This window comes from Bidens hawaiensis, unplaced genomic scaffold, assembly GCF_021521415.1.
Source record: "Bidens hawaiensis isolate Kalapana, Puna unplaced genomic scaffold, B.hawaiensis_p1.1 tig00046683_1, whole genome shotgun sequence".
Lineage (NCBI taxonomy): Eukaryota > Viridiplantae > Streptophyta > Magnoliopsida > Asterales > Asteraceae > Bidens > Bidens hawaiensis.
Genome location: NW_027498324.1, coordinates 73678 through 145766, shown reverse-complemented (window position 1 = coordinate 145766; position 72089 = coordinate 73678).

Sequence of the window (72089 nt, the reverse complement as noted above, 5' to 3'; positions counted from 1 at the left end):
ATGTATGCTAACACAAATGTATATAATCACATGCCATTCTAATACAAATGTATTCTAATCACATGCCATTAGAATACAAATGTATGATAACACAAATGTATTCTAATCATATACTATTCGAATACAAGGTATTCTAATACAAGTTGAATGCTAACACACATGTATTCTAATCACATGCCATTAGAATACAAATGTATTCTAATCACATGTCATTTGAATACAAAGGTATTCTAATTTCATAGCATTTGAATACAAGTTGAATGCTAACACAAATGTATTCTAATCATATACCATCCGAATACAAAGGTATTCGAATACAAGTTGAATGCTAACACAAATGTATTCTAATACCATTCGAATACAAAGTATTCAAATACAAGACTATTAGATTAGACCAGACTTAACCATTTCTGGTGCAACCTAAAGGAAGAGTATAGGATTAGGAAATTGATACGTGTAATTGATATACAGTTAGCCGTGCTCAATTGAAGAAAGGAGCCACTATTAACTTAGAAAGAAACCGGAGACATGTGAGTTTCTAGCCCCACTTCCTTGTTATGTTTTCGGGGCTGTCTGTATACTCAATGTGAACGTTAATACACTTACCTTAAATGGTAAGTGTATGCTATGATGAATTACTTGATAGTATGTATGAATGTTATGAATGAATTCTTGTCGGTGCGTGAACGATCTTTGGATATTGAAAGTATCATCAGGGAGTATGGTTGTTAGATGAATGATGTGAAGAACGCTTAGAGTGTTCGTATGCTACAATGTAATCATCGTATATGTGAGGTATGTGTAAGCAGGTACATAAATGGTAAGTGAGATCTACATCCGGCATAGTAAGTTAGGATGGCAAATCTCTCTAAACTACTATGGGGCCTAGACTCGATATGTGATAGCATAAATAAGGACTGTGAACCATATTAGCATTCCTTATATGGTTATTATATAATTGAGCATGCGTTCCTTCTATGGAGTACCTTCTATGGACAATCTATATGGTTCCTTCTATGGATCAGGTATAGAGTTCCTTCTATGGATAAAGTATAGTGGTCCTTTTATGGAAAGTATATAGAGTCACTACTAGGGGTAACGTTAAGGATCCTTCTATGGATAATATCTAGGGATCCTTTTATGGATAGTTTATATAGACCCTTCTATGGGTGATTCAAGTTGTTACTTCTATGAGTCATAGTAATTGTTCTTCTAATAGATATTATGCAATGGTCCTCTTACGGATAATTATAGAGTGTCAGGAATGAAGTTCGGTTAAGTATGAATATGTATCTTCGGATACATATACGTGAATGTATGAGAATGTATTGTATGTTGCCTGATTAACTAGAACTCACTCAGTGTAGCTGACTTTTAGTATGCACGCGGGTAAATATGTTTATTGAGCTGGCATGAGGACGGAACATGGCATGGATTGAATGGCTGGCATCTGAAAATGGAAGAAATGATGTTTTAAATATGATGTTGCATGTTATGTTTTAAAGAAAAGATCGAATATATTGTATCGAATGATTGAAGTTAACGTTTCCGCGAATGTTTTAATTAACTCTGATTTGTAGAACTGTGTTTATGAGTAAATCTGACGTTAAAGTAGGGCTACCGGGACCGGGGCCTTACATATATAAATGGTTAGGTTTTATTCACGATATCATAACGATGCTATTGCTATAAAATTTAATGACTGAACATGTTGTTTGGGTTGAATTGATAATTCAAATTGCATGTTTGACTTTAACTGTTCTTGGTAATTTTAACTTTGACCAATTAGAGTCAAGCATCCCATTCGTTTATTGACATTCGTCTTTTATAATGAATGAAGTATGGATTCTTGGTATTGATAACGAATGTCAAATACATTCGCGTTATTGATACCGAATGTCATTACATTCGTTGTTATTGATAACGAATAAGTATCATTCGTTAACTTATTTAACAATTGAGATTTAATTGTTAACGAATGTGTTCATTCGTTTAAGTTGGTTTCACGAATGTGGCCATTCGATGATAATTGTAACGAATGTGAATCATATCTTAATGTATGTGATGATCATTAGTTCGTTCAAAATGTAAAGTTTACCAAGTATTGGTAAATTTGATGATTTTTAAAGTATAAAACATATACTAAATGTTTGGTTTTTACAGTTATGGCCGACGACATGAACATCGATGTTCCTGCTCAGGAAGAACCTGTTGTTCAACAAGCCGAAGAAAAAGCTCAAGTAGTCGAATTGACATATGATAAGAAACACAATATTTATGCTTTCTTAATTGAAGACTTTTTTGGCCGGGCAATTATTGGCCGGAATGCCACGTGCCCTTCTTTTTGGAATAAATGTCAATATCAAGAAGATATTCCTTCTAGAAGATTATTTATTCCGGTTGTTTCCCTATGCGGGTTGATTTAAGGTCCCGAGGATGACTCAGCTTTTATCCTTTGGATAGTAACATGTCATTCCTTCCTTGTGGAAGGCTTATGCGGCTTGCAAGTGCTTCTCTTGTGTGTCTAGGGTGACCCTCAAGTATTGTTATCCGGGTTATCGGGTCGTTTCCACACCCTACCTCCATAATTTCTCCTTGTCCATTGTTTCTTCCACCTAAGCTTCTGATGCGGGTAGAATTATGGACTAATGCTTTTTATGTTGACTTTGCTTTGTAGATATTTCCTTGAATTTACCTAGCGGGTGAATTTGCAAATAAAAAAGATTTGGATAAGTGTTTTGGTAAGTGAAATGACGTCCTAAGCCATGTCTATCGCTAGCTATCTCCAACTGTTGCTTTTCCAACTTTTCAGTTTTTCCCGCCTGAAGTGCCAGTCATCTATAGGACAGGTGGTTTCTCTATCTTGTACACATCGTTCAACGCCATTAATTAAGGTGAGTATAAATAGGATTCACCATCTCTCTCTTTAATTGTATCATCTTCTTCTTCTTCTTAAGTAGTCAAATTCTCTTAAGTAGATACTTTCAGTTGACCAAAATTTCTTGTGCAATCGATTCCTTACGAACTACATGGTTTAAAAGAAGAATTCTCCAATGGTTGATAAGGTCGTGCTTCAATGGAAGGAAAGAGACTTCCAAGACATCGTAAATGGGTATGGTCTTGCACTGAAATGGGAACCAGAGTTCCTAACTCTTGGATCCTCTGCTAATAAACCTCGAAAGGGCAAGATGGCGTTGTATTCCAATTATTTCTCCATTGGAAACTTCTTGTTGTCCAGTTTCCGGTTTCTTGGTAACGTTTTGACAGGGTACAACATCCACCTGGTCACAATTACACCCATTTGGGCTAATGCGGATACGACATTTTGAATTTTGTTGTCGTGCAAATAATATTATTCCAACAGTTGAGAAATTTTTGGTTTTTAATAAACTAAACGGTCATGGCGGATGGTATAGCTATCTTTCTACTACCAATGTGGTTATTGGAAAGGAGCCACCAGATGGTCTTTCGTCCAAATATTTTTGGATCCGGGAGGATGTTGTACCATTCCATATGGTCTATCATCCTATCAACGAGAAGCTCCCGGATCTGAACGTCCCCCCTTATTCTGGGCATGAATTGTATGACAACATTACCCTCACTCCTGCCCCCAATGCGTCCAACTGCTTAGGTGGCATTGGTGCAAGCCGGGATGAGCCGCTTGGGCCATATCCCGATGAAGAGCCCTATTTCCGCAAACTAGACGGAATTAAGTGTTTTAAACTTAATCATCGCCAAGTCTCTTTTCTTAACCAAACTTCTCCGTGGAATTTAACAGTTGTTGTTTTTCTCTTCTTCTATTTTTTTTATAAGTGAGGGTCCTCTGTTGGTAGTGTTGGTGGATAGGTACCCGGCATGATGGAGCATCGTCCGCGTGATCCTAAAAGTGTCTATAATGGATCGAACGCGTGATGTTTTTCACTTTCCTACTGTCGTCCGTGCCGAACCGTTTGTTTCTAAGGCCATGTACTAAACAAGTGAGGAGTTTATAAATCTGTAAGTCCCTAGACAGATCTTTCAATATGATATCAACCGAATCCCGTTTTTAGGCGAAATCTAACAATAGGGCGATTCAAGAATAATAATGAACAAAATAAGAATGCTTCAAAACACATGTCTATTCAACGTCGGGTGCTTAAGCACTATTGATTACAATAAGATAAACTTCTACCGTCTCTCGTTCTCTCATTCACGTCCAACCCCCAAAACAGTTAACACTACATCATATTTATACACATGCTAACCCTAAGCCCAAACATATTAAGCACACCGAAAACATGATTTCGGTTTACATATAGAAACCCAAAACTAAGCCCAATAACTACGCGTAAACCATTAAGTGTGGCCCAACATTCTACCCCTTGGTTTACCGCTTAAATATTACTCGTGCTCAAGTATGTTAGCATCAGCTTCCATGTATGTCGCCGCCCATAATCCTATGCGTATAAGATATCCCCACTATTCTAGTATATTCTTTAGCGGCTGGCTCGTACAGTGGTTCAACAGTAATTTGGAAGCCACTAAGGATCTTTATATCACGTTCGCCAAACTTTAACATTTCCCTTGGATCAACAAGAGGATATTGTCCTTGAACAAGTCTTATAATGACAGTCGCTGTTTCACCATTGTATGTCCAAAACTTCTTCCCCTCAAGAGTACCCTCAGGAAATCTCTTAGTAATCGAAATAGATGTCTCTTTATCGGTTGGAGGCCACATCACATTCACCAAAGTCTTGTTAGTGTGAGGATCACGAACTCCATTTTCTTTCTTTAGAAATGACTCGACAGTAGTCATGTTGGGGAATCTGCATTCGACCTAATTAGTCAAGTAATTCCAGAAGTTGATGGCCTTTGGATCATTGTTTGGGTTGTGGAAAGGAGCATTTATCAGATCTGTTAAATCAACCTTTGTCCACGAACCAAAACTCTTCATCTTCTTAAATTCGGTGTTACCCGACTTTCTGTTGAACCACCACATCTGTTTATCCACACCATAACCCCACAAAACAACACACGAACTATCACCGTATTTGTCAGCAAAGCTTTTGTTGTGTTCAACAACAAATTTCTCCAGATGATCATAAGATAGAAAATGTTGATTGGAGTTCTTTCTTATCAACATCTTTCTCTGTATCCTCCAACTTGTTTGGCTATCTTTGGAGGAGCGGCCAAGTATTGTTCCAGTGGTGGAAAGGCATCAATATTAGAAGCAGGACACATCCTGGAACCAATACTTTGATTATCACCAGTTATCTTTTCACCACGGTCATCACCACTTTTGAATTCATCTCCAAACTTCAAAATCAGCTTCTGTTGGATTTCTTGATATAGTGCAGTAAGGCCACCCATGTTTGCCTGAAGCTCCTGGATCTTTGAATCTTTCTCAGTGTTGCTAGCTTCAAGCTCTTGGAACCGTACACCCTTCACCACCCAGTCTTGTTCAAGCTCAAAGACTCGACGTTGTAAGGATTGTACATCAACTGGTTGGGCCTCAAGAGCAATCCACTTGATTTTGTCTTGTAAGAATCTATCTTGCATAGCCAGGAAATATGCGATCTTGTCAGCGGCACTTGAACTTTGTTGACCAATCGGATTAGATGATCACGATGGTTCATTAGTGGATTTAATGTGCGCTACAAACTCAAACTCCTGTGTGATGTCATCAAATATCAGGTCTTGAGTTAGTTGATCAGCAGTAGACGGACCTTGATCAACTTGAGCTTCAATTGTAACAGGCTCAGAATCTGTAGGTTGGGTGGTTGGTGTAACATCAGTAGCCAGCACACCCGGTCTCGGATCTTTCTTTCTTCGTTTTCTTAGAATGAGATCGATGGCTGGCTCTTCTTCAACACGTGTCACAATAACTAATTGAGGAGGCTTCAATGAAATTGACTAGATCTTTTCTTTAAACACTTCAAACTCTTTAACATGATCAACATTAGGTACTGACTGTTATATCTAGTGTTCAGTATCCATGTTATGTGGTGGAGAACTGTCAGGCTCATCATCATCAGAAATTGTCTCATATGCAGATGTGAACCTTTGAGCAGGAATTACATGTTCATCAGCAACAAAGGCACTATCAACAACCTCTGTTTCAGCAAATCTTCCAAACTTAACCACCTGATGAAGTCCTTTATAGACCACTTTAGCCCCCTTTCTTGATTGCTTCATCAACCCAAACGTATTGGGACCCACGGCATTCAGATCGAGCATCTCTACAGATTTTCTCAGGTCATGATAATGAGAGTAGAAAATCATTTGTTGAAACCTCGGATACATCAAGAACATATCCTTCTTCTTGCCTTTGAGGTTGCTTATCATTTCATCGAACACAAACTTGGAATAATTATAGTTCCAATTCATGATCAAAGCAACCACAACCGACATCTGAGTGTGGCTTATCTCATCGGAATCCCCTTTATGTCCTGAGACACACGTGAAGAATGTGTGAATCAAGAACCTCTTGTATGGATGGAACAAGTTAATAGCTGGAGGGTAAGCTCGCCCATATCCCATTCTTTGTGAAACCTCAGTGTAACATCCTAAATTTTAATTATAAATAAAGAAAGTTATGTTTAGTGATTTCACGTTGTTAATTATTTAATGTCGAGTAAGGAGGGAGTTGGGCTTAGATTGCGTAAGATGGGTTAAATGAGAATGGGCCTCGGGTCCGTGGGCTTAGAGGGATATAAATATCCCATCCCAAACCCAATCTTTCATTTCCACCTTCTTTCTTCACACACTCAAAACACACACATACTAACCGATCAAGATTCGAAGCCGAGACCCGAGATTTGTTGATAGATCTGAGTTGGTAAGGTAAGAACAAATCCACCAAAGCTTATATTACTGAAAATGGTTAGGATTTGATGGGTTAACCGAACCCGAAACCCAAACTGCCCAATTCGGACCCCTAAAACGTCGATTTTAGGCCGATTTGATGGTTGGGATTTGTAGGCGCCGATCATACGATTCCGTGGGTACCAAAATCGAGTTATTTGGCTAAGAAACGAAGGATTTATGGGCAAACAGATCTGCAGCGCGATAACTTCGCCTGCAAGATTAAGTTCGCCTGATGAACTTCGCCTTCAAGCGTAACTTCGCCTTCAAGCGTAACTTCGCCTAAGGTATAACTTCGCCTGAAGCCAAGTTCGCCTAAGGTTTAACTTCGCCTGAAGCCAAGTTCACCTAAGGTTTAACTTCGCCTGAAGCTAAGTTCGCCTAAGGTTTAACTTCGCCTGAAGCCAAGTTCACCTAAGGTTTAACTTCGCCTGAAGCCAAGTTCGCCTAAGGTTTAACTTCGCCTGAAGCCAAGTTCGCCTAAGGTTTAACTTCGCCTGAAGCCAAGTTCGCCTAAGGTTTAACTTCGCCTGAAGTGAAGTTCGTTTATAAAATAAATTAAAAACCTAATGGAAAATGTGTTAAGGCAGTTATCGAAAATAAAATTTTTCCAAGCTGACCTGGCAGCTTAACCCCAGCCAGGGGCTCTGCCCCTTGGACCCCGCTAGGGGCTGCCGCCCCTAGAACCCCGCTGCCAGGGGCGCTGCCCCCGGACCCCCGTTCGTTGTGGGTCATATATAGATAGAAATACAAAACGAGTAGTAGTAGTTAATTGATATGTGTAAATATTATACAGTTAGCCGAGCCCAGTTAAAGAAAGGAATTACGATCAACGGCGAGCGTAACAGGATCCAGGTGAGTTTCTAGCCCCATTCCTTGTTATGTTTTCGGGGCTGTGTGCATACTTGATGTGTTGTTAATACATTTATCCTAAGTGATAAGTGTATGCCATATGTGATATATGTGATATGTATGAATGATTGCTTGATGGTTCGTGAACGATCTTCGGATATTGCACGTACTGTCAGGTTGTAACGTTATAAAGCCATATGTGATATATGTGATATGTATGAATGATTGCTTGATGGTTCGTGAACGATCTTCGGATATTGCACGTACTGTCAGGTTGTAACGTTATAAATATGGCAAGTATGATATGTATGTTTATGTGTATGAACGTAATAAAGTTAATAAAAGAAGGAAATGACGGTTGTATGGTTGTATGGTTACGAAAAGGGTACCAAGCCCTAATAATACTCGAGGTATGTTGCATGGTTGTATGGTAACGAAGAGGGAACTGAACCCTACTAATATCCGAAAGCAAGGGACCAGACCCTTATAATATCTGTGATGTTAGGGACCAGACCCTTATAATATCTGTGATGTTAGGGACCAGACCCTTATAATATCTGTGATGTTAGGGACCAGACCCTTACAATATCTGTGAGGATAGGGACCAGACCCTTCATAACATCTGTGATGTTAGGGACCAGACCCTTATAATATCTGTGATGTCAGGGACCAGACCCTTATAATATCTGTGAGGTTATAGGGCGAAAGGCTCTTTAAAACGTATGATTATGAATGTAAAGAAAGTATGTAAGTAAGAAAGAAAGTATGTAAGTAAGAATGAAGGTATGAGTACTTATGTGTGTATAAAAGAAAGTTATGAGGTTAAGTACGTATGTATGTAATAAGGTATTGTGTGGTATTGTATGATTAACTAGAACTCACTCAGCGTAGCTGACTTTTAGTATGCACGCAGGTGAGTAGGATGAGACAGCTGGCTTGAGTGGAGGACACATGGCAGAAGACTAAAGCCTGGCATCTGAAGATCTGATATGTTTTATAAGTTATGTTTTAATTTTGGAAAGACAAAAGGAATGTTTTACGACATGATTATGAATTGATATGTAATGTTTTATGAAAGTTTTATATTCCGCGTAAAGTTTTAATTAACTCTGATATTTAGAACTGTGTTTATGAGTAAGTCCAACACGAAAGTAGGGTTACCGGTGACGGGGCCTTACACTCAGCAACAGCTTCGGTAGAATACTCTGTAGGATACTCAAGCTGATCACCGAACAGCAACACCTCACGATTTATAGCCTCAGAAGTAGTAGCAAGCTTTTTCTGTATCTTTGACTCAGTCACCACAGCTCCCCCATCACCTCTCTGATTAATAAGAGCATGATTCCAAAAATCAGTCACCATCTTCTTAAAAATGACACGAGTTTCTCGTAAGGCGTGAGAACTCATGCACGTATTTAGCACCACAATCATTGACTTGAACTCCTTGTGGACTAGAGGAGGATCAAAGAGCCATCCAACAATGTTATGAGTATCAACAAACTTCAGAGGTGCTTGATCAGCCATGACTGCAACAAACGAGTCAAGTTAATAATATATTCATTTAAATAGATAATTATTTATTATATGGAATATATATATTTGATAGAACGGACATCTTGATCAAAGAACAGGGACCAAAAACATAAATATAGACAATGCAAGTCCTCATTTGTAAAATAGTCCCAATTATATTAATCATAATATGATTAAAATCGTTTTCGGTCCATAAACTGAGTTTTCTGTCTAGTAAATGAATTTTCTGTCCATAAGTTGAGTTTTCTGTCCAAGATTGTTCATAAGAGACCCTGTACTACCGAGAACATGAGTTTTTGGTTAACCAAATGGGTTTTCGGTCAAAGTTTGACCGAGAACTCTTGAGATCTCAGTTGATCACAAAGTTCTCAGGTTGACCAAGGGTTTTCGGTCAACCATTACCGAACCCATGATCCCGAGATCTCAAAGTCCATATTCTTTAAAAACCATTTCGATTTCATCTTGAATTTCGAGTCGTCTTCTACAAACCTTAAAACCTCCATTAGTAGAAAAACCTGCAACTCAATACAAACTCATACCAACATCAAATATATCATAATCACCGATTACTGACATGGTTTACAATCCATCGAAACAGAATAATCAATCACATAACCCAAACACCATTCAGTCGTATGTATGATTTATTAGTGACCGAAAACACATTCATTAAAGTTTCATGTACCTTTTAATATTTTCTAACATCTTAGATGAAATATAATCCAAATTAGTCTTAGAGAGAGAACAATTTTTCAATTTTGAAGGTGATGGCCAATAATGCAACATAAAGTGCCTTTTAAACTTCAAAAAAACGTTTGTCTTGGCCGAAAACCTTGATGGGCCGAGAACACCCATATTATAATCACATTTGGGCCAAGAATACACTTATCACATATAAGAGTTTATGAACTCAAATTATAAGCTTGATTCATGTTTGAAACGATCTCTTAAAGCATTTTGTTTCAACAAGAGTAAACATGAGGTAAAAATAAACCAAAAAAATTAATAACATAAAACAATAAAATAAATAAAAAAAAATTAATCAAAAAAAAATAATTTAACCAGCCATCCTTCTTGAAATTTTAACATATTTTGGGATCAAATTTCAATTTCGATAAACGAGAAAACTTTTATGAAAAGATCCAAACATGGAATCATATTGATTAAGATGCTTTCACAATGATTCATTTTCAGCATTATTATGACATGGAGAGACAGATTGATAGCAAGTAATAAGACACTTAGCACGATTTTCATTACATCAGTGATACGAAATAGGTTCAATTGGGCACAAAGCTTAGACAGACACCACTTATGGACCCGTGATGCCTCCTATCTCTTCTCAAAGCATATTTGGCTTTCCCAGATCACCCAATTTTGACTCCAACCCCCTAGTGCTTGATCAAAAGATTTTCTTTATACAAACAAAAAATATTAAGCTTCAAGGTTGAACGTTGGACTTACAAGCCATTTGGGCTTACAGACCTTACATTCAGGGTGTTTAGGACTTATTTGAATGCCACACCCTTGTAGTTATAGTTTGACCCTTTAAGCTTTTGAAAAACGAATTATTAATGACACATTATTATAAAATATTCTTTTTAGTAACTTAGAAACATAATATTTTTGGTGATCAAGACACTAACGGGCTCGTGTATGATTGGGTAATTGCTTTTCTGCCTATCATATGGAGAGATGTATCTAGAGACATGCACACATCTTCAAAATGACTCTCCACAGTAAGTTTAGCAGATTTAGTTTATATCCATTTAACTTTTACGCAATGTGGAAAGCTATCATACATATCAATGACTGTTCAAAAGCCTTTTTAGCCTAGTAACTTCACACGTTACGCACACATAAGAAATTTTTACTATCATTTGCCACAGGTTAGATCAATTTTCATTTGAAAATATTTAAATCTTCTAAAAAGCTCTTAACTTAATAATCATATCACTTCCCATAAAGAGTTATAGAAGACGTTTTTTAAACTCAGTCGCCCCAGTCACTTTCAGTTTTTCAGGTAAATGGTTATCCCGTATGTCTATAGGTAAATAGTAGGACCAAACATATATAACAATACATGTGCTTCGAACTTAAGTAACCAACATAATTTTAAGTGAAAGAATTAAACAAAACACACAACAGTCATCCCAGTCACTTTCAGTCTTTAAGTGAATGGCTATCCCATATGTCTATAAGTAGATAACAGGACCAAACATATACAAGTATATGTCCCTCAAATTTAAGTTATTGACAAATTTAAAGCAAAAGAGTGTAAAAATATTTTTGAATTTTTTATAATAAGATTTTATAAGAACACACGCACACTCTTTTTGAATTTTTTTAATTTTCTCCCCCTAAATTTGTGCAGAAATTTTACAAGAACGAAAAAAAAACATTTATGTACAAATGTAACCTCAAAAGACTCAATCGTCGAAACGAAGCATTTTAAGAAACCCTACAAGCACATTAAATATGGCTGTTCCGACTGGTTTTGTAAATAAGTCTGCATGTTATTATCAGTGTGAACTTGCTCAAGATGAATCAATTTTCGGTTGTAACACTCACGAATAAAATGAATTTTGATGTCAATGTGCTTAGTTTTAGAATGCTGAATAGGATTTTTAACAATAGCAATAGCAACATCATTATCACAAAAGATTGGAGTGTCAAGAAATTCCAAATCGTAATCCAGCAATTGATGTTGCATCAAGATAACCTGTGAACAGCAGGCAGACGCAGCAACATACTCTGCCTTAGCGGTGGATGTGGACACCGTTTGTTGTTTCTTGCATTGCCTTGAACTGAGTCGATCTCCCAAGAATTGACATCCATCATACGTAGATTTCCTGTCCATATCATCACCTCCATAATTGTTGTCAGCAAAAGCATATAAATTAAATTATGAGTTTTGGGATACCAAAGACCTAGCTTGGGTTGCCCTTTCTGATATCTAAAAATACGTTTAACAACAATTAAATGAGAAAGTTTAGGATTAGCCTGGAGCGGCGCGCATTGACAGACAGCAAACATGATGTTAGGGCGAATAGAGGTGAGATACATCATGGATCCAATCATTGATCGATAGTATGTTTGATCTACGGAGTTCTCTTCAGGATCAGTTGAAAAAAGAGGACTTTCCACCATAGGAGTTGTCGCACTCTTAGAATCTTGAAACTCGAATTTTGCCAACTTGTCTTTGACATATTTTCCTTGATGTAGCAAACTTCCTGTCGAACTCTAAAGAACTTGTAATCCCAGAAATGTCGTCATCTCCCCCAACGAACTAACTCAGATCTCTTCTTCATCACTTCCTCAAATTCAGAACATAGAGCAGTATTGGTGGAGTCGAAAATGAGGTTGTCTACATAAATCTTCACTAAGATAAGATCTTTCCCACCATTTTTAAGGAACAAAGTCTGATCGATGGTTCCTCGCTTGTACCCATGCCCCAGTTGTTTTTGATGGCTTAGTTATAGGAGATTTAGGCAACCATTCATATCAGGATTTTAAACTTTGTTATTGATCTAAATAGTTGACTTTGTCTCCGGTTTGTGAGCGGAAAACATATTTGACTTTGACAGGAGATTTAGGCAACCATTCAAGTCGGTCCAGAGGCCGACTTGGTTCTCGGGACCGAAACCAAGTTTCCATCACGCTTCTGAAACATATTAGGTTTGGTCTGACGCGAGCTTAACATGTCAGCCTTGTTTCTTTTCCAATCACCGTCAGACGGATTTGCCTCATAATACCTTGATTTATTAGAAGTATACTTGTAGTAGGTATTTCGATGCATATTCCTCTGATGATATCTAAAATATGGGATATAAGGATGGTGTGGACCATTTCTAGCAATATGACTAGGAATGCCACAGTTAAAACATATTTGACGTTTAACATAAAATTCAATGTGGTCTACTCATGGTCTTGATCTGTTGTGTGAGCTAGTTTGTCTCACTTTATACCTGACACTTGACTTATCATTTGATTTATCACAATTGTGAACACATGATCTTCCTTCTTTAACAAACTTAGGTGATGAATGTTTACAAGAACTTTTATGTATATCAAATTTATTTGAAAACACACCACCAGATTTAATAGTTTTAGAAAAAGCAACCACGCAATTGTCTTTGCTCTTAAAAAACAGAGCCAACACAGGCATTTAAAGTAATAGAATTCAAAACACGTTAACTTAAAGGAACGTTAGAATTAATGTCTTTTTGTTCAAAACAGGTAAACCATCATCCTCATCAGTCCAATCCTCAATAATTACTTCATCTGCACGTGAAGCAAACACATTAGTATCATTCACCTATGAGATTGATTTAGTAGCTTTTGCTGAATCAAGAGCACCTTTGCTATTTTCAGTTGGTTTACCATACTTCATAAAAATTTCCATTTATTCCTTTTCTTTGGTAAGAGGAAGTCCATTGTAGTTGTCATTATACGGAGGGGGAACCACATGGTACCCAATACCCTCACCCTTCTTTATTTCCATTTTAATTGTTTTTCAATCATGGACTCAACAACAGCACTAGAGACATCGAATTTCTTAAAATTGAATTCAACATTTTCAAATTTATTAGTTATCTTAACAATGTCCAACATAGAAGCTTCTAATTCGGCGGTTAATTCGGCAATTTTTGGTTTAGCATCTAAGTGGTGACAACATTTTATGCTAAAGTCGGATTGAAGTTTAGAGAAATCCTTTTGTTGTGCCTCTAGTTTTTCCTTTAAAGCCTTTTCGAATTTCTTAAGAGTGAAGTTTTCATATTTTATTCTCTCCGTTTCTCTAATAAGATTACTATTGTGAGATTTATATAAATCTACCTTATTAACACAAGATTGAGAACATAATTTAGAACTTACCTCGGATGATCTGGAAGAAGTGAAAGCCATGAAGGCGAATTGAAGATCCTTAACTAGTTCCTCAGCATCGTTTTCTTCTTCAGCAACATCAATCCAGGCAAAGTTGGCAGTCTGATTGCTGATGTTGAGAGTTGCCATCTGGTTATTCCAAGAAAATTGTTGAGCTATCAATCCCCGCTCACTCGCATTTGAACCAGCTGTATTCTCTCCTCTTGCATTTCTCACCGGAACCGGTGCCCTTTCTCTGTTTCCCTCCTTAGTTGGGTTCGTGCATTCACGAGCGAAGTGACCCGGCTCATGACAATTGTAGCACCTCAGAGTATCCTTGTTAAATCCCACCTTCTGATTAGCTGGAACATTCTAGTTATATCTACTTGTTCTTTTGGTAAACTTTTTCACTCTAAACACCGCCAGGGTTATTTGCCAGGAGATATCCATTTCCTCCACATCATCAAGATGTATTTAATCTAGCTCAGTCGCGAAAACTGGTTAAACCAGATCTCCAGCAAGAAAAGCGTTATAGCAATTCATGAAACCTGCCATCATGGCAATGTTTTCTTGAGTCTCCTTTGAAATAATGGGAATCTGAGTGGGAGACTGACTGGACGATGCAATATTTGGCTGGGGCTTAGTAGCAAAGGCAGGTTTTTGAATAGGTTGTTGAAAGAACACGGGAGTTAGCTGTAGTGGTGGCTGAGTGAATTTACCTTGAGCAGACTTAAACATTGAGAAATTATTTTGAGACTATTGTGGCTGAGCATACTGACCCTGAGAGGACTTGAACATAGAGAAGTTGTCTTATGACATAAGAGCATTATTAGAAGCAATATTGTAGCCGACCGCATCGTAAGAATTTGCATGATTTATGGCATGCTGTTTAACATCCATGTCACATGATTTAATGATTGCCATTACTTCTGATAAAGTTAGATTGGTAAGATCCTTTGTCTTCTTAATCGCAACAACATTCATATCCCAGCTTTGTGGCAAGGATTTGACCAGCTTATTATTTGTCTCAACAGAGGTCAGGTTTATGTTAGCGGATCGCATTTCAGTGACTAGTGATATTAATCTTTGCAGTTGTGTTTCCAAAGACTCTCCCTGAACATGATTAAACATGTTAAACTTTTGTCGTAATAGATCTTTTGGGCTTCTTCTCATATCCTCATTTCCCTCATACACTTCAATAAGGGCTTCCTTTAATGCCTTAGCAGACTGTAACTCTCTATATCCCAAGGCAATTTCATGGGAAAGTGCCATTATTAAGGTAGAAAGAGCCTTTTCATCCTCTTCAATCTTCTCAAAATCTGCATCGACATACAATTCGATAGGCTTGACAACCACCTCATTAAAATTTTCTCGTTGATAAGTAATAACTTGAGACCCCGTACGATACTCCTCCAAATATTTGCATATTTCATTTTCACAAATTTCTCAAATATGAACTTCCATTCAGCAAACCCCTCATGAGACAATAGACGGGGCACACAGGTGGCAGTACCCATAATGGAGTCCAGCTCCTAATGTAGTGCAGCATTAGTGGATGTACTAGTTAATTGATCAATAAATCATAAGCCCAAATTACTTAAGCCCAAAACAATATACTGTGTGATCCCAAGTCACAAAGGCCCAAAACACCAGGCCCAAATCCACACAGTCACTAAAGCCCAAGTAGTCGAGAACCCTTTCAACAAGAGAACCTTGACTCGAGAACTCTGATAGAAAATAGTGACCGAGAACACAACTGAGAACCCTTGATTGAGAACAATAGCCAAGAACTCTTGACAGAAATCAATGGCCAAGAACACAACCAGAAAACCCTTGATAGAGAACAATAACCGAGAACAACTTAACGTAGCCGAGAACACCACAGTTGTCCAGAGAACACAAGTAACAGAGAACCAAAACCGAGAACCCAAGAGATTGACCAAAATCCCTTAACTGCACCGGAGAACAGTCAAAATAACCCGAAAACACCTTGTTGTGCCCGAAAGCGACCAAACGAGGCAGAGAACTACCAAAACTGCTTTGACCAAGTAAATTTGGCAACAAGCTAAATCCCAAAATTTATGGGATTTGAATTTTAACCAAAATTAACTCAATCTTTATCCCAAGATATATCCTCCCACCTCCGATGAGTATATCACCGGAAAATCAAACACCACGACCACAGTTAAGAAAAAATCTTGAATCCTTGATATCACAACCGAGTGTAGAATAGGTCAATAGGCTCTGATACCAATTGTATGTTCCTAGATGGATCTTTCAGTATGATATCAACCGAATCCCGTTGTTAGGCGGAATCTAACAATAGGACGATTCAAGAATAATAATGAACACAATAAGAATGCTTCAAAACACACGTTTATTTAACGTCGGGTGGTTAAGCACTATTGATTACAATAAGATAAACTTCTCTCGTCTCGTCTCTCGTTCTCTCGTTCATGTCCAACCCCCAAAACAGTTAACACTAGGTAATATTTATGCACATGCTAACCTTAAGCCCAAACATATTAAGCCCACTAAAAATATGATTTCGGTTTACATATAGAAACCCAAAACTAAGCCCAATAACTAAGCGTAAACCATTAAGTGTGGCCCAACAAAATCCTCATCCTTTGACTGCTCTTACTGCAGATAGGGTAATCGTGTTACTTACATCCAACGACGAAACATCATCTGGCGAAGAAGGTAGTTCCTCATATATTTCTGATTATACGAATGTATTACATGCGCTTTCAAATTTAGGTCTTAAGGGTAAGCATCGATCTATTACTACTGAGACTGTGAGATTTGCCTGCCAATCCTAATTCCAACACTCAAGAGCTGCCGCAACAAGAACTTGATGCTGGGAGAAGGGAAAGAGATCTGATCAAGGGGTGAAGAGCCCAACCCATGCTCATATTCCAAAGAAGGCGAAGAAGACCCGCCTTAATGAGCACATTCAAAACGTTATCTCGAAGCCATCCACGGGTAAAGTGTTCAAAGCATATCCCATACCATCATAACCTATTAATTTTTTTAGATTGTATCTCTTATTCTTTTAGTTCCAGCTCAAGCGTCGGTGAAAGGCATTGTGATACATGAGACAACACCGCCACTAAAGGATGCCCCAGACGCTGGTTGTGCCGAGGAGAAGTTGAAGTTCATGCTTACTATAACAACTCGGACTTTTCGGAATGTATATTGTTTTATTAAAACCCGACCCATTTCGATGCTCGAGAAATTTTATCGCGTTTATCAAGTATAATTCATTATTATTATATTATTGTTAATTATTTATTTAATATATAATCATAACGTTAAAAGTTCGGCAAATATAGCCCCAAACTAAAACTCTAACCCAAATATGTTTCCATCCTTTTCATCTAGGGACTATTTAGCAAATCATGAATATTATGATCCTTTAACCCAATAACCAAAACCCATAAACCCGTGACGCGTTTAGTATTCTTGAACCACAATTTTCATCTAAATTATGGAATTTATTTGTGATCTTGGTTAATCTTGTCAAAATCAACCTCACCGACGTTCTAATAATATTATATTGATCATTATTGATTCACTTTTCTTATTAAAACCTAGCCGACCTAACCAGTTCACAAATACACTATGTAACGATCACCAAAATACAACTAAACGTACTTTTAGCTTCCTGAAACCTGCGCCATCATGACCCCTAACATCAATTATACTAAATTGGCTTGGTTGTGGCCGTTTTGATCGAGTTCTTGTCGGCTGTCATAACCCTAATTAGTCTTTGCTTGTTCACTATTTAAGGTAATCTTTCTATGTATTAGAATCGCGAGTTCGTGTTCTGCCATAACCCTAACATTAATCAAATCCATAGTTAACAGATTGATCGATTGAGTTGTTTAGGGTTTATGTTTCAAATCTGGTTCGCAACTTGTTGCTTCTTATTGTATTCGTTTCAAGTTTTAATCATCGGAACCCCTAGCCCAGTTGGCTAGGGGTGAATGTATTAAGGTCATTATGGCTGGGGGCGCAGGTTCGAGCCACCCCCAGCCCGGGTTTTAGTATATTTTTTTTTGTTTAGCCATTTAAATCATGTTTTAAACTTATTTTAATATCTAAATATTATTGTTATTAATATATACATAATAATTAATCAGTATTTTTCTTTAAAACCATCGTATTAACAAGTCGTTTTCCAAATCTTCGTTAAAAATCATATATATATATATATATATATATATATATATATATATATAAATGAATATGTATTAAGTACTAAAATCAATAAATGTTTTATAATAAAGATTTTGTTAAGGTTTTAATTTAAAATATATATTATAACGTTGTTAATTAAAATAATTTATTTCAAGTATTTTATAAAATTTCATATTTTATAATTATAATTATTTAATAATAATTATTTATTATGTACAATACTAATTTAAAAGAGATCGTTATTAATAATAAAAAATGCATTAAACGTATTTTTAGTTTGAGATAAACCAATCTCTTTATCTTATAATAATTTTATATAATTAAAATTTTATTATTTACGCTAAAGCTTGATAAATAAAAGTGATAATAAACTTAATATTAAATCTATTAATATTAAACTTTCGTTAGAATGTACCCGATCATCAAATACCGAACCTCTATCTAGTTTTAGCTTCATTATTTCATTTATATTTATTCGTCAAATATTGTTACTTAGGATTTATCGTCGATAACTTCCGAAGCGCTTAACTCTTGTTTACTACCGTTCTTACCGCATTCGTTTATCTCTTGCTTATTGCTAAGGTGAGTAATAACTCCCCTTTTTACTTATTTTTAAACCTTTTTGGGGACATGTGCGTATCTTATATATTTAACTATTATCTAGTATTCAAAACCGCAACTGTTAATCCTTGTGTTTATATCGGTTTATGCCTAACTTGCTATTTTCTTACTTGCTTTATTTGAATGCTATTTGCTTGCTTCGGCAACCGATGTCCATTTTTATGGCAACGGTTTAGTCCTTGCTTGGTAACCAATGTTCATTTATATGGATTGGTTGAGCCCTTTCTTTATGGTTTGATTGATTATGTGATATGGCTTAACTGTTTATTCTCACAGGAACAGTTTGCATATTTCATTATTTACTATATATTATTATTGTTGTGTCTTAAACTGGTGTTTTACTCACTCAACTTGTATTGTTGACAAACCTTTCTATTTTATACGCATATGCTTGTTATCCCTTGAATTAGTTGCAAGACTTTGTGAAGATTTAGTGAAGAATTCCGTTAGAAAAGATAAAATCAAGAATTAAATTGGTGTTTATTGTTTATTTAATGAGTTGTATTTTGTATTTGATTTATTTAAAAATTGAATAAAATTAATAGATATTTTCATTTAAATATTGCATCATAGTACCTTGAGAGCTGTAGCAATCAGTTCACGCCCCGGAATCTCCGTCGTAGGTTGGGGTGTGACACTTACTATAGCGGATGATGAAGGGAGAAGTTGAAGTCCATGCTTAGTTCTGCAGACGATGAACATATGTCCTCATTTGAACCACCACCGCAGAAGGGGGATATCCATCAGAACCCTCCTCGTTCCGCTCCTATTTCGCAGGAGGGTGAGGGGGGTTCTTCTCATATGTCTACTAAACAAACCGCCCATTCTTCCCTAATCCAGCAGGAGGATGAGGGGGGTTCCTTTGTTTTTCTTTTTTTTTTTTTTTGAATGTCAAATCCTAAAGAGGATTCCCTCCTCCACCAGCCGCGGTGGAATATTATGCAGGGCGCCCAATTTTCTGATACTGATAATTGTTAGGAATTTTTTTGTCGCGGTGTTCCTCCCGCTGAACGGGGTTCCAGCGGGCTCACCCTTGCTTCGAGCTTTGCCAATGCTTATGCTTATAACATGGTAAATGCCTTAGACACTAGAAAAGAAAGTTACCATGAATGGATGGCGATGGGGAAAAGTGGATCTCTACTGAAGATGAGAGAAGGAAACACAAAAAAGATGCCGAGAAATACAAACATTAGGCAAGTCGGCTCAATGGCAGCTAAGAGATGTTGAGAAGGTCTTGACTACTGAGAAGGAAAGGCACTCCACTGCTGCCAAGTCTTGGGAAGCTGCCTGCAAGCAGCAGAATGCGCTTCTTGAGGCTGCACGTGAATCAGTGCACTCGATGTAGACTAAACTTGTTAAGGCACTTCAAGCGAGCTCCGCCCTAGAGCAATAATATATTACTCAGGGGAAGTGGATTGCTCATAATATTGGTGAAATTGAGCGATTGAAGATGGGGGCCCTGAGAGGGAGTAACATATGTTTGGCATGATGGAAGTTAACGTTAGACTTGTAAGGGAGCTTGGTGAGTCCCGATCGTCAGCTAGTCAAGTTACTGCGGATCGGCAGTGGCTCATGACCGCATGTAACATCCCGAAATTTCTATGAATATTATTAAAATATTATTTACGTTGGAAGAATTAATTTGAGTTAGTAGAATATTAATAATAATAACAATAATAATAATAATAATAATAATAATAATAATAAAAGGATGGTAGGCTAAAATAGATGGAATTAGCATGGACTTAAGATGAAGATGGGTCTATGATCCATTGGCTTAAGGAGTATAGATAACCCTTAAACACTTAATCATTTCCATCTTTATCATTCTACACCTAAGCCTACACAATCAAAAAGACATACTTCAGTCAAACACTCTCTACATTATTCTATTCAATGATCCAAGACCAACCGAAGGTAAGAAATCATTTTTCTCATGTGACCCAACATTATAGAACCCTACACCGCAGCCCCGGGATGCCGAACGAGCTGTTTGGATCTAGATGTAGCTTTTATCGGGTGTTTAATCCATCAAAAACGAGCTTAAGGGTCACCTTAGCTTGGACCTGGACCACCCAAAGCTACATGGAACATAAAAAATCAAAATCCGAGCAAACGTGGTGGTTAATGGCGACTGACGGTGCTGGAATCACTGAAAAACTGTAACGGTTCCGGCAAATTCAGGTATACCCTAGCCGGAATATACTATTTACGTGTTATTTAATACTAAATATATGAATTATAATGTGTTTATACGAGTATATAAGATTCACAGTACGAATTATACTCGAATGTACAGCTAGTCGTATTGAAATTACGATTAATTGATTATGCGATCAAACGAGCGATAGTTATTGAAACCCGAATGAATCGAGGGTTCAATTATAGACGAGATGTATGATATTTAGTGATGTTACGAAGTATTAAAGCTTCGGGGTAAGTGGATTAAAGCACAGAAAAAGGATTTCGATTTAATAGTACGTCGTTACGTTAAACGAAACCTTTAATACCAAACCGAGCAAGAGACGATCGATCAAGCCGAAAAAGACGCACGATAATTAATGATATGATGTTTTAAGTTAATAAACATCATGGTTTAAGTTTTTAAAGTTTTTAAATCGGTTTTATATAAATTTCTTTTTTTAAAGCCGAAAAACGACCGTTTTAAGCCGAATTAGACGTTTAACTGAAAAACGAACTGAACCAGATTATCCAAAACGTTATCCAGATCACGGAAATCCAAATGAGTGGACTAGATTGAACAAGTGGGTCCCACCCCACCCATCCTTTAGTCCGATCGGACTTCCCACACACAAACCATTTTCATTTTCTTTTTTTCACACACCCAACTCAACAAACCTTCAACTCTCTCAAACCTTTGATCAAAAACCCGAGTTTTCAAGCAAGAACACAAGGTAAAAACCGAGTTGTAATCGTGTTTATCTTCCTTTCTTAGGTTTTCTTTCAAGAAAATGAGGTTTCAAATGAAAAATGGGTGAAAACCCGAGATGAAACCGATTCTTGCATGATCAAGTGATGTATACGGGTTATACAAAGGATCTTGGTCCAAGAAATGAGTTAAACGAGTCAAAAACGAATTTTTACGGTTAAAATCTTTGTTTTTATATCATAACCGTAACCATGAAAGAAATGGCTTGATCGTGAGTATAACTTGCTTGGTATTGTGGTATGTTGTTTGTAGGCTCTGTATTTAGTGGTAGATAAGGCGGAAAGATGAGTTTGTAGCTTGTAGTGGCGGAAAACGAAAGGTATATTCGGTTTTTGTCGGTGTATGTGTTTTTGGACAGATTGTTGGTCGTTTAGAGTTAGGTCACGAAATTTTACAGAGGTGTTAAAAACATGGAAATATGAGTTCTGTGAATTTTTGGTAATTTTTGGATGAAGGATGAATATCTGGTGAATTTAATGCTCGGTTTTGGCCAAAAATGGTGAAAAATAGTTAAATATCATGAAAAATTCTGGAAAATTGTGGATAAGCTTTTCATATCATGTATAAGTCACACACAAAATTTGAGGTCCGTTGGAGAAGTCTAAGTAGGCTTTTCGGTTAAACGAGTTCTAGGGATTTCTAGCTCGGTTTTAGTAAAAATGGCATTAAAAGAAGATTTTGGTTTTGGAAAAATTACAGGGGACTATGTGGATGGCAGGGGACATCCAGGAGAAATTTGGGATTTTTCTAAGATCGTTTGGTATTTACGACATATTTAGTGTTTAAATGGTGTTTAAAAATAGATAAGTAAATTTTAAATATAAGAATTAATTCTGGGAATATTTTTATAAAATTCCCCACTGTTAAAAAGTAATTTGTACAAAATTTCAAGATCCGAGAGTAAACGGACATTTATTTGTGCTAAATGGAACTTAAAAACAAACTTTTAAAGCTTAAAACGAGTAAACCGGCAAAGTTCGCCTAAGCGAGCTGACTGGTGTTTGAAAACCTTAAAAATGGATGATTTTTATGAAACTAAGTTAATCAAGTAAAAATAAATAATCCGAAAATAATTCGGATGATTTGGGTAATTTTACCCGATTTAACCGTTTCCGGTGTATTAAAGGCGGAAACGGGCCCCGCGGCCAAACGGGGTGTCTAACCGAGCTCTAATTTCACCACTTTAATTAAAATATCAATAACAACTATTTTCGGGTCGTATGTGACCAAACTCATTTTTTTTGAAAACATAAAGACGGATAACAGTGCTAGGCACGCAAAACGAGAAAAACGACTAATAGTAGTTGTGACCTTGGAACTCTAAACGACATCACAATCTAAGTCCGGAGAAGTGTTTCTGGGTTAACCTTGCCCCCAGAACGGGTACAGTGCTGGGTTGACCTTGTACCGATTGATAAGATTAAAGATTATATAAACAATAATTGTATAATAATGATCGTAGGGATCATATTACAGATTGGACGTGTTAATTGATAATGATTGTTGTTACCTGCTTGCATGTGCTAAGGTGAGTTTTCACGAGCCCCTTTTACTGAACTGTTTTAAATATTTTCCCGGGGCGGAAAGCATGTTTCTATCAAAAGGATTAAGTACATGCTGAACGCATGGAAATGAATGTATTTATATAATGTTTATTGTACGGGAATCGTACGGTAATGTATTAAAATGGTAATTGTTTGAGTGTTAATATTGTAAGGCCCGAAACAGTGTTCTGGGTTAACAGTGTCCCCAGAGGTTATTAAATGTGTTTCTGGGGTAACAGAGCTCCCAGAGGTTATTGGAAGTGTTCTGGGTTAACAGTGTCCCCAGAGATTATTAAATGTGTTTCTGGGGTAACAGAGTTCCCAGAGGTTATTGAAAGTGTTCTGGGTTAACAGTGTCCCCAGAGGTTATTAAATGTGTTTCTGGGGTAACAGAGTTCCCAGAGGTTATTGGAAGTGTTCTGGGTTAACAGTGTCCCCAGGGGTTATTTGATATGTTTCGGGGTTAATAGTGTTTTTCACTTGTGGGCTCAGTATAATTACATCGCTTATTTATGATTACCATAATGATTTGTTATGGTGTATTTAAATTAGTGAAACTCACCAACTATTCGTAGTTGACCCGTTTTCTCACATGCTTTTCAGGTACAACTAAGATAAAGTGATTGATTACGTGCTAAGTGATTGATATGTGTAAGGTTGCGTGCTGGACGTTAGGATACATTATAATGGATAGAATTTATGAATCGTATTGTATGATGTGTGTATCACCTAGACGGTAATGAAAGATGAGATAATGTAATTTTGAAGTATATTAATGCATTCGGTTTTCTTTATAAACAATGTGGTTGATATCAGAGGTGTCTGTCGCATCCCGTTTACGTTTCCGCTGCGGTCACGGGGTGTTACAGAACTTGGTATCAGAGCCATTGGTTATAAAAGAATTAGGATGTCTTTAAAAGATACCTAAAATATAACCAGTAGCTCAAGTATTATAGGATCTGAATATCAACTAATAATTTATAGTGACGAGGTCTGGATGAACTTGGATGGACAAGTGAGTTATTATGGTCCGGAACATAATAACAGACTTGTCCGCACGAGGGAATTCAGGGGAATGTCACGGGGTACATTAATAGGTAAAAATGGCAACATATGTGTACAGTATATAATATTATTTATATGTACTAGTGTGTATATATATATATATACGTGTGCATATCTTGTGGGTTCAAGTATTGGGAAATAAGACCCGGATAAGGAACCGGGGGATGTGATAATAAAAAGTACCGAGGATGCTGAAATTTCTAGAGCATCGGTTGGTGATAAGTCGGACTTATCCGGTTATAGTTATGATGGTACCAAATCAAATCTCCCGTTTGACATTAACCAGAAATGTCTAGTAACCGTCACTCCCAACCAAAAATTGATAAATCCCATACCCTACCAACACCGGTACCGCCTATTCTAATAACTTCCTATGTTATCCTTACATCCGTTAGATGTTTACACCCATGTATGCTCGAATAGAATGATTACCTATACACAAAGAAGTGTTGGAATCATTATGGCATAGTTGGTTGTTCGTTCGTAGGAGGTATACTGTGTATGCCGGATATACGAATAGACACGGATATTATAACTCCGTGGTACGTAATCGTTCGGTGCTCACGGTGAGCATGTATCGGTTATGCTGACATGCAAAAGGATATTGAAATCGAGCATATTAAACATTGATCTTTGTTGAGAAAGGTCTATATGTCAGTTGGTGACAAGGGTTATGAAACATATTTAAACGTTAACCGATGTCAGGTTAAGTCCATATGTTATTATATTTGTGGGACATATATACTAGATGCCGGTATGTGTAATATATGTGATAATATTTGGTGTGTATGTGTACCTGTTGTTATGATTGAGCTGGTAACAAGTTATATGGGGAGATTAGTATTGATTACTGCGTACGGGATGAGTACGGCAGAATGACATAAAAAGAGTAACTCCAATGATGGAGATTGATATGATTCAGTTGATTGCTCAAGGATAGCAGATGATGATACCGAATGTAGTATCACATATCACTGCTAGTGTTGATGCAAATGTGAATGCAGAATTATAGAGCGAGCAATCACATGATTATGAATATTTCAATTCTTAGTGGTATTACTAAGAGTGATAACGTCCCACCGAATGCCATTATGACTACAAGTATTAGTTATATACTAAACATGAATAGTAGTCGTAATGAATTAGATCCGGTATGAAGGATATGTTTGTTGTTTGTGGTAAGGATATTATTAATAGTTTACTGATGGTAAAGGGAGGAATAGATTAGCGAGTGGATGGAAAAGATCGAAATGGTTAAGGATATTGGTAAGAGTCTAGGATATTGTGTAGTGAAATATGCTACAGATATGTTGGTAGATTATGTTGTATCGTGATGGAACACGATGGTACAAAAATTATAGTTGGAAAATTATTACTCAGATGATATGGTCAGGATTTAAAATTCTAGTACCGGAGCACTCTTATTCGAGTAATTGAGTTCAGAGATTTGAAACTGAGCTATGAAAGATAGAAATGTTGTGTGCTGATCACTTAGAACGCGCTAATCGTTTAAAGGAATTGTCATGTCTGGTAACATGACTAATTACTCCTGAAACTAAGCGAAGTAAGTGCAATATTGGGGACTAACTCCATCGATAAGGAGTATAGTCAAACCTGTAAAATATACAACCTTTGGAAGGGTTGTGTCGCAAGCCAGCATTGATATATTTGATTCTATGGGAAGGGGAATGAAAGGACGTTAGGTGAAACGTCGAGTGTTAAAGAAGGGAAATGGTAAAGGTATAGTGCAAGATAGACTTGCGAATAAGTAGGTACGTCCTACAACCCAGAATTATACTAAGACTAGTTCTGTTGCGAAAACATGAACCGCATAAAGGGTCCTTCCTTAAATGTGGAAAATATGGTTATCGGCAGGATGAAGAATGTCGGGTGATAGTAGGCCACAGGTGTGGTAGAGATAGACGTAATGTCCCAATTGTAGAACCAATTGAAGCCATGTGAACCGGCAACCCCCAACCCATTCCTGTACGACCACTCCGAACCCAACAACTTCAATAACAATCCACCCAAAGAAATCAAATTATGCCAAACAGTTGTATTTGCTATGAATGTGGCAGTACAGAACGTTCAAGAGAAATTGCCCAAAGTTGAACCAAGGTGTAGTTGGAAGACGAACCTCATGACAAGCATCAACCTCTGATCAAGCAAGGAGTCGTGCTTTTGTGAGTAATACGAATAAAGCACGTCATGATCCAAATGTGGTATTAAGTATGTTGTAGTTTCAAATCAATAGGCACCAGTGATATTTTTACGGTCGTCGATAGTAGTTAATTCCTGTTAATCTCCTACCCTTTGGAAAGATACCGATTAGTGAAACTATAGAACCCTATACTGTAGAATCGCTAACGGTAAATCCCTAATGGTTAACTAAATTGTTCGGAATTGTCCTATTATTCTGAACGATTAACCTTTCCCTTTTGACCTACGACCAGCAAAGTTAAGAAGTTTTGACGTAATAGTTAACATGGATTGGCTAACTCAACATGAAGCTGAAATCAAATATGAAAAGAAGATGATTAGAAGCTCTCCTTCGGACGATGAAGCGATTAGATACAGAGAAAAGTTTACGGTATTATGTTACCACTCTAATCTCATCTTGAGATGTTATAATATTTATGACAAGAAGACGTGGTGTATTTAACAAACGTGATTGCCAAAGTATTTAAAAGAAAACACACAGAAGATATCCCGGTGGTGCGCAAATTTCCACAAGTTTTCCCAGAAGGACTCCCTGGATTACCGCCAACCCGACAGGTCGAATTCAGAATCGATTTAATGTCTCAAGCTGGCCCTGTTGCTAAAGTATCCTGCCGACTTGCACCGTCCGAGATGCAAGAATTATCCAATCAATTACAAGAATTGTTGGATAAGATTTTATACGACCTAGTTAGTCACCATGGGGTGCACCGGTGTATTTGGGAAATGAAGGACGGAAGTGTTAGGATATGTATCGAGTAGGGAGAATTGAATAAAGTGACGATCAAGAATAGGTATCCACTTCTTCGAAGTAAATGATCTGTTTAACCAACTGCAAAGGGCGATTTATCTTTAGAAAAATTGATCTTAGCTATAGTTATCACCAAATAAGAAATCCAAGAAGGGGACGTTGCAACAACAGCGTTTCGGACTCGTACGGCCATTGTGAATTCTTATTCATGCCGTTCAGGCTAACAAATGTGCCGGCAGTGTTCATGGAACTCATGAACCGGGTCTGTAAACTTTATTTTGACAAATTTGTCATAGCATTCATTGATAATATTTTGATATATTTGCAACATAAAGAAGAGCACGAACGACGTTTAAGGAAAATTATGGAAGTGTTAAAGCAAGATGAGCTATACGCGAAGTTTTCGAAATGTGATTTTGAATAAAGAGGGCATAATCCCTTGGTCATGTTGTAAAGCAACAAGGATTTCACATAGAACCAAATAAGATAGAAACCATTAAAATTGTGCCAAGCGCGATTTTAAGTCTCCCCGATGGAGACGATGGTTTTGTCGCGTATTGTGATGCGTCGCGTAGAAGGGTATGATGCGTGTTGACGCAGTATAATAAGGTTATAGCCTATGCTTCTCGACAGTTAAAAATACACGAGAAAAATTACACTACTCATGACTTAGAACTGGGAGCAGTTATCTATGCACTTAAAATGTGGAGACATTGTCTCTACGATACGAAGTGCACCATCTTCACCGATCATAAAAGTTTGCATCACATATTCGATCAGAAAGAACTAAATATGAGGCAACGAAGATGGGTTGAGTTGTTAAACAATTATGACTGTGACATCCGTTACCACCCGGCAGGGCTAACGTCGTAACCGATGCCTTGAGTAGGAAAGATCGGGTTAAGCCATTGCGAATGAGGGCGTTGGGGATGATAGTCCAGTTGAACCTTCGAACCTGATTCGAGTCGCTCAACGTGAGGCGTTGAAAGAGGAACAATTGGAAAAGAAGGAACCTTACGGCATTGAGAAGAATTTCGAACAGCGCGTGGACGAAATTCTCTACTTCAAAAATCGGGTTTAGATCCCGACCCTCCATGACCTTCATGAATTAATCATTGACGAAGCGCATTGATCGAAATAATCCATACATCCGGGATCGGATTTGACTATTGATGATGCGAATATCTGAAAGGATTTTATTAATGGCCGAGTTTGGAGAAAGATATGGTTACGTATGTTGGTGAATATTTAAGTTGTGCAAGAGATAAGGCTGCATACCGAAAACCCTTGGGAACGCCACAATAACAGAAAAGTCGCCAATGATAGTGGGAATAAATTACATTGGATTTCGGGATGCAAATTCCCAAGATATATCAAAGGCATGAGGAAAATTGGGTAATCGCGGATCGATTAACCAATCCTCGCATTCATTCCAATCTATGACAATTACCACAATGAATTCTTGCCTAAATTCCTGATGGTGAAATGGTATCTCATCGTGGAGTGCCATTTTCAATTATCTCAGATCAAAATAGTCACCCTACTTCCATTATTGGAAGGCGGGGAAGGAAGCATCGAGAGCTTGAAGCTTTTATGGGTGAAGTAATTATCACCAATTTTTTTAAATTGAAAATGGGCGTCAATCAAGCCATAAGATTGGAATTGATTCGAGAAACAACCAATCGGATTTATAATATTTAAGACAAATTGAAAGCAGCGCGTAATTGGCAAAGGAGTTATGCCAACATTCAAATGAAACCATTGTCGCCGGAAAGGGGTGACAAGGTATTTTAAGGCATCACCTTAGAGAGATGATATGAGGTTTGGCAAAACCGAAAATAGCCTCTAGATAAATTGGACCCCATGAGAACTATCTCCATGGTTAGTCATTTAGTTTATCAATTAAAGTACTCCAGGGGCTAAGTACTATACATGATATTTTGCCATGTATACGGATTGAAAAGTGCCTAAGCGATGAGGCAACGAAAGTACTAGTAATAGAAGTACTCGTAGAAGACATGTTTGACATCATAACTAATTCCGTAGAGATAGTAGACGGGAAAACTAAACAGTTTGGACATACCAAGCGTTATTAATTAAGATTAAGTGGAAATTCACAGCGAGGACCAGATTATACTTGGTAACGCGAGGGTGAATTCTGAAGGAAAAACCTCCCACCTTTCTCTCGAAAGGAGATAGTGGGCGTGTAAAATTTCGAGGACGAAATTTCTTAACGGGGGGAGAATGTAACGGTTCCGGCAAATTCAGGTATACCCTAACCGGAATATACTATTAACGTGTTATTTAATACTAAATATATGAATTATAATGTGTTTATACGAGTATATAAGATTCACAGTACGAATTATACTCGAATGTACAGCTAGTCGTGTTGAAATTACGATTAATTGATTATGCGATCAAACGAGCGATAGTTATTGAAACCCGAATGAATCGAGGGTTCAATTATAGACGAGATGTATGATATTTAGTGATGTTACGAAGTATTAAAGCTTCGGGGTAAGTGGATTAAAGCACAGAAAAAGGATTTCGATTTAATAGTACGTCGGTACGTTAAACGAAACCTTTAATACCAAACCGAGCAAGAGACGATCGATCAAGCCGAAAAAGACGCACGATAATTAATGATATGATGTTTTAAGTTAATAAACATCATGGTTTAAGTTTTTAAAGTTTTTAAATCGGTTTTATATAAATTTCTTTTTTTAAAGCCGAAAAACGACCGTTTTAAGCCGAATTAGACGTTTAACTGAAAAACGAACTGAACCAGATTATTCAAAACGTTATCCAGATCACGGAAATCCAAATGAGTGGACTAGATTGAACAAGTGGGTCCCACCCCACCCATCCTTTAGTCCGATCGGACTTCCCACACACAAACCATTTTCATTTTCTTTTTTTCACACACCCAACTCAACAAACCTTCAACTCTCTCAAACCTTTGATCAAAAACCCGAGTTTTCAAGCAAGAACACAAGGTAAAAACCGAGTTGTAATCGTGTTTATCTTCCTTTCTTAGGTTTTCTTTCAAGAAAATGAGGTTTCAAATGAAAAATGGGTGAAAACCCGAGATGAAACCGATTCTTGCATGATCAAGTGATGTATACGGGTTATACAAAGGATCTTGGTCCAAGAAATGAGTTAAACGAGTCAAAAACGAATTTTTACGGTTAAAATCTTTGTTTTTATATCATAACCGTAACCATGAAAGAAATGGCTTGATCGTGAGTATAACTTGCTTGGTATTGTGGTATGTTGTTTGTAGGCTCTGTATTTAGTGGTAGATAAGGCGGAAAGATGAGTTTGTAGCTTGTAGTGGCGGAAAACGAAAGGTATATTCGGTTTTTGTCGGTGTATGTGTTTTTGGACAGATTGTTGGTCGTTTAGAGTTAGGTCACGAAATTTTACAGAGGTGTTAAACACATGGAAATATGAGTTCTGTGAATTTTTGGTAATTTTTGGATGAAGGATGAATATCTGGTGAATTTAATGCTCGGTTTTGGCCAAAAATGGTGAAAAATAGTTAAATATCATGAAAAATTCTGGAAAATTGTGGATAAGCTTTTCATATCATGTATAAGTCACACACAAAATTTGAGGTCCGTTGGAGAAGTCTAAGTAGGCTTTTCGGTTAAACGAGTTCTAGGGATTTCTAGCTCGGTTTTAGTAAAAATGGCATTAAAAGAAGATTTTGGTTTTGGAAAAATTACAGGGGACTATGTGGATGGCAGGGGACATCCAGGAGAAATTTGGGATTTTTCTAAGATCGTTTGGTATTTACGACATATTTAGTGTTTAAATGGTGTTTAAAAATAGATAAGTAAATTTTAAATATAAGAATTAATTCTGGGAATATTTTTATAAAATTCCCCACTGTTAAAAAGTAATTTGTACAAAATTTCAAGATCCGAGAGTAAACGGACATTTATTTGTGCTAAATGGAACTTAAAAACAAACTTTTAAAGCTTAAAACGAGTAAACCGGCAAAGTTCGCCTAAGCGAGCTGACTGGTGTTTGAAAACCTTAAAAATGGATGATTTTTATGAAACTAAGTTAATCAAGTAAAAATAAATAATCCGAAAATAATTCGGATGATTTGGGTAATTTTACCCGATTTAACCGTTTCCGGTGTATTAAAGGCGGAAACGGGCCCCGCGGCCAAACGGGGTGTCTAACCGAGCTCTAATTTCACCACTTTAATTAAAATATCAGTAACAACTATTTTCGGGTCGTATGTGACCAAACTCATTTTTTTTGAAAACATAAAGACGGATAACAGTGCTAGGCACGCAAAACGAGAAAAACGACTAATAGTAGTTGTGACCTTGGAACTCTAAACGACATCACAATCTAAGTCCGGAGAAGTGTTTCTGGGTTAACCTTGCCCCCAGAACGGGTACAGTGCTGGGTTGACCTTGTACCGATTGATAAGATTAAAGATTATATAAACAATAATTGTATAATAATGATCGTAGGGATCATATTACAGATTGGACGTGTTAATTGATAATGATTGTTGTTACCTGCTTGCATGTGCTAAGGTGAGTTTTCACGAGCCCCTTTTACTGAACTGTTTTAAATATTTTCCCGGGGCGGAAAGCATGTTTCTATCAAAAGGATTAAGTACATGCTGAACGCATGGAAATGAATGTATTTATATAATGTTTATTGTACGGGAATCGTACGGTAATGTATTAAAATGGTAATTGTTTGAGTGTTAATATTGTAAGGCCCGAAACAGTGTTCTGGGTTAACAGTGTCCCCAGAGGTTATTAAATGTGTTTCTGGGGTAACAGAGCTCCCAGAGGTTATTGGAAGTGTTCTGGGTTAACAGTGTCCCCAGAGGTTATTAAATGTGTTTCTGGGGTAACAGAGTTCCCAGAGGTTATTGGAAGTGTTCTGGGTTAACAGTGTCCCCAGAGGTTATTAAATGTGTTTCTGGGGTAACAGAGTTCCCAGAGGTTATTGGAAGTGTTCTGGGTTAACAGTGTCCCCAGGGGTTATTTGATATGTTTCGGGGTTAATAGTGTTTTTCACTTGTGGGCTCAGTATAATTACATCGCTTATTTATGATTACCATAATGATTTGTTATGGTGTATTTAAATTAGTGAAACTCACCAACTATTCGTAGTTGACCCGTTTTCTCACATGCTTTTCAGGTACAACTAAGATAAAGTGATTGATTACGTGCTAAGTGCTTGATATGTGTAAGGTTGCGTGCTGGACGTTAGGATACATTATAATGGATAGAATTATGAATCGTATTGTATGATGTGTGTATCACCTAGACGGTAATGAAAGATGAGATAATGTAATTTTGAAGTATATTAATGCATTCGGTTTTCTTTATAAACAATGTGGTTGATATCAGAGGTGTCTGTCGCATCCCGTTTACGTTTCCGCTGCGGTCACGGGGTGTTACAAAAACCCTAAAAACGCGTTAAAGATAAGCTGAATTGCACATATCCGACAGATATGTATATACGGGCGTATATGTTATATACATATACGGCCGATATGTAATAGGAAATGTATACAGGGGTTTGAACTTCATTTTTTCAATAAGTTTTTTATTAAAGACTTATTAGGAGTAACCCCATCTAAGGGATCTGCTCCTTGGACCCCGCTGCCAGGGGCGCTGCCCCCTAGACCCCCGTTAGCTATGGGTTTCATTAACCTAGAAATATGATATAATTAGGAGTAGTTAAGTGATGCTTGTTAATTGGTACACAGTTAGTCGTGCCCAGCTAAGAAGAGGTGTGACCATAAACTCAGAAAGTAATTGGACACAGGTGAGTTCTAGCCCCTTCTCTTTGTATGTTTTCATGGATGTGTGCATACTTGTAAGACTTGAAGTGTGTGTGTGTGTGTGTGTATGTGTGTGTGTGTGTGTGTGTTTGTGTGTGTGTGTAACTATTTCAAGAGTGAAAGAATATTTGTAAGAATTTGTGACGTGTGTTTAATATGATTACTTGTATGCGTTATAAGAGTCAAGTAAAGAGTAGAATGCAAGAGTCAGGGTGGCAGGCCCTTATAATACCTGGTCAAGAGTAGAGTGGCCGACTCTATGATATTGGTGTAAGAGTTAGGGCGGCAGACCCTTATAATATATGTACAAGAGTTAGGGTGGCAGACCATTATAATATATGTGCAAGAATGTATGAATAATTATATGGTGTAAGAATGGGTAAGACTAAGTATAGTACATGTAAAAGTAAGAACGTAAGTACAAGTCAAGGGTTCGAATAGTATCTTCGGATACGAACATGCATTGTAAACGTGTGAGATTAATATATGACCTGTTAAAATAGAACTCACACATCGTAGCTGACTTTTAGTATGCATGCAGGTGAGTAGGATGAGACATGTAGCTTGAATAGGGACACATGACAGAAGAATAAAGAATCTGGCATCTGAAGACTTAATTTATGATGTTTGAATTTAAAGACTTGTTTTATATTGTTTATACTTGAAGACTCATGTAATGGATGGTTAACATTTATCTATTTCGCGAAAAGTTTTAATTCACTCTAATATTTAGAGCTGTGTTTATGAGTAAATCCAACGCGAAAGTAGGGCACCGGGATCAGGTTACATCGTAGGACTATCATTGGTAAATTCCTTATTCTTTTTTAAAGATTCTTTTCTTTCATAACAAGATTCCACCAGACTATAACTTATCTTTTTTACTTAGGTTATTGAGTATATCAAAGATGGCCCTGAGCATGGGGACTTCTTGGCACGTCCGTTCCATGCATCATCCGCTAGAACATGAGCTATTTGGCCAAGACTGTGGTGCGGTGTATACTGGCAGGCTGCAGGTTTTTTGCGATCTCACTTTCTTGATCCAATATCTGAACAAAGAATATTCCGCTAGGGAAGACGGTGTGCAACGTCCCGGAGTATATTTCTAGATCATTCCAAATTTCGATAAAGGACGTACTGCAGCTCCAAAGGACCCCCAAGCGCTACAGGATATATTCGGTCATGATACTCAAGATCCTTCCTCGTCTGCGGCTCAGGGTCGTACCGATGAAGTGGTTCATAGTCCTGCCCACGATGAGACCAAAGACTTAGGATGATGTAATCCTCATATTTGTTGTAGCTTATTAAGTTAACGTTCACCGTTGTTCTTTTTGGTAATATATCGAAGGTTTCAACATTTTGTTTCTTATTTTATAAACAATATAAATTCCTTTTTTGAACCGCATAATATATCCAAATAAAAACTAATACGTTACTTTGTGATATAAAACTTGCTAAATCAAGCAATTGAGCATGTGGGCCTTTATCTTGTAACACATGGGTCAATTAATTGACTGAGTAATTGATGCGCAAATCGATAGTACATAGAATTTTTAGCTTTGATTAAAATCTTCTTAAGTCTCAGTATTGCGCACGCGAGCATACGTTATTTAGGAGAAAACAATTACAATTGGGCCGAATATTGTGTTATTGATTAAAAATTCGAAAGTCATATATGGCACGCAGGCCTTTAGGAAACAAAAACAATTACATGTAACAACGCTTTAATTGGGCCACATTCCAACACCGCGGAAAAGGCGTCCCATCAAGCCGTTCTAATTCAGATGCCCCTTTGCCTAGGATTTCACTGACTTCTTATGAGCCCTCCCAAGTTAGGGCTATTTTTTCTTGAACGTTCCGTGTTTGAAGCTGCGTTATTACGGAGCACGTAATCACCGATATTGAACTCATTGATTTTCACCTATGTATCATAATATTTCTGAAGTTGGCGTTCGTAATTGCTTTCTCTGATGCTTGCCAACTCTCTCATTTCCGGTAACATTCGTTAATTTTTAAACCTGAAAACCCGACACATTTTAAAATTTTCGGTTTTCTTTATTTATATATATATATATATATATATATATATATATATATATATATATATATATTATGATGACAATAATTAATCTCATTTTTCATTTCAGTTACCTTACATGGCATTCATCGTTTTTATTTGAATTTGTATTCGGTAAACCGACCCGTTTGTGGTTTCGATGAATTCTTGTTATTCTTTCACTATTTATATGTTATTCCCAATTATTTAAGAATCTTTCATTCGTTTCCTATTCATTTTGTTCAAATCATGAAACTCCGAGATTTAGTGTCATTATTTAATCGATTCACAAACTAGTCGGGTATAATATGAAAATAATCCAAAACATACTAACTTGTATTCCATTTATTAAACATTTCAAAGTTCAAGGGTTGTTAATGTAATTATATTTTAAATTCTGAAATTAAAACAATTGGGAACTTGAGGGGCCTAATGTGTAATAAAAGAACCAACCCATCCGCCCCCTTCCCCGCGTTTTCCGGAAGCCGCTACCGGCGGCGTCCCAACATATTTCGGTGATCGTTTAAACCTCTTAACATGTGCGTTTTGACTCGTTTAAAAGCTCGTAACTCGTTAGACTATAACGGGAAATCATATTAAACATCCATGACTTGTTATAACATCATATAATGCGTAAATTAATCCGAGTAACCGCCGAATAATAATCAAAAATTCAATAATGAGCATTAACATCTATACGCTCCAAATGATAATATAAATAGGACCCTTAACACCATCTAAACTCGTCCCTATCAACGAATTAACCAAACAAACTCTCTAAATCCTGTAATCATCCGTCATAAGTCCAAAATCCGCGCGAGCTCCGTCACCATTAAACCTTTACCTTTCCAGGTAAGTAATATATGATTTTCAATCACGTTGATAAGTCTAACGAAACCCCTAACTCAATTTTAACTAACAAGGATCATAGTAACAGTTTTGAATTTCTAGGGTTTTTGAGGAAAATGATGAATTTTAACATATTGTATATAAATAACTGTTTTCATATAATAATCAAATATCATTATGGTCCAGTGATTAACTCACTTGTGTGTAGCCGGTAGGACCCAAGTTCAAACCCGGGACCGAAGTTCATATTCGAGTCAGGCCGTTTTCTTAGTATCTATTTTAAAATCCTTTTTCTTTTGTTGTTTTTAAATCAATAAATATATTAAAAGTCTTTATAAATTTAATAGATTTAATTTAAGTTTAATAATATTATTTATAAATCATATTTATCACTTTTCTCCTAAATCGAATTTTATTTTCATTTAATTTCCGTTAAAATCAATATTCCACGAACATTATAACCCTCAATCTCGTGTTAAATTAATAGTTAAATAATATTCAAATAATAATAAATCGTTAAAATTCTGTTAAAGCTTAAAATAATATTATGATATCAAATGCCATAAAACAATAGTGCAATATATCTAAAACCAAGTTAATTAACTTTTTAATCTGGTAGCTAGTCCTTGATTTGGTATCTTCATTATTATATAAAGTTTGTGAGATTCAATCGCTTCGGTTTGTTAACTCGCTTTCGGTTATTATTTCAAGTTGTCTTCAATATCAAAGGTGAGTTTCTCAAACACCTTTTTACGCCTTCACTTTTGGGTAGCATACATATCCTAACAAAATACTTAGTTTTACTCTGTTTCGTATATTCAAAGTACAATTCATTATCATGGACTTGTGTTTTTACTTGCTTACTTGCTCAAACGTTACTTCCTCATGATTTCCTCAATAAGTATGATCATGCACCCCCCTTTTCATTTAGGACCATGTTGTTATGAGTAGAAAAGGGTCTCATTATCCGAGTACGTTGGTTGTTACCAACTGAAAAGGAACTTACTTGCGCGATTATTCGAGTACATTGGTTATTACCAACTGGAATGGACTTTACTTGCTCGATTTCACTTGTTCATTGAATTGTATGGTTTTTATGTATTGTAACATCCTGAAATTTTAATTATAAATAAAGAAAGTTATGTTTAGTGATTTCACGTTGTTAATTATTTAATGTCGAGTAAGGAGGGAGTTGGGCTTAGATTGCGTAAGATGGGTTAAATGAGAATGGGCCTCGGGTCCGTGGGCTTAGAGGGATATAAATATCCCATCCCAAACCCAATCTTTCATTTCCACCTTCTTTCTTCACACACTCAAAACACACACATTCTAACCGATCAAGATTCGAAGCCGAGACCCGAGATTTTGTTGATAGATCTGAGTTGGTAAGGTAAGAACAAATCCACCAAAGCTAATATTACTGAAAATGGTTAGGATTGGATGGGTTAACCGGACCCGAAACCCAAACTGCCCAAATCGGACCCCTAAAACGTCGATTTTAGGCCGTTTGATGGTTGGGATTTGTAGGCGCCGATCATACGATTCCGTGGGTACCAAAATCGAGTTATTTGGCTAAGAAACGAAGGATTTATGGGCAAACAGATCTGCAGCGCGATAACTTCGCCTGCAAGATTAAGTTCGCCTGATGAACTTCGCCTTCAAGCGTAACTTCGCCTTCAAGCGTAACTTCGCCTAAGGTTTAACTTCGCCTGAAGCCAAGTTCGCCTAAGGTTTAACTTCGCCTGAAGCCAAGTTCGCCTAAGGATAACTTCGCCTACGGCCAAGTTCGCCTAAGGTTTAACTTCGCCTGAAGCCAAGTTCGCCTAAGGTTTAACTTCGCCTGAAGCCAAGTTCGCCTAAGGTTTAACTTCGCCTGAAGCCAAGTTCGCCTAAGGTTTAACTTCGCCTGAAGCCAAGTTCGCCCGAGGTTTAACTTCGCCTGAAGTGAAGTTCGTTTAGAAAATAAATTAAAAACCTAATGGAAAATGTGTTAAGGCAGTTATCAAAAATAAAATTTTTCCAAGCTGACCTGGCAGCTTAACCCCAGCCAGGGGCTCTGCCCCTTGGACCCCGCTAGGGGCTGCCGCCCCTAGAACCCCGCTGCCAGGGGCGCTGCCCCCGGACCCCCGTTCGTTGTGGGTCATATATAGATAGAAATACAAAACGAGTAGTAGTAGTTAATTGATATGTGTAAATATTATACAGTTAGCCGAGCCCAGTTAAAGAAAGGAATTACGATCAACGGCGAGCGTAACAGGATCCAGGTGAGTTTCTAGCCCCATTCCTTGTTATGTTTTCGGGGCTGTGTGCATACTTGATGTGTTGTTAATACATTTATCCTAAGTGATAAGTGTATGCCATATGTGATATATGTGATATGTATGAATGATTGCTTGATGGTACGTGAACGATCTTCGGATATTGCACGTACTGTCAGGTTGTAACGTTATAAATATGGTAAGTATGATATGTATGTTTATGTGTATGAACGTAATAAAGTTAATAAAAGAAGGAAATGACGGTTGTATGGTTGTATGGTTACGAAAAGGGTACCGAGCCCTAATAATACTCGAGGTATGATGTATGGTTGTATGGTAACGAAGAGGGAATCGAACCCTACTAATATTCGCAAACAAGGGACCAGACCCTTATAATATCTGTGATGTTAGGGACCAGACCCTTATAATATCTGTGATGTTAGGGACCAGACCCTTACAATATCTGTGAGGATAGGGACCAGACCCTCATAATATCTGTGATGTTAGGGACCAGACCCTTATAATATCTGTGATGTTAGGGACCAGACCCTTATAATATCTGTGAGGTTATAGGGCGAAAGGCTCTTTAAAACGTATGATTATGAATGTAAAGAAAGTATGTAAGTAAGAAAGAAAGTATGTAAGTAAGAATGAAGGTATGAGTACTTATGTGTGTATGAAAGAAAGTTATGAGGTTAAGTACGTATGTATGTAATAAGGTATTGTATGGTATTGTATGATTAACTAGAACTCACTCAGCGTAGCTGACTTTTAGTATGCACGCAGGTGAGTAGGATGAGACAGCTGGCTTGAGTGGAGGACACATGGCAGAAGACTAAAGCCTGGCATCTGAAGATCTGATATGTTTTATAAGTTATGTTTTGATTTTGAAAGACAAGAGGAATGTTTTAAGACATGATTATGAATTGATATGTAATGTTTTATGAAAGTTTTATATTCCGCGTAAAGTTTTTAATTAACTCTGATATTTAGAACTGTGTTTATGAGTAAATCCAACACGAAAGTAGGGTTACCGGTGACGGGGCCTTACAAGTTGGTATCAGAGCAAAGTTCGAGAGATTTAAGCATCCTACATGCTTAGACTTGAACAGAGAATGGGATTTAAGTAAGAAAAGAAAGAAGATGCCAGTTCAAGAATGCCATGTGTCGCTCAAGCAAGATCAGTAAAGGTGAAAGGTATGATTAAATGATATATGTTAATGAGAAAGAAAAGATATGAGAATGGTACGGATAGGAATAATTGATTGTTTGAATTGACTAACTGCTTAAGTAGAACCAGCACAAATAGACTCATAAAAGGAAGTATATAGGACACGGAAAGTAACGTGATCAGCTAATCACAACTGGCCACTGTTATTACCTGTTAGCCTTACCATCCTTGTACTAAACGGTTCCTTGAGTGACGATGTTTGTGTTTTCCCTTTTAGAATACGATGGCTGGAGTTGGTAACATTGCTGGAGCTGGAGGTCGTGCTGGACAACGCGGCAGGCCTCGTCGTATCCAGCAACCTTCGGTTGAGACAGCTTCCAACACCAGGGAGGAGGGTAGTGCAGCTGGAGGAGGTCCGATCAACAACGAAGGGGTTCAACTGGATCCCGCCATTCAAGCAGCTATCGTCCAAGCTGTAGCCGCTGCTGTAAAGAATATTACTCCGGGAGGCCCTGCTGGAAGCCGTGAAAGAACTGTGGACGGGGCAGGTGGTCATAGTAGGAATGATGATGAGGGGGAGAAGGGTGAATCAAGAGAGGAAAGGTCTGCGAAAGTCGATGACAGAAGGAGGGGCCGAGGCTGTTGCAACTACAAGTCCTTCAAAGGTTGCGACCCGCCTAAGCTGACTGGTTTCGGAGACGCAATCGCTACTCTTCAATGGGTAACCGCTATGGACAAGATTATCCGCATTAGCGAATGCCATCCCGACCAAGCTGTGGGTTATGCTACACAGTCATTTGAGGAGGAAGCTATGTATTGGTGGGAAAGTGTGGAGCAGAGAAAGACTAAGGATGAGATCAGAGCGATGAGGTGGGAAGATTTGAAAGAGTTGGTAATGAAGAAGTTCTGTGCAGATGCCGAGGTTGAAAGAACGGAGATGAAGTTCCAGAATTTAAAAGCCGGTATGATGACGCATCGTGAGTATACCACGGAGTTCAACCGACTATCTAGGTTGGTGCCTGACATGGTTGACACTGAGGTCAAGAGAATCAAATGTTATGTGAGGGGGTTGCCACAAAAGGTCCGCATGTTAGTCAGGGCGATTCAACCTGCTACTTTTGATTCGGCTGTTGGACTCGCGGAAATGGTCTATGCTGACTTGGCCGCGGATGATACGGTGGAAAGGGACGAAGAGAAAGAGAAGAAAGGGGTCACTCCTGCTAAACGACCCGGTACTCAGTTATGGAACTCCAAGGATAAGAAACAGAAAGTGTGGGAGAAGAGATCGTGTAAGACCTGCGGAAAGAGGCATGGTGGTGAGTGCAAGTGGGGTAAAAGTTCTAATGTTTGTCTCAAATGTGGAAAGGCTCATGGTGGAGAATGCAGAATGGGGTCGAATGCATGTTATAAGTGCGGGAAGGTAGGGCATTATGCCAATGAGTGCAGTGCGAAGCCAGCATGTTACAAATGTGGCAAGACAGGCCATATGTCAAGGGAATGCACTGAAGGTGTAGCTGGAGGTAGTGGAAAGAAGGATGCCGATCAAGCTAGGCCCAGAACTAGAGCCTACATGCTGACCCAGGAACAAGCCAGGCAGATTCCGGATGTCGTCACAGGTACGTTTCTAGTGAACGATGTTTCCGCTTCTGTATTATTTGATTCTGGTGCGAATAGAAGTTTTGTAGCTACGACGTTTAGTAAACTAGCTAAAATGAAAGGCTGCCGAGTGTCTAAAACTTTTGTAGTAGAAACCGCAAGTGACACTTCGGTGAAAATAACAAAAATGGTTAAGAATTGTAAGATAGTGTTAGAGGGACATGAGTTCCCTGTTACTTTGTATGTTATGGCCTTAGGAGGGTTCGATGTAGTCTTGGGTATGGATTGGTTGTCTGAGTTTGAGGCTCAGATAGTATGTAAAAGTAAGATGATAAGGTTAAAGTCATTGGATGGTAGTGCGGTGACGGTTTATGGTGATAAGGAGAGTTATGGGCTTAATGTCATTTCGATGATAAAAGCCGAGGGTTTGTTAAGGCGAGGGAGCGGTGCCTACCTGGCGTATGTTGTCAACGCTACGGCCGAGACGAAAGAAATGAAGAATGTTCCTATTGTGCGCGACTACCCAGAAGTATTCCCTGAGGATCTTCCGGGGTTGCCACCTGAGCGAGAGATAGAATTTCAGATAGATCTAGTACCAGGAGCCCAGCCCGTCGCGAAAGCGCCTTACCGTCTAGCACCGTCCGAGATGAAGGAATTGATGTCCCAACTGCAAGAACTCCTCGACAAGGGTTTTATCAGACCGAGTGTTTCTCCGTGGGGCGCACCGGTTTTGTTGGTGAAGAAAAAGGATGGAAGTATGAGAATGTGCATAGACTATCGTGAGTTGAATAAGCTTACGGTAAAGAATAGATACCCCTTGCCTAGGATTGACGATCTGTTTGACCAACTGCAAGGTTCGAGTTGGTTCTCACGAATAGATCTCAGATCAGGCTACCATCAACTGAAGGTAAAGGAGGCAGACGTCCCTAAGACAGCGTTCCGAACGCGATATGGACACTACGAGTTCCTCGTAATGTCATTCGGTCTAACAAATGCTCCTGCAGCATTTATGGACATGATGAACAGGGTGTGTCGACCAATGTTGGATAAGTCAGTTATCGTTTTCATTGATGACATATTAATATATTCAAGGAGCGAGTCTGACCATGCGGAGCATTTGAGAGAAGTATTGGAAGTTCTGAAGAAAGAGAAGTTGTATGCCAAGTTTTCGAAATGCGCGTTCTGGTTAAGAGAGGTGCAATTTTTAGGTCACGTGATTAATTCGGAAGGGATTACCGTGGACCCAGCTAAGATTGAGGCGATAACGAATTGGAAGACTCCGCAGAATCCGACTGATATACGAAGTTTCCTAGGGTTAGCCGGCTACTACAGGAGATTCATCGAAGGTTTCTCCAAGATAGCCGCACCGCTGACCGGTATGACCCGAAAGTCGATAGTATTCAGTTGGGGAAAATTTCAAGAAGAAGCCTTTGAAGAATTAAAGAGAAGACTCACGCAAGCTCCAATCCTTGCTCTACCCGATGGTGACGAGGATTTCGTTGTGTGTGCTGATGCCTCGCATCAAGGGCTAGGTTGCGTGTTGATGCAACGAGGGAAAGTGATAGCTTACGCGTCTAGACAGTTGAAGGTCCATGAGAGTACTTATCCGACGCATGATTTGGAGTTAGCAGCCGTAGTGCATGCTCTTAAGATATGGAGGCATTATCTGTACGGTACTAAGTGTACTATCTATACAGATCATAAGAGTTTAAAGTACTTTTTCGAGCAGAAAGAATTGAACATGAGGCAGAGAAGATGGTTAGAATTGATAAAGGATTACGACTGTGAGATTAAGTATTACCCCGGTAAAGCTAACGTGGTCGCTGATGCGCTAAGTCGTAAAAATGAGGAAGTCCTAGCAACCGTGAAGTCTTACCAGCTGATTGTGAACTCAAGTCTTTTTGAAGAAATCATCAAGGTGCAGTCAGAGGTGTTAGTAGATGATGGGTTAGTAAAGAAAGAAAGGGTGTTCGGCCAGCAGAATGAGTTAGTGGAAAACACTCATGGAGTTAAGACTAGATTTGACCGCATGTGGATCCCACGCCATGGTGATCTTAGAAGTCGAATCTTAGATGAAGCTCATAAGTCAAGGTACTCAATCCATCCTGGAGCTACAAAGATGTACCAAGACTTAAAAAGGGATTACTGGTGGCCTGGAATGAAGAATGATGTAGTAGATTATGTCGGTAAGTGCTTAACTTGCTTACAAGTCAAAGCCGAACATCAGAAGCCTTATGGGAAGATGCAACCGCTAGAGATACCTGAGTGGAAATGGGAACACATCACTATGGATTTCATAACTAAGCTACCTCGTACAGCTAAGCATCATGATACCATCTGGGTGATTGTGGACCGTTTGACCAAGAGTGCTCACTTTCTACCCATACGAGAGGCCATCTCGTCAGAAACGTTAGCAAGCTTGTTCATTAAAGAAATTGTAACCAAGCATGGAGTACCGTTATCGATCGTGTCTGATAGAGATACACGGTTTACTTCAAGATTCTGGAAGAAATTCCATGAAGCTATGGGGACGAGGTTGAACATCAGTACGGCGTACCATCCTCAAACCGATGGACAGTCCGAAAGAACGATCCAAACCCTTGAGGATATGCTACGTGCTTGTGTTTTAGATTTTGGTGGAAGCTGGGATGATCATCTGCATCTGGCAGAGTTCTCCTATAACAACAGTTACCATTCGAGCATTGGTATGCCACCGTTTGAGATACTTTACGGTCGACGATGTAGAACCCCGGTGTGTTGGGGTGAGATTGGTCAAAAGGAAATGGGAAGCCTAGAAGTGGTTCAAGAAACGTCTTCAAAGTTCGATCAGATCAAAGCAAGAATGAAAGCCGCTCAAGACAGACAAAAGTCTTATGCAGATAAGCGGCGACGACCAATTGAGTTTAACGTTGGCGACTATGTGATGCTTAAGGTCTCGCCTTGGAAAGGAATTATCCGTTTTAGAAAGAGAGGGAAGCTAAGTCCGAGGTACATTGGACCATTTAAAATTTTGTATCGTGTGGGGGAAGTAGCTTATAAGCTGGATTTACCCGATGAGTTAGAAGGAATTCATTCAACCTTCCATGTTTCTCATCTGAGGAAGTGTCTAGCTGATGACACGTCTCACGTGCCATTAATGGACATTGAGGTTGATGAACAATTGAACTACATCGAGCAACCGATAAAGATCGTTGATCGCAAGGAGAAGCAGCTTCGTCACAAGATTATACCCTTGGTAAAAGTGATATGGAAACACCGCAAGGGATCAGATGCTACTTGGGAAGTCGAGGATGAGATGCGCAAGTTTTACCCTAGTTTGTTTATGTAATAGTTAGGTTTCGGGGACGAAACCTCTTTAAGGGGGGAAGACTTGTAACATCCTGAAATTTTAATTATAAATAAAGAAAGTTATGTTTAGTGATTTCACGTTGTTAATTATTTAATGTCGAGTAAGGAGGGAGTTGGGCTTAGATTGCGTAAGATGGGTTAAATGAGAATGGGCCTCGGGTCCGTGGGCTTAGAGGGATATAAATATCCCATCCCAAACCCAATCTTTCATTTCCACCTTCTTTCTTCACACACTCAAAACACACACATTCTAACCGATCAAGATTCGAAGCCGAGACCCGAGATTTTGTTGATAGATCTGAGTTGGTAAGGTAAGAACAAATCCACCAAAGCTAATATTACTGAAAATGGTTAGGATTGGATGGGTTAACCGGACCCGAAACCCAAACTGCCCAAATCGGACCCCTAAAACGTCGATTTTAGGCCGTTTGATGGTTGGGATTTGTAGGCGCAGATCATACGATTCCGTGGGTACCAAAATCGAGTTATTTGGCTAAGAAACGAAGGATTTATGGGCAAACAGATCTGCAGCGCGATAACTTCGCCTGCAAGATTAAGTTCGCCTGATGAACTTCGCCTTCAAGCGTAACTTCGCCTTCAAGCGTAACTTCGCCTAAGGTTTAACTTCGCCTGAAGCCAAGTTCGCCTAAGGTTTAACTTCGCCTGAAGCCAAGTTCGCCTAAGGATAACTTCGCCTACGGCCAAGTTCGCCTAAGGTTTATCTTCGCCTGAAGCCAAGTTCGCCTAAGGTTTAACTTCGCCTGAAGCCAAGTTCGCCTAAGGTTTAACTTCGCCTGAAGCCAAGTTCGCCTAAGGTTTAACTTCGCCTGAAGCCAAGTTCGCCCGAGGTTTAACTTCGCCTGAAGTGAAGTTCGTTTAGAAAATAAATTAAAAACCTAATGGAAAATGTGTTAAGGCAGTTATCGAAAATAAAATTTTTCCAAGCTGACCTGGCAGCTTAACCCCAGCCAGGGGCTCTGCCCCTTGGACCCCGCTAGGGGCTGCCGCCCCTAGAACCCCGCTGCCAGGGGCGCTGCCCCCGGACCCCCGTTCGTTGTGGGTCATATATAGATAGAAATACAAAACGAGTAGTAGTAGTTAATTGATATGTGTAAATATTATACAGTTAGCCGAGCCCAGTTAAAGAAAGGAATTACGATCAACGGCGAGCGTAACAGGATCCAGGTGAGTTTCTAGCCCCATTCCTTGTTATGTTTTCGGGGCTGTGTGCATACTTGATGTGTTGTTAATACATTTATCCTAAGTGATAAGTGTATGCCATATGTGATATATGTGATATGTATGAATGATTGCTTGATGGTACGTGAACGATCTTCGGATATTGCACGTACTGTCAGGTTGTAACGTTATAAATATGGTAAGTATGATATGTATGTTTATGTGTATGAACGTAATAAAGTTAATAAAAGAAGGAAATGACGGTTGTATGGTTGTATGGTTACGAAAAGGGTACCGAGCCCTAATAATACTCGAGGTATGATGTATGGTTGTATGGTAACGAAGAGGGAATCGAACCCTACTAATATTCGCAAACAAGGGACCAGACCCTTATAATATCTGTGATGTTAGGGACCAGACCCTTATAATATCTGTGATGCTAGGGACCAGACCCTTACAATATCTGTGAGGATAGGAACAAGACCCTCATAATATCTGTGATGTTAGGGACCAGACCCTTATAATATCTGTGATGTTAGGGACCAGACCCTTATAATATCTGTGAGGTTATAGGGCGAAAGGCTCTTTAAAACGTATGATTATGAATGTAAAGAAAGTATGTAAGTAAGAAAGAAAGTATGTAAGTAAGAATGAAGGTATGAGTACTTATGTGTGTATGAAAGAAAGTTATGAGGTTAAGTACGTATGTATGTAATAAGGTATTGTATGGTATTGTATGATTAACTAGAACTCACTCAGCGTAGCTGACTTTTAGTATGCACGCAGGTGAGTAGGATGAGACAGCTGGCTTGAGTGGAGGACACATGGCAGAAGACTAAAGCCTGGCATCTGAAGATCTGATATGTTTTATAAGTTATGTTTTGATTTTGAAAGACAAGAGGAATGTTTTAAGACATGATTATGAATTGATATGTAATGTTTTATGAAAGTTTTATATTCCGCGTAAAGTTTTTAATTAACTCTGATATTTAGAACTGTGTTTATGAGTAAATCCAACACGAAAGTAGGGTTACCGGTGACGGGGCCTTACATGTATTAATATCAAAACTTGTGTGAGCTCACCAACTATTCAATTAGTTTACCTTATTTTATATGTATGTTACAAGTACACTTATTAGAGGATGAAATGGCGAAGAAATTAGAACTTAGGATACTTAAATAAATGGACAAGTTGTTTCATTGTTTTTACTTTTAATGTATTTCTTTACTTTCGAACTTGTGTATTTGAAGATTAAATCAATTAACGATAATATTGTCACATAATAGTGCCACATGTGTTTTGAGAAATTTGTACGTCACACACAGCTGTTTCTGCTTTAGCCAAGGTGTTACAAATTGGTATCAAAGTCGTGACTATAAAATAGGACATTAGACGTAGTATTCTAGTTGGTTATAGCGTATTTTTTTAATTTGTTTAGGGTTGCATGATTAGAAATTAAGTGGGTCCTATTTGATTGTTCAATGCACATGCTTATTATTTTATTATTGTCGATTCATTTATGCCTCATATACACAAGAACACACATAAAGTCCAAGGCTTACGCCTAAAGCAAAGATTTTCAAGTATGTTCAACAATCGATTTTTTTTCGGTTTTCCGATATTTCTTCTTCTTAAAGATGGTTCTACGTGGCGGGTATGTAGTAAACTGTAAGAGGGACGTTCTTGTTTTCTGAACTCTTGACACCAAGGTTATTGAAACCTAAGGATAGGCAATGCGCATAAATCCCAATCAGACATGGGACCCGGTTGCTTACCTGCAGAGTTTGGAAAGGGCGTGAAACCTATTAAGCCAAAGCATACCACCTTCAACGCCATATGAATCACAACTTTAATGCTTTCAAACGTGACCATGTTCTCTTTGTGAAAAGAATATGGTTACACTCTTAAGGATGTCACACAAGTCATGGTGGTTCATGCGGCGTGTGACTTCGACCCTCAATGTTTTGCAATGTGATTTAACTTAAAGTCTGCCAAGTCATGGTGATACACAAATACCCAGCTTTCGGTTTGATTTGATTTTTGCATTTTGATTTTTGTTCGTAATACGAGAACAGTCGAGTTTCAACTTGTTTTCTTTGTTTAAATATTTATTTATTATTATAGCTTAGAATTGAAAATTCGAAATTTTTATGGTGATACTTGAATAGTCGAGTATCAATTCGATCTTATTTTATTTATATATTCATTTTCAATTATGATATAGAATTGAAAATTTGAAAGGTCATGGTGATGCATGAATAGTCGATTTTCAATTCGTTTACTTTATTTGTAACTATTCATTTATTTTTGTAGTTTGAATTGGGAATACAAAGAGTCATGGTAGTATATGATCGCATGATTTTCAATTCGATTTCATTACTTATATTAAGTTTAATATATTTTCAATTCGATTTCATTACTTATATTAAGTTTGAGAATTCCAATTTCAATTTCAAATTTCAGTTCATGTGGTATTATTTCTTTACTTATTTTTCTTTAAGATTTATATAGATTAATTTTGATGTTTCTTTTGGTTGTTAATACGAATTTCTTATTTACGTCCCATGTCACGCGAATCGTTCACGTTTCATAGCATGTCTTCTCGTTTTCCTTGACGTCGTCCTCAAAACTCAACCCTCAAAATGATAACCTAGATATTTCACGCGATTAACCGAAGTAACCACGACTATGATTACCCAAGATCCATCAATAGTAAATTCAAAACTATGCCTGAACCAATCCGAACCTAACACCACTCCTGGACACTCAAACTTACCTCAACAAAAAGTCTTTCACAGTAACGCACCCTTGATGTAACATATGTAAATCCCACCACTATATTATCATACCATATTGAAACACTACAAATTGTGGTCGCTTCAGCCACCACCTCTTGCCAAGAACCTATACATACTCAACACTACCCATTTATTCCCTCGACCTGCTACCCAACCATCTAACTCAACCATATGCCTTATCATATGCCCGTACTTCAAGCCTACTACCATTATAGTGACCCAAACACGCCCACTATGCTTCGGAAGGCCTAACGTGTTTCCGCAATGCAAAACCTTAAACCGCATTCTCTGACCACTTGAAGGTCACTCGTAGCCTTGCACCAATGTTTAGTCTCTTCATACTCGTCAAACATACATATTTTTTTACCCATGCATATTTTTCCGCATTAATTTTTTTATGAACACCTTACACCTAAAATTTTAAATCCTCAGTTATTTTTAAAATAGCTAATTAACAAGCATACAATCAAATTGAATTTCTTCAAAAAGAATTTAAGTCAAATCATATGGTTTATTATTACTATTATCATTATCATAACTATTATAATTATTACTCTCATTATTATTATTATTATCATTAATATTCCAATATAAACAAATAAAAATAAATAAAATTCTTTAAAATAAAATAAAACATTTTACTTTAAGCCCTTGAGGTTATTTCTTTTATAACGTTTCGCAAACTTTAGCGCTAGCTAAGAATTTTTATTATATAAGCATCACTTTTTGCAATCAAATTTCGCAAACTTAAACGAAACTCAAAAATCATCCTTTTGTTTCCTTCTTGTCAACATCAATGATTTTCAGTTAAGAAATCATGGCACTGCCCTCACCAAAGCCTTCATACCGCCAGCCCACTTTCGAGAGGACAAGCATCGCAAGGTTCGTCTTGTTTTTCCTTCATGTATATACCCTTATATATATTATTATGTTTGGATATAATTAAAATAATTTTATATATCAAATTCTTTTGAGGGTTTTTTTACAAATTTTATATGTGTTTGGTTCTCTTGCCGCTCAATGTTTATTCAAATCATTTCGTTATTCTTGATTTTAGTATTTCATCAAGTTGAGACCAATGCTTTATTTTGATCTAGAAATTTCAATTGCTTACTTTGATAAGCTCGATGTTGTTGTTACCCACATTGATAGTTTATTGGAAAAAAAATTTCTCTCTACGAACTTAATCTATTTCGTTATTGCGAAATTAAAGTTTCGTTTATCTAGTTCTATTTCAATACGTTATCGATATACGTATTTATGTTTCATAGTTGTTTACCTTGTTAATCTCAATGTTGTCGTTAGTCACATTGATGTGTTATTAAAGATTTTCTTTTATTAAAAGAGCTTAACCCATTTCGATATCTTGATATTAAAGTTTCGTTTACCTATTCAATGTGTTATCGATTTACGTGTTGATATTTAGTTAGCTCAATGCTACATTTATTTACCATGTTCTACCCCATTATTTCAATTATTTATTCGATGTTCATGATTTTAATATTTTCATCCATTATTCTTATTATTTTAAGATAGTCTAGAAACTCGCTTATTTTCGTTTAAAACTTCAATATATGTTGTTATTTTGTTTAAACTACAAAGGTTTCATTTAATTATTGTACCCTAATAATTTCATGCATCCTTGATCTCAAGGGTCTAACTATATATTTTTGTTAAAGTTTGACTCTAATAGTTCATCGTTCTTGATTTTAACGTTCAATATGAGAGTTTATTTTATTTAATGGTTATGTCTTAAAAACCACACAATGGGGCGAACTATGTGAACCATCCGACGATGAGGTAATTATGGGTCGACACGTAATTATCAAAGTCCTCGCATGGAAAACATAATAAGTACGATTGTGTGCAATAACCCGGAACTTGAAATGATTTTAGAAAACGGGACAAATGCAGTATGATAAGGGAATGGTGGATAAACCGCTAGTACATCCTATATATAAGTGTCCTTGTCATATTTCCCATTTGTGGCGTCTTTCTGGTCATTCGAAGATTTGCGTTATTCTTTTTATTCAGATATGTATATAGTAAAATATTAAAATTTTTAACAACTACTTGTGCTAATTGTTTTATTTTGAAATTATAATTTTTAATTTAATTTCGGATGAAATTTCTAAAAATGTGAATCCTATAACATTCGTTAAATTTCAAACTCGAAATCCCGACCCATTTTAAAATTTTCGGTTTTGTTTATATATATATATATAATGATAACAGTAATTAATCTCAATTTTCGTTTCAGTTACCTTATGTGACATCGTCGTTTTTATTTAAATTTGTATTCGTTAAACCGACCCGTTTGTGGTTTGATGTATTCTAGTTATTCGTTCACTATTTATAAGTTATTCCCAATTATTTAAGAATTTTTCGTTCATTTCCAATTCATTTTTGTTCAAATCACAAAACTACGAGATTTAGTGTCATTATTTAATCGAGTCACAAACTAGCCCGGTATAATATGAAAATAATCCAAAACATACTAACATGTATTCCATTTATTAAACATTTCAAAGTTCAAACGTTATTAATGTCATTATATTTTAAATTTTGAAATTAAAACAATTAGGAACTTGAGGGGCCTAATGTGTAAATTATTCAAATTAATAATATAATAATAAAAGAACAAACCCAGCTGTCCCCTTCCCCGTGTTTTTCCGACAACCGCTATCGGTGGCGTCCCAACATATTCTTGTGACCGTTTAAACCACTTAAAATGTGTGTTTTGACTCATTTAAAAGTTCGTAACTCGTTAGACTATAACGGTTAATCATATTAAACATCCATAACTTGTTATAACATAATATAATGCGTAAATTAGTCCGGGTAACCGCCGGATAATAATCAAAACTTCAATAATGAGCATTAACATCTATACACTCCAATTGATTATATATAAGGACCCTAAACACCATCAAACTCATCCCCTATCAACAAATTAACCAAACAAACTCCATAAATGTCGTAATCATTCGTCCTAAGTCCGAACTCCGGAGATCTCCGTTCAACATCAAATATTTACGTTTCCAAGTAAGTAACATATTGTTATCAATCACGTTGATACGTCTAACGAAACCCTTAACTCAAATTTAACAAACAAGGATCATAGTAACAGCTTTGAATTTCTAGGGTTTATGAGGAAGATGATGAACTTTAACATATTGTATATAAATAATTGTCTTCATATAATAATTAAATATCATTATGATCCAGTGGTTAACTCACTTGTGTGTGGACGGAAGGACCCGGGTCAGGTCATTTTTTTATTTTTTTTAAACACCTTTTTCTTTTATATCAATTTCCATAAAATAATAGTGTAAAATATCTAAAACCAAGTTAACTAACTTTGTAATCCCGGTAGTTAGTCCTTGATTTTGAATCTTTGTTATTAGTTATATTTTGTGAGATTCGATCGCTTATGTTTGTTAACTCGCTTTCGGTTGTTATTTCAAGTTGTCTTCAATCTCAAAGGTAAGTTTCTCACACACCTTTTTACGCTTTTACTTTTGAGGTAGCATATATATCCTAACAAAATACCTAGTTTTACTTCACTTCGTATATTCAAACTACAATTCGTTATCATGGACTTATGTGTTTACTTGCTTACTTGATCAAAGATTACTTCCACATGGTTTCCTCAATAAGTATGATCATACACCCCCATTTTCACTCAGGACCATGTTGTTATGAGTAGAAAAGGGTCTCATTATCTGAGTACGTTCGTTGTTAACAAATGGAAAGGAACTTACTTGTGTGATTATCCAAGTACATTGGTTATTAGCAAATGGAAAGGACTTTACTTGCTCAATTTCACTTGTTCATGGAATTGTATTATTTTTGCGTATCTATATCAAAACTTGTGTGAACTCACCAAAAATTCAATTAGTTGACTTTATTTTATATGTATGCTACGGGTACACTTATTAGAGGATTAAATGGCGAAGACATTAGAACTTAGGATATTTAAATAAATGGACAAGTTGTTTAATTGTTTTTACTTTTCATGTATTTCTTTACTTTCGAACTTGTGTATTTGAAGATTAAATCAATTAATGATAATATTGCCACATAATAGTGTTACATACGTTTTGAGCAATCTGTACATCACACTTAGGCGTTTCCACTTTAGCCGGGGTGTTACATTTCCTCTAACAGCTACAATTTCATCCGCCACTCCTTCTCATTATCTGTTGCAAGGAGTGTTTTTGCTAATAGGATCCCTATTTCAGTAGGAAACATGGCTTCGGTCCCATAATTGAGGCTGAAAGGAGTTTCAGAATTGCTGGGTTTTTTTGCGTTCTGTATGCCCAAAGTAATGTTGGAGCTCTTCCACCCAGCCAGTATGCTTTGCCCCTAACCTGGACTTGATTTCATCTTTAATGCTTCGATTGGCCCGCTCAACTTATCTGTTGGCTTGGGGATGTGTGACAGAAGTAAATACTTGTGTGACCTTTAGGTCCGCAGCCACTTTTGAATACGCTGGTCGGTGAACCGTGTTCCATTGTCACTTACTAAAGTAAGCGGGTGTCACATCCCAACCTACGGCGAAAATGCCGGGGTGCGAACTTATTGTCACAGCTTTCAAGGTACTATCATGCAATATAAGTTTCAATATCTATTTAATAATTTCAAATAATTCAAGTACAGAATACAACTTATTAAACAAACAACAATTACAAATTAAATTCTTGATCGTATCATTTCTAACTTAAATTCTTCTCCAACTCTTCACCAACCTGCATTTAATTTCTACGATAACCTGCATATGTGTTTAAAATAGAATTTTGTCAACAACACATGTTGAGTGAGCAACACACCAATTTAAAGGTACATATAGTATATATATAAAAATAAGTATTGCAACAAGTCATATGTACATAACAAATTAACCAAATGAGCAAGTATAACTGAGATGTCGAGAAGCATAATGGCTAACGACTGGCGTATAATCATACTACGCCATATTTAATGGGTTATAAAGACAGAAATTGCAATGTGGTCCTTGTAGTTTGAAGATGGAATTTATTTGGGGTTAAAATTTAAGTTTGGGTTAATTTTGCCAAAATATGAAAGTTGCAAATATGTTTTTATAATATAATAGTTTAATTAATCCAATAAAAGCGATAAAATTTCCTGAACACCGAAACGGGTCAGGTTTATAATAAAAATATGGATTTCGAAAAGTCTGAGTTGTTACAGTGGGAGATGATGAATTCCTAAATTAATTTTTTCATACATGCTGCACCAATTGATGCTACCGGCTTAACCTCTAACCACTTGGTGAAGTAATCGATTGCTACGATCAAGTATTTCACTATGCCCGGTGCTTTAGGGAATGGGCCCATAATTTCGACGGCCCATATTTGGAATGGCCAAGCTGAGGTTACTGGCATTAACTCGTTCTTGGGTCGGGGAATCTTTGGCATTTGAAGCTGACAAGACTTGCATTTTCTGAGTTCTTTTACCACATCAGGATGCATGCCCGGACAATAGTATCCTGCATTCATAATATTTTCGATGACCATTCGTGGTCCCACATGTAACCCACAAATGCCTTCATAAATTTCTTTGATGAAGTAAGTAGCATTCTCAGTACTGACACATTGTAAGAGAGGTCCCATGAATGACCTTCGATAAAGGACATCACCTATCAGTTGATACTATAAAGCCTAATGTCGAATCTTGCGGGCCAACACCTTAACATCTAGCAACATCCCGGGTGACAAGTAACTTTGAATTGGAATCATCCAAGATTCGACCCCTGTTTGAATGACTATGACTAGCTTTTGCGGGACTGACGGTCTATCAAGCACCTGAATGCGGACATCTCTGGCTAAGTGTTCGAAGCTTGTTGATGCCAATTTTCTTAACGCATCCGCGGGCTTGTTTTTGCTCCTTTTAACGTGGATCACTTTGCAAGTATAAAATTGTTGGATGAGTTCTTTTTCTTGGGTTAAGTATGAAGCCATTGTTTCATTCTTAGCCTCATAAAGCCCATTGATTTAACCTGCAATCAACATCGAGTCAACCCGAACTTCCAATTGTAATACTCTCAACTTTTTAGCAATCCACAGACCCGCGAAGAATGTCTCATATTCGGCTTCATTGTTAGTACTTCTAAAGTCTAGCTTGATTGCATACGTAAATTCATGGCCTTCAGGATTAACCAACCGTAATCTTGCTCCTGAGCCTTCCTCACTTGACGCGCCGTCAGTGAATAATGACCAGACTTGGGTCAACTCAGGCGGTGTAATAGGTTGTTCCTCATTCAAACATTATTGTTCCTTGTTTCTTGGGACTTCAGTGACGAAATTTTCCAACACTTAGCCTTTAACTGCAGGTCGGGACTCGTATTCAATTGAATGTTCCCCCAGTTCAATAACCCACTTAGCCAGACATCCCCAGACAACTCTGGCCGACACAAAACATTTTTCAACTTATAAATTGTCAGCACGTTGATCGGGTGCCCTTGAAAATATCTATGGAGAGCTGGATATACTAGTGCGAGTACTAGTTTTTTCAAGCATTGAGTATCGTGTCTCTACGTCAATTACATTTCTACTCGCATAGTAGGTAGGAGTCTATGTCAACTGCCTATCAACAAAAAGTACTGCCCAAATGGCAATGTCAAATGCGAAAACGTATTAGGTTAATGGTTCACCCGCTTGCGGGGAAGTCAATATTGGTAACTCCATCAAACACTTCTTAACTTCCACAAAAGATTGATTTTCTTTTGGGGTCCATTTAAAATGTGTTTTTTGAGACAATTGCGGCATGTGGACATGTAACACCCCGTAACCGCAGCGGAAACGTAAACGGGATGCAACAGACACGTCTGATATCAACAGCATTGCTTATAAAGAAAACACCACTACATTAATTCACATCATATTACATTGTTCCGAGTTTAGTTACCGTCTAGGCGTTACACATAGGTTTTACCAACAGTACATTAACATATTTAATACAAAATGATCACTAAGCTTCCACAAAAAGCACGCATCATCAAGCATGTAGCACTTATTCCAGTTTGGGAGTACCTAGAAAGCATGTAAAGAAAACGGGTCAACTACGAATAGTTGGTGAGTTTCACTAATTTAAACAACAGTGACAAATCATTATAATAATCATATATTAGCGATGTAATTATGCTGAGCCCACAAGTGAAACCTCTGACTATCCACACACAACCCCGTGGCATACTCCGCCCACGAACCTGCCCCAAACCGCTATGTCTAACATTACATAGCAAAATATATAACAACAAAATAGACCTGTGCAACTGGCTGGGAAACATCAGCAAATCCATGTCGGACCAGTTGGGTTTGTCAGACCAATAGTACTATTCACACTCTACCGGCTTTCAGTTAATCACTCGTGTTGCGGGGCCTTACAATGTTAGCAACTCAGACAATTACCATCTTAGTACATTTCCGTACGATTCCCGTACAATAAAACATATATAAATACACGCAAATCCATGCGTTCAGTATGTACTTAAACATTTTAGTAACAACATGCTTTCCGCCCCGGGAAAATATTTAAAAACAATTCAGAAAAAGGGGCTCGTGAAACTCACCTTATCGCAAGCAGTAACACAGTACGTGAGCTATTAATCCGGATCTGTAATACGATCCCTAAATTCGTTACTATACATTCACTATTTATATAATTTTAATCGTGTTAACCGGTACATCTGGGGACACTGTTAACCCAGTACTGTACCCGTTCCGGGGGCAATGTTAACCCAGAAACACTTCTCAGGACTCAGATTGTGATATCGTTTAGAGTTCACTAGTCAAAATTACTACTAGTCGTTTTTCCGTTTTGCGTGCCTAGCACGGTTATCCGTTTTTACGTTTCAAAAATGAGTTTGGTCACACACGACCCGAAAATAGTTGTTGACTGATAATTTAAGTAAAGTTGTGAATTTAGAGCTCGGTTTAGACGCCCCGATTGGCCGCGGGACCCGTTTCCGTCTTTGGCGTACCGAAAACTGTTAAATCGGTTAAAATTACTCAAATCATCCGAATTATTTTCGGATGATTCATTTTTACTTGTTTAACTCAATTATATGAAAATGGTTCATTTTTAGGGTTTTTATACACCAGTCAGCTCGCTTAGGCGAACTTTACCGGTTTACGCGTTTTAAGCTTTAAAAGTTTGTTTTTATCTTCTTTTTAGCACAAATAATTATCCGTTTAATCTCGGATCTTGAAATTTTGCACAAATCACTTTTTGACAGTGGGGATTTTTATAAAAATATTTCCAGAATTAATTTTTATATTTAAAATTTATTTATCTATTTTTAAACACCATTTAAACACTAAATATGTCGTAAATACCAAACAATCTTAGAAAACTCCCAAATTTTTCCTGGATGACCCCTGCCATCCACATAGTCCCTTGTAATCTTTCCAGAACCAAAATCTCATTTTACATGCCATTTTCACTAAAACCGAGCTAGAAAACCCTAGAACTCATTTAACCGAAAAGCCTACTTAGACTTCTCCAACGGACCTAAAATTTTGTGTGTGACTTTTACAGGTTATAAAAAGCTTTTCTGGAATTTTCCAGAATTTTTCATGATATTTAACTATTTTTCACCATTTTTAGCCAAAACCGAGCATTAAATTCACCAAATATTCATCCTTTGTCCAAAAATTACCAAAATTTCATAGATCTCATATTTTCATGTGTAGATCATCTCTGTGAAATTTCGTAGCCTAACTCTAAACGAGCCACAATCTGTCCAAAACACAAACATCGTACAAAAATCGAACTACCTTGTGTTTCTAGCTTCAAATCGCAAGGATCTCGCTTTCTAGCCTTTGCTATCAACTAGATACAACACCTACAAGCACAATAACACCACACCAAGCAAGTTACACCCACAATCAAGCCATTTCTTTCATGGTTTCGGTTATGATATAAAAACAAAGATTTAACCGTAAAAATTCGTTTTTGGTTCGTTTAACTCCTTTCTTGGACCAAGATCCCTTGAATAACCCGTATACATCACTTGATCATGCAAGAATCGGTTTCATCTCGGGTTTTCACCCTTTTTCACTTGAAACTTCATTTTCTTGTAATTAAACTCGAGAAATGAAGATGAACACGTAATTAACTCGGTTTTTACCTCGTTGTTCTTGCTAAAACTTTGGAATTTTGGATTTTAAGGTGGAGAGGAGATGGAGATCATGGAGTGTTTGTGTAAAAAAATAACAAGGATAAAGGGATAAATCCCTTTAATCCGATCGGAATGAGGGGGGAGTGGGGTGGGGCCCACTTCTCCATTCTTAGCCACATATTTGGATTCTCGAAATCCGGATAATGTTTTGGATAATCTGGTTCAGTTCGTTTTTCGGTTAAATGTTTAATTCGGCTTAAAACGAGGCTAAAACGGTCGTTTTTCGGCTTAAAAATGAAATTTATATAAAACCGATTTAAAAACTTTAAAAACTTAAACCATGGCTTTTATTATCTTAGAACATCATATTATTAGTAATTGCGCGTCTTTTTCGGCTTGATCGATCGTCTCTTGCTCGGTTTGGTATTAAAGGTTTCGTTTAATGTACCGACGTACCATTAAATCGAAAATTCTTTTCTGTGCTTTAATTCACTTATCCCGAGGCTTTAATACTTCGTAAACATCACTAAATATCCTATATCACGTCTATAATGTATCCTTGATTCGTTCGGGCTTCAATAACCGTTAATCGGTTAATCGTATTTCCAATACGATTAACTGTATAATCGAGTATAATCCGTACTATGAATCATACATACTCGTATAAACGCTTTATAATTCACATATTCATTGTTAAATATCACATAAATATTATATACCGGTTAGGGTGTACCTGATTTTGCCGGAATCGTTACATGGACACAAACGGGAATGACTTAGAAGCATGGTTAGCCAAAAATCTGTTCAAGGCGACCAGCGGACCATTCAAAGTTTGGACTTCTTTAAGAGAGGAGGGTGAAGGCATGTGTGTAATGGCTTGGACCTTGTCAAGATTTGACTTAAAACCCTTGCTTGTGACAATCACTCCAAGGAATTTCTCTTCTAGGATCACTTACTCGGATTGAGTTTCATATTTATTTCATTGAGCCTTTGAAAATTCTTCTTAATGTCACACAACATCTAATCCTCTTCAGTGCTTTTGATAACCAAATCATTCATATAAACTTCTAGGTTTCTACCAATTTGCGTACTAAACACATTTTCCATTAATCGTTGGTATGTTGCACCCGCATTTTTTAGATCGAAAGGCATCATTTTGTAGTAGAATGTGCCTTGATCAGTTCTAAACCAGTTTTATCTTCATCTCCCACTGCCATGTGAATTTGGTGATACCCTTTGTAAAAATCCAGGAAACATTTGAACTTAAAGGGAACCATCGCATCTACTTTTAAATCTATCTCGGGCAACGGATAACAATCTTTCGAGCATGCCTTATTAAGATCTTTAAACGATACACATCCGCCACGTGCCATTGCTCTTGGCTACCGTGACCGGATTTGCCACCCATGTTTGGTACTAGATTTCTCTGACGATACCAGCATTAAGCAGATCTCGCACTTTCTCATTCATTGCTTTTGTTTGCTTTGTACCCATCTTCCTTTTCTTCTGGATAATCAGAGTAAACGCCAAATTAATTATTATTCTATGTTTTACCCGCTCTCTTGGTACGCCTTTCATATCTGATGGTGTTCAAGAGAAAACGTCTATATTTTTAGACAACAATTTCTTAAGAAATGTCCGCACTATCTCCGAGACCGTGGGTCCAATAATGATTGTTTGGTCAAGGTACGTTAGATTTAAAATCCATTTTTCAGGTTCGGTTCTTTCGGAGACCTTTGGTGTCTTAACGGGTTTCGATTCTTCAGTCACAAAACAGTGCTTATTGACATGTATTACAGCCGCCCCCGTCCTTGTAGGAACTCCTACCGTGTCGTGCTTTGTAAACGGGTTGGCGTTAAGGTCTCCAATAGAGTCTCGGCCCAAAATGACATCGTGTTTCGTTGTTTCGGGTCAAACTAAAAGTTATGCATCCTCAGTTCTCGAATGTACCCCATCGCTTAATGTAACAGGGAAATTTATTACTCCTCGCAGATGTATTACTTCATACCCAAACCCTATCACCGGCGCATGGATGGGCTTCAATCGGGCTTTGTCTTCCTCGTCTAGATGTTCAAAGCACTGCTCATACATAATATTAGATGTGCTTCATGTGTCGAAAACACATACTGAGATCTGTAATTTCCGATAAATGTAGTGATGATCAGTGGATGCTTCATGGATGGTCTGCCCTTAACCCCCGGAAAAACTACTGGCTCGCTTTTCCATTCATCATCATCTCTAATTTCATATTGCTTATATCCGCTGGATCTCCAGACTTGAATCATGTGTAAGTTAAGGTTTTTCAGTTGCTTCTTGGACGAACCATCATCTATGCGCACGAGCAGTTAGTGTTCTCCTTGTCTTACACTTTTCAACAAGTGTTCAAGTTTCCCAGACTTAATAGCCTATTCGATATCATGTCTTAGGCTAATGCAATCATCGGTGGTATGACCGATGATGTCATGAAACATGCAGTGCTTGTTTGGGATTAAATGTGTCCTTCCTACCATTGGTTTAGGTTTGTTTAATTTTACATTTTCCATTGTCAAAATCTCAGACGAAGCTTAGGTGAGAGGGGTCCAGTTGCGATCATCCCTTCCTCGAGGGGCATTTTTGAGTTTTGACTAATCAGGACCCGTGCATCCGACACCTGGGATGGTTCCGTGGACGGCTGGATACATGACCCAATGGACCCATGTCCTTGATTACTGAACCGACTATTCTTGGGCTCACTTTTAGAGGTTTGCATTGGACTACCACATCCCAAAAGATTTTCAATTGTCGCGAACGTCTTTGCGGATGTCATGATCCAGTCCCAAGTTTTGGGCATACCGTCTTTACCTGTCAAACACCTTATCAAGTCCTTGTTGCGGACAGTTTGCCGGAATGCCCCCGCAGCATGTCCTCATTGATCCCTCCAATGTTTAGACTTACATTGTTAAACCGAGTGATGAATTCTTCAATTGATTCATTGTCCTTACATACCACGTCCAAGATTTATGAAGGATCCCGCGTATGCTTTTTCTGTTGGCTAAAATGTAGGGGAAACTTTGCCACCAAATCGTCCCAACTTCTAATCTGACCGTCAGGAAATTTTTTAAACCACTTATAGGTGGCTTCATTTAATGTTAATGCAAACATTTGGCACCAATATGGCAGCGTCCATCCGCTCACTCTACCAACAGTCGTGAAATTTAAAAGATGGTCATTGGGATCAGTCATGCCATTGTACTTGCTCAAACTGCTAGGAATTTTTGAAGTTACTAGAAATGCCAACGTAGCAATATGCGGGATAAATTTGGACTTTTCAACAAAAGAGGGCAGGGAGATAAGGTTTGTTAAATTTACCTGCACATCACTGCAGTATTCAGTGTGCTTCACAACCGTACGTGGGTGACTTCTTTCCTCCCTTCTGTGATCATGGCTATCATCAATTAGACATCTATCGATATCATCACGATATGTACCATCATGACTTCTACGGGAAGCATAACTCTAATTGTACACGGTTTTGCGGAATAAACTGCGCTCTACCTGACGACCTCTGTCACGACTTCCGCATTCCGCAAAAAACCCTCTGAGTAGAATAAGGTTCTCATGTTGTCCCTCAGTTGGGTTCTCTGTGCCGTACGCGGGGGAGAAGAAGATGAGGATAATGAGTCCTCACAAGTCAACTCTCGCTCTTGGATATGCTGGTCTCGCACCAAGCATTCGTATTCCTTAGTAATTTGATCATGTTGCCTCTGCAACCATTCTTCCATAGTGAGGAGTGGCCTGCCAGATCTGGATTGTTGATGACGCTGGTGGACTGGAGTTCGTTCTACCCTGTGTCGAAGTTGATCTTCATATATGTTCTCCAAATCCACATTTCTACGGCGTAGACGTGTTTCGACAGTCAAATGGCCTTCGTCGCCAAGCGAAGGACCACCATGAATAACATCTCGTTTTTCTGTTAAAGGAGAGTCAATCGGAGATTGGAAATCTTGACTCATTTTCGATGATGAAACAGGAAAAAAACATTCTAATTCACAAAAACGGATGGCGCCAATGAAGAAACAAGCGACCGCATCCAAGATATGAATCAGATCTAACTTCAACCGGGTGAGATAACGAGTAAAGAGGCGACTAAATTAGTAAGGTTAACATGATTCTTATGAGCTCCTGCAAAACAGAAACACCGTGAGTCTCGTTACGGAAAGGATAAGAGGGGAGTCTTCCCGTAACCACCCTCTAGCGTGAGAATAAGTATTTTTATGTCTGGAGAGAATATACAAAATATTTTGTAAAGTATGTTGTGACACCCGGCATTTTTAGGTTAACTCCGTTAACTAAACCCAGTTAAATCCTCTTGACTGTGTCACTAAACTAAGTTAGTTCTGTTAACTACGTTAAGGAACTCTTATACATGTAGTGTCATGTATGCTACATTGAGTTAGTCATGTCGTTGGTGACCTAAGTGAGAGTAACTAGTTATTGATAACTAGAATAATAAACTTGTCACACATGCTATATGTTATAATAAATTTGTCACACATGATATGTTGCATGCATTATATGTGATGGATGTAATTATGTTACATGCTTAATATGCTACATGATTAGTTGTTGTATACTTATATGTTGTAAGAGATTGAACAATAAATTAACATAGCATATAATATATTACATGGTAAGTAACAAAAGAGAAGTGCACAACATATGGTTACTAGGAAATGCTTTAATAAAATGTAACATGTCACAAATTAAATTAAATAAAGTTATCTAAAGTTTAATCAAATTAATGACTTAATGAGGATGTAAATGAAGGTGTAATGATGAGTAATTAACAATGAAGGATTAAACTTTTTTTTCCTTCTTTTGGCCGTCCAATTCACACACACACACATTTTATTTTCTCAAAATCTCTCTCGAGAATCATAAACAATTTGGTGAATTTGGAAGAAAGAATATTGGATTTTTGGATCAAGCAATAGGTAAGTATAGTTTAGTACATATTCTTGTGTATATTTTGATTTTTGTTTCATGAAAACCTAGTATCCAAATGAGAATTCTACAATTTGTCTCCCTGGTATATGGACCAATTCGACAGGTTTGACACTGAAAATGATTTTGCGAAGTATGGACCATCGTGAAATTTCGGCGGGTCCATCTGACTCCTTGCCGTCAGTTGACATTGAGTTGACTTACAAAAAAATGGTGAAATTACCCTTTTACCCCTAAGTCTATAATTAAACCTAAAACTAAATATCTAAATTTCGTGTAGTGGGTGGGGTTCGAACCCCCGACCCCCCGTTTAACAACAAACAACACAAACCAGTTGAACTGAGCTACCATTTAATAAAACTACACAATATGTAATATATATTAAGTACCAGAATGTGTTGTATATGTATGTTGTATATATGTTCTGTATGTATGCCGTATAGTATATATATTGTGTATATATGCTCCGTATATATATGCTGCATATATATATATATATATATATATATATATATATATATATATATATATATGCTGCATATATATATATATGTTGCTGTATATATATGTTGCATATATATGTTGCATATATATATGCTACATATATACATATGTTGTATATATATATGCTGCATATATATATATATATATATATATACTGTATATAATATTTGCAGATCGGGTTTTTTTAAACATATTTTTAAACGGCCAATTTTTTCTAAAAAATCAAAACGAGTCCGAATACGACGAAACGGCCCGTTTTTTAACAAACTTTTCGTCCGAAAATGACGAAACGGCCCGTTTTTTAACAAACTTTTCGTCCGAATACGACGAAACGGCTCGTTTTTTAGTAAAATTTTCACTAAAAAACGACGAAACGGCTCGTTTATTAGTAAATTTTTTACTAAAATACGACGAAACGGCTCGTTTTGTAGTAAACTTTTCACTAAAAAACGACGAAACGGCTCGTTTTTTAACAAACTTTTGGTCCGAATACGACGAAACGGCTCGTTTTTTAGTGTCATTTTAGCTCAAAAACGACGAAACGTCTCTTTTTTAACAAACTTTTGGTTCAACCACCCGAACCCAACCACCCGAACCCAACCTCCCGAACCCAACTACCCGAACCCAACCACCCGAACACAATTAACACAAACATTTTTTTATATATATAACATGAACACAAAATACATATATCAAAACACCCGAATTATAAACTTCGGGATTTCACATACATAACATACATAATAATTAATTATTCACCCGAATTATAAGCTTCGGGATTTTATAAGGGTAGCATCCGGAGACGCGACCCCAAATTCCACGTACGGTGGAAGTTAATTTGGTTATGGCCAGCTAAATCGACCACAAACCAACCCGTGATATCTCGGATACGGAACTCAATCTGGAGATTGAGTTCGATTGGGACTCCAAAAAGAGCCCTATTGAAGTTCACGTTCAATATTAGAACCATCTTGCTTGAGCCGGAGACGAGGAGCGGGTGCCGGAGACGAGGAGCCGGAAACGGTGGTGAGCCGGAAACATAGTGGAGGAGCTTCGGGTTCGGGTCTTGGATGAAGATGTGAAGTGTTGTGTTAAGGATGGAAGATGGCGACGGTGGTGGGTATATATATATGAAGAAGGAGTGTTGAGGAAGAAGGAGAAGTTGATGTGGGTAAGGAAGAAGATGTGGGTAACGAAGAAAGGAAAAGAAGGGGAAGGTGGGTAGGGTAGTCTTAAGGTGGAAGCAGGGGAAGAAAAAAATACCCGGTGGTCGGACTGCCATTTTTAGCGTCAACCTGGTTTCCAAGCTTTCAAAAAAAATTAAAAACAGAATGGCACATTTTTATCGCCAAATTTTCATTTGTAAAGAGACCAAAACACCCTCCATCTTAACAGCCTCTAACAAAAATATTTAATGTTTGGGTATAGATTGACCCGCCGAAATTTCACAGGGGTCCATACTTCGCAAAATCATTTTCAGTGTCAAACATGTCGAATTGGTCCATATACCAGGGAGACAAAATGCAGATTTCTCTATCCAAATAATCGAATTTTTGAAAAAGAACTAAGAATAATCAAGGTTGATTGTTAAAAGGAATTTTGTGTCTTATTATAAAAGAAATGATGGAAACCTTTTTGTAACTAAATATTATTTTATAAATCAGTAAAATAATGAGAGACATGAAATTTGATTGTATAAAAATGTTCCTTGATGATTTAAGATCATAAGGATGTAAAAATCATGATTTTTGTGATTTGTGGTTTGAATCTGCTTGTAGACAGATTCTGTGTCTTAGATTGTATGTTGAATAACTTGATGATACTTTTGTGTTTCTGATTGATTTTTGATACTATGATTAAGGAAATTGAATCTAGTTTTCAAAAAGTCAAGAATCATAATTTTTGGACTTCGTTTGACTAGTTTTTATTAATTTACAAAATTGGGTTGCAATCCTGATTGAAAGGGGAATTTTCTGAGCTGTGTTATAAATTTCATAACTTGATATTAAAAATAGATATGGGTGTGATTTCAATTCTGGAATGTTATAAATTGAAGTAGGAATCTAATCCAATTGGTCTTGCATAAATTGGATAAATATAGAATTTTTGGAAAATATTTGTGTACTGCTGTGTTAAAATAGAGACTGAAATTAGGATGTTGTAGAATGTGAATATTCTGTATGTTTGGATGAATTGGAAAATTATAAGAAAAATATATGTTATACCTAATACTTGTAAGAATATGTATGAATTATTTGGTAATTTAATAATAAGTTTTGGTTGGTTGGAAAAATCAGTTTTCATTATTGAAAAATTGTTAAGGATGAGTAACATATTGGTTAGTAAAAATAATTGTAGTTTGTAATAGAATGATTGTGATAAATTGGATTTTGACTTTATGGGTCAACTTAGAACTATTTGACTAAGTGGTTAGTCTTACTTGTGAAGTGTTGAAATGAAAGAAGTTAGACTTAGTCATAGGATTGTATGAAAAGTTACTAAGTGCACATTACTTGATTATTATTAAATTGTGACTAGGAACATCATGTAATCATTCAAATTCTAGAATATTGGTCAAAATCATCAACGGGCCGTCGGTCAACATTTTGGACCATCGGTTAACATTTTGGTCAAAGGTCAATATTTTGGTCAACGGTCAACAAAACTCAAATTTTAGTCTTTGGTCATCGAGACTTGGACTTTTTAGTCAACGGTCAAAAACATGGACCTTTTGGTCAAAAGTCAAACGAAAACTCAAACTTTGGTCAAAGTCAACAAAAAGTCAAACTTTGGTCAAACTTCAAGTAAACAAGGGAATTGTTTGGATACTAAGGGTTCTAGGAACCGCTTAGCAAATACTTATAGTTCTTGTATGATTTAGGCACTAGAACAACTTTGACTTAAGCAGTTGACTTTCAATTTGAACCGCATTCGATGTGAGTTTCATTACCCCACTTTTTACTTACTCCTTTTAGGGGGAAAGCATGCAACATACAAACTTTTTGGATAATTATAGACTTTTTAATACCTCGTGTGTACATTGTGAACTTATACTGAAGTCCCCCATGCACATTGGACCGTTAGCAATTGTATATTGGCTGGGTAATGAAAGGTAGTACTACTGGGTTTGAAGAAAACCCCCTTGGGGCTCTCGGTTGAGGGAGTCATCGGGCGTCTCATTTACTAGAAACACACTAGTCTTATATTAGACTTCGTGGGTGGCAAACAAAACTAACATGTCAGCCTCGGTCACAATGGAAAACACACTAATGTAACGTGACTGCTAGCCTAATTAACTAGCGGTATTTCTAATGTATACATTATCCATGCTTTATTGCTTACAACGTTTACTCACTAAATGGTTTGTTTTAACAAACTTGTTTTCAAACTCAAACCTGTGAACTCACCAACCGTTGTGTTGACCCGTTTTAGCATGTCTTTCTCAAGTGTTTAAGGTGCACGTGCGAAGTTGAAATGAGTCTAGGATGCATGGATCCCACTAAGCATAGAATTATGCTGGGAGTCTTTAATGAAATGTTGTGTCTGGGCGTCTTGACACGCATTCTGGGTTTTTAAGTGTTTTTCATAAATTATACGCTTCCGCAAATGTAAAAACTTTATTGTAAATGTACTTACCTCAATTATGATGAGCAATAATATATTATTTTCCATTATAAATTGGTTGTTCGTTATGACACATGGCTAGATCCTGGTATGTCACGCGCCTCACGGTAAAACCCCGTTAGTCAAAAATTGAGGGTGTGACATATGTGAGATTATGCCTGAGTCTCTTATGGTGATTTCAATGAGTATTTATAGCTGGGGTTTAGGGAATATGATTGGAGGAGATGTCCCTTTTGTGAGCATGCTCTCCTTAACGGAATGACGCGTGATCTTAATGCCATTAGACCTTATAACTAACCATGTGTAAGGTTGTTATGGAATATCCAGTTGGCTTTTTCTTATTGGTCGGAACGTCACGCGCCTTTCTTTATGAAATAAATGTCAATATCAAGGAGATATTCCTTCTAGAAGATTGTTTATTCCAGCTGTTTCCCTATGCGGGTGGATTTATGGTCCCGAGGGTGACTCAACATTTATCCCATCGACGGTAACATGTTATTCCTTCCTTGCGGAAGGCTTATGTGACTTGTGGGTGCTTCTCTTGTGTGTCCAGGGTGACCCGCAAGTATTATTATCCGGGTTATCGGGTCATTTCAACACCCTACCTCCATAGGCCCGTTTAACTTTCTTGAACAACCAAACTCATAAAACTTATTAACTGATATCGCAGCCCAAATTCTTAATAATTTTTACCAACTTGAATATTTTTACGTTAAAAACATTACTAAACCAATTAAAGAGGGAAAAAAACTATTTTACTTTACAAACTCTAAAAATCCAAACTTTGAACAAAACCTATCGCCATCTTTGATATTTTATTCTTGTCCATCACTTTTGAATCTAGAATTTATTTCTAGGACCGTTTTTCGAACCAAACTTGTTCGATTCAACTCGCTTAAACACTTAGTATGCTTCACTCGCTTACTTCGACAAGTGAGTTTTCCGTAACCCCTTTTTAACGTTATTAACATTTTGGGGTGTAGTATGTTACAAATTTTTATTGTTATTTCATGTTTCATGTTATAAACCAAAGTTCACATATGTGTCTCATATGTATTTGTTTCATATCATAATGCTTGTAGATTATGTGATTACGTGCTAGTTGTTTGATGTTTTTATTTATGGAAGTGACTCATACGCATACACATACTTATAGTGGGATGGTTCGATGGGACGTACGTGCGCCGCCTGATTCTTCAACTTATATTGGAATGCTTGGTGGTTCTCATCTAATACTCCTAGTAGGTTGGTGAACGGGGGTTCCCTAGAAGATTTAGCTTATGTCAAACGAACAGTAATATCATGTATTTATTTTATTTTACTTTATGATTGAGACGTTACATCTTGACTTGTGAATTTTCTGCTTTTCATATTATACACATACGCAAAACTTTATGAATTTTGGCCAACATTTTTGTTGACAAAATATATTATTTTACACGTACTGCAAATTGAAGTTTAATTTGAGGATTGAAGGCTAGATAGTTGGACCATTAGGTTATTAGAAACATATCATAATGAAATTTAATGTTATTGTATTTTTATTTGATTAATGCCAAATTGTGTACTTTTGATTTAATGAAATGAAGTAATTATATTTGTCACATTAATAGTGTCATGAGCTTATGAGCAATCTATACATACATCCCCGACATATTCCACTCTGGCATATTATGCCCAAGGTCGGGGTGTTTCAGATTGGTATCAGAGTCGAATAACTTTAAGATAGGTGGTTAGACATAACGACCTAGAATAGTTATATGTATATTTTTGTAGGATCTATGATATATATATATATATATATATACTCTATCTGTTATATGCCCGCTTTTATGAATTGTTCACATGCTCGTTATATGTAGTTGTATTATTTCATTATGTTACATGTACACAAATTAACACAGAAAACTCTAAGGCTATGCCTAAACCATTTTATACTCATTTGGATTTTTTACGATTTTGTGATGTTTAAATTAATAATTCGTATTTTATTTTTTGCTCTCCTTAAAGATGGTTTTACGTGACGGGTATGTAGTAACAGAAAAAGGGACACACTTGTTTTTCTAACTCTTGACACCAATGTTCATAAAACTAGGGATAAGCAATGTGTATAAATCTCAATCAGCCGCGGGAGGCGATTGCTTACCCGGAGGGTTTGGAAAGGGTGCTGGAACTTATTAGGCCAAAGCATACCACACCAAACATCATACGAACCATTATTTTAAGTTGACAAGCGTGACCATTTTCCTTGGTGAATAGACAGTGGTTACACTTCTACTCTTAAATTTTGCATACAAGTCATGGTGGTTCATGCAACGTATGATTTTAAAGACTCAATTGTTTATATTGTGGTTTGAATTGAAAACTCAAAAAGTCATGGCGATATATGAATAGTCGAGTTTCAATTCGTTTTCTTTATTCAGATATTCAATTATTATTTTGGTTTAATTGGAAATTCTAAAAGTCATGGTGATATATGAATAGTCGAGTTTCAATTCGTTTTCTTTATTCGTATATTCAATTATAATTTAGTTTAATTGAAAGTTTGAAAAGTCATGGTGATACATTTGATATAGTTTTCATTTAATTATTTATGAAATTCTTATTGAAATGTGAAAACCCAAGGTGGGTCATGGGCATTTTAATTTCGACTTCAACTTTTGTTTTCATACAGTTTTTATTTATTTATTTATTTATTTATTTATGATTAATTCCAATTCCAGGAATGTTTCATAGTGTTTCTTTTGATTTTCAATACGAAATTCATATTTACGCCCCATGTCATGTGCATCCTTTCCGCTTCGTAACATGTCTTTTTGTTTTACACGACGTCGCCCTCGAAACTCAACCCACAAAGTGATAGCCCATATTTTCAAGCAATTGGTCGTCGACCATAATGACCCAAATGCGTCAAAACGCATCAACACCAACCACAACAACAAGAGCAAAACACCAAATCTATGCCCTAACCAATCTAGAACTCAACACAAACCCAAAATACCCAAAGTCAACCCAATCAAAAAGCCTTATATGGGAACTCCACCTTTGTACAGCTTATGTATGTGTCACCACTCAATCACTTCACAATATTGAAATGCTTCCCACGGCCCATTACTCAACCATTTACCATAAATTATGTTTAGTGATCCAAACACACCCGCTATGCTCAGGAATCCGTAACTTATTTCCGCCATGCAATACCTTTAACCGTATTCCCTGACCACCTAAAGCTTCCTTGTAGTCTTGCACCAATACTTAGTCCCTTAATACTCATCGAACATATTTTTATTTTTATTTTTAAACATATGCATACTTTTCCGCGTTCATTGCAAATCCTCGATTATTTTAAAGTAACTAATTAAGAAGTGTTTAATCAAGTGATTTTCTTCAAGCGAACTTTAAGTTAAATCAAATGATTTATTGTTATTATCACTACTATTATTATTATCATTACAATAATTATTTTATAACCATTACTACTACCACCATCACTATTATTATTCTTATTATATATATATATAATATTTTTCCAATGTTAAATGAAATATTTAAATAAAGTTAAATCTTTTGTTTCCAACAAGTCCTAGGCCCTTTAAGGTTATTATCACTAAAACAATTCTACATGCAATGAGTCATGTTATTTGGCGATCCTCTATAAAGTTTCATAGAACGCCGCTCAAAAGAAAACCTTTATTTACGTTTAAAATTTCGTAAAGTTTTGCAAGCTTTGGCACTAACTAAGGACTTTTTGTATACCATACAAAAAAAATAACTTTGAGTAATAAAGCATCACGTTTTTGCAACTGATTTTCACAAACTAAAACCAATCTCAAAAGTCATATTTTTTTCCAATGCCAATGAGTTTCAGTTAATAAATCATGACACCGCCCTCACCCTAACCTTCATACCACAGACCCACTTACCTTCGAGAAAACAAGCATCGCAAGCTGCATTTATTTTTTCTTTCATTCTTCATTATATATATATATATATATATATATATATATATATATATATATATATATATGTATATATAGGATGAGTATCATTACAGAACTGTTAAAATATTTAAGAACTTGAAGGAACCCTTGAAAACTAATGTTTTTTATAAAAAATTTTATGTTGATGTTTTTTGAGAGTAGTTTTATCATTTTTTGTATCCATATATACGATTACAATTTTAAAAATTAGTTTTTATACATATCTATGTTTTGTTTTACACCTATGTAAATTTGTTAGTACAAAAATTTTACATATATGTAAACTTGTGATTAACATATGTAATCAAAAATTTTTATATAAAATATGATAAAACTTAAATAATGTTAATATATAAAAAAATTAAAAAATTGTTTGATTGTTAAGGGTTCCTAAGAGTTCTTAACATATATATATATATATATATATAATTCTATTTAGATATAATCGAAATACTTCTATGTATCAAATTTCATCGAAGGTTGATATGAAATTAATATTTGAGTTTGGTTATTTTTTGATTGTTGATCTATTTCGTTCATGTTTACTCTCAAGCACGAAACACACAATTGCATGCATCAATTATAATTCATAGTTGCATTGATGAATTGATTTACCTTTTTTTTATCTCAATCTGGCAGTCTATGACCGATTTCCCATGAAAGTAATCGTTTGGTGGAAATTGGGACTATAAACATGGTTGTGGACATAGCTATTTAATAGAAACCGTAATTCCTATCTTTGGCTATGTATGACCGGTTACCTCTAAACGGGTTCATTTATTTATAACCAGGACTATGAATATAGTTATCTAGTTGGAGTCACATGTTCATTTTAATATATATATATACATACATACAGATATGTGTGTGTGTGTGTGTGGTGTTTATATATTTTCTTTACGTGAATTGTTTTGGTTATTTGTTAAGTTCTTTGTCCGCTCCATGTTTCATCGAATCATCTTGTTATTCTAGATCTCAATGTTTCATCCATTTGAGTCCAATGTTTTACTTTGTTATAGTCAATATCGAAGTTTCAACTATTTACCTTGATATTTTGTCACCTTGATAGATTGTCACCTTGGTATCGTGTATTTACTTTGTTGTTTTTAAACCCAACTCTTTATCAACTTACTTGGTTATATTTTGTTAGCTTAACTCACCCTGTTATTCTCAATCCCAATACTTCATTTATTCATTGTGATGTTCATGACCTTAAAGTTTTCACTCATCATTCTCACTATTTTGAGTTACTACGGAATTTCGTTTATATCATTTTAATCTCAATAACATCGTTTATTTCGTTTTAGCTTTAGTAGTTTTGTTTATAT